The sequence below is a fragment of the Hibiscus syriacus genome, unplaced genomic scaffold (assembly GCF_006381635.1).
Source record: "Hibiscus syriacus cultivar Baekdansim isolate YM2019G1 unplaced genomic scaffold, ASM638163v2 tig00111237_pilon, whole genome shotgun sequence".
In the NCBI taxonomy this organism is placed as follows: domain Eukaryota; kingdom Viridiplantae; phylum Streptophyta; class Magnoliopsida; order Malvales; family Malvaceae; genus Hibiscus; species Hibiscus syriacus.
Window position 1 is genome coordinate 304,152 of NW_024063029.1, and position 70,630 is coordinate 374,781.

At 35.2% G+C, this 70,630-nt stretch overlaps 7 protein-coding genes and 1 pseudogene across 12 annotated transcripts in view; 4 read left to right on the plus strand and 4 right to left on the minus strand.

Moving 5' to 3' along the window:
• The window catches only part of LOC120156772, a 4,994-nt gene extending 1,336 nt beyond the window's left edge, over positions 1–3,658 (plus strand). The window contains exons 2-8 of one of the 4 annotated variants that reach the window (XM_039168029.1): positions 1–100; positions 297–561; positions 634–1,722; positions 1,828–2,488; positions 2,594–2,675; positions 2,832–2,879; positions 3,111–3,658. The exon at positions 1–100 is cut by the window's left edge and continues 640 nt beyond it. In XM_039168029.1, the coding sequence (XP_039023960.1) occupies positions 1–100; positions 297–561; positions 634–1,722; positions 1,828–2,488; positions 2,594–2,675; positions 2,832–2,879; positions 3,111–3,317 (2,452 nt within the window). In that variant the 3' untranslated portion in view covers positions 3,318–3,658. Of the gene's footprint in view, positions 101–296; positions 1,723–1,827; positions 2,489–2,593; positions 2,676–2,831; positions 2,880–3,110 lie in introns of all 4 variants that reach the window. The other 3 variants (XM_039168031.1, XM_039168028.1, XM_039168030.1) reach the window with 3 other exon arrangements.
• Positions 3,659–4,282: 624 nt separating this feature from the next.
• On the minus strand, positions 4,283–7,847 carry LOC120156807 (interferon-related developmental regulator 1-like). Its single transcript, XM_039168068.1, has 13 exons — positions 7,645–7,847; positions 7,206–7,377; positions 7,007–7,087; positions 6,576–6,658; positions 6,362–6,477; positions 6,148–6,258; positions 5,915–6,024; positions 5,392–5,704; positions 5,225–5,302; positions 5,090–5,140; positions 4,904–4,990; positions 4,636–4,713; positions 4,283–4,550 (listed from the first exon to the last, which is right to left on the minus strand). The coding sequence occupies exons 1-13, from the start codon at positions 7,652–7,654 to the stop codon at positions 4,500–4,502; spliced, it is 1,341 nt and encodes a 446-aa protein (XP_039023999.1). The 5' UTR covers positions 7,655–7,847; the 3' UTR covers positions 4,283–4,499.
• Positions 7,848–9,372: 1,525 nt separating this feature from the next.
• LOC120156782 (cyclin-D1-1-like) lies at positions 9,373–15,175 on the plus strand. The gene is made up of 5 exons (XM_039168038.1): positions 9,373–9,772; positions 13,950–14,155; positions 14,262–14,348; positions 14,426–14,932; positions 15,017–15,175. The coding sequence occupies exons 1-5, from the start codon at positions 9,373–9,375 to the stop codon at positions 15,173–15,175; spliced, it is 1,359 nt and encodes a 452-aa protein (XP_039023969.1).
• Positions 15,176–17,516: 2,341 nt separating this feature from the next.
• On the minus strand, positions 17,517–19,844 carry LOC120156783 (F-box protein At3g12350-like). The gene is made up of 3 exons (XM_039168040.1): positions 19,745–19,844; positions 18,507–19,495; positions 17,517–18,030 (listed from the first exon to the last, which is right to left on the minus strand). The coding sequence occupies exons 1-3, from the start codon at positions 19,842–19,844 to the stop codon at positions 17,572–17,574; spliced, it is 1,548 nt and encodes a 515-aa protein (XP_039023971.1). The 3' UTR covers positions 17,517–17,571.
• An 85-nt stretch (positions 19,845–19,929) lies between these two features.
• Positions 19,930–22,381, minus strand: LOC120156784 (annotated as a pseudogene).
• Positions 22,382–28,764: 6,383 nt separating this feature from the next.
• LOC120156753 lies at positions 28,765–30,216 on the minus strand. Its single transcript, XM_039168013.1, has one exon. It carries the CDS (start codon positions 29,980–29,982, stop codon positions 28,936–28,938), a length of 1,047 nt encoding a protein of 348 aa, XP_039023944.1. The 5' UTR covers positions 29,983–30,216; the 3' UTR covers positions 28,765–28,935.
• Positions 30,217–51,466: 21,250 nt separating this feature from the next.
• Positions 51,467–52,529, plus strand: LOC120156754 (protein SOB FIVE-LIKE 6-like). Of its 2 annotated transcripts, XM_039168015.1 has the most exons (4): positions 51,468–51,958; positions 52,065–52,136; positions 52,241–52,307; positions 52,436–52,529. In XM_039168015.1, the coding sequence occupies exons 1-4, from the start codon at positions 51,608–51,610 to the stop codon at positions 52,447–52,449; spliced, it is 504 nt and encodes a 167-aa protein (XP_039023946.1). In that variant the 5' UTR covers positions 51,468–51,607; the 3' UTR covers positions 52,450–52,529. The 2 variants fall into 2 exon arrangements, with proteins under 2 accessions (XP_039023945.1, XP_039023946.1); XM_039168014.1 differs by lacking the exon at positions 52,436–52,529 and having other exon boundaries at positions 51,467–51,958; positions 52,241–52,416.
• Positions 52,530–56,333: 3,804 nt separating this feature from the next.
• LOC120156751 (calcium-transporting ATPase 3, endoplasmic reticulum-type) overlaps positions 56,334–70,630 on the plus strand; it is a 23,512-nt gene continuing 9,215 nt past the window's right edge. Inside the window, exons 1-14 of one of the 2 annotated variants that reach the window (XM_039168010.1) lie at positions 56,334–56,487; positions 56,582–56,632; positions 56,767–56,800; positions 57,124–57,141; positions 58,079–58,215; positions 58,736–58,810; positions 59,147–59,192; positions 59,483–59,542; positions 59,644–59,724; positions 68,049–68,161; positions 68,369–68,446; positions 68,889–68,942; positions 69,037–69,138; positions 69,249–69,307. In XM_039168010.1, the coding sequence (XP_039023941.1) occupies positions 56,455–56,487; positions 56,582–56,632; positions 56,767–56,800; positions 57,124–57,141; positions 58,079–58,215; positions 58,736–58,810; positions 59,147–59,192; positions 59,483–59,542; positions 59,644–59,724; positions 68,049–68,161; positions 68,369–68,446; positions 68,889–68,942; positions 69,037–69,138; positions 69,249–69,307 (941 nt within the window). In that variant the 5' untranslated portion in view covers positions 56,334–56,454. Of the gene's footprint in view, positions 56,488–56,581; positions 56,633–56,766; positions 56,801–57,123; positions 57,142–58,078; positions 58,216–58,735; positions 58,811–59,146; positions 59,193–59,482; positions 59,543–59,643; positions 59,725–68,048; positions 68,162–68,346; positions 68,447–68,888; positions 68,943–69,036; positions 69,139–69,248; positions 69,308–70,630 lie in introns of those variants that run through there. The other variant, XM_039168009.1, reaches the window with a different exon arrangement.

A 70,630-nucleotide genomic window follows, 5' to 3' on the forward strand; every position in this document is an offset into this window, starting at 1 on the left:
CACCAAAGGCAGTGTGCTTACCGGTGAGACACCTGGATCAGATAGTGGCAATGACGTGGAAGATGCATCTCCTGTTCTAAGGAGCTCTTTGTTGGGTCTGGTAATGCTATATAATTACTCCACCTATCAACTAAATTTAATGGAGTTTATTGGTTCACTTGTTTCCAAATTCTTTTTTGATAAAGCGTGCTTATTAACCTTTGGTGTATGAATTATTTTATCTTCATATTTTAATTTTTTCCCCCTATGTTTGTCTATTGCTCATTTCTTGTGGCATGTAATATCATTTTATGTAGGTTTTTGGTAGAAGTCCATCATTGAGAAATTGGATGCTTTTAAAGTACAAGAAATTGTGCGAGTTATCTGTATCCAAATCTGTACCAGAGATTATATATAGCTTAGAAGGGATCTTTGAGTCTTTTAGGAAAGGTATTAACATAGAAGATAGTCTAGTAGACAGTGATGAGGATGATTCTGATTCCTCGAAATTTTCTGGTCAGACAAACTTGATCACTAGAAGCTCTAATCAACATGAAATCTTGAGTGACCAATCTGGAAGAGGTAAATCTAGCAATAAGAGTTGTGTTGAAAATTTATCAGGTCAATATCTGAATCCTCACACTGTTCCCCCAGAAACTAATCTCCACTTAAATGCTAGTTCTAGTCATGATAGTGGAGGTTTGAGGTCCATGGACTATGAAAGGCATGACCATGGGGATTTGTCCACTAGCAGGTCTTCTGTTCTGAGGGACCCATCAAGCCATCAGTTACTTTCACCTGCTACCGGAACACCACGGGACTTCAGGAGTACTTCCTTTGAAGGTAGAAATCACTTGAAGAATGCTGACATGAGTCAAGTTTCAAATTCTGGTGATGCTTCAGCCTTGAGATCTGCGAGCGGAGGCGTAAGCAATGCTTTGGCATCACCCAGTAATCGTTATGCAGCATCTTGTCAAAGTGTTTGGTATTTTGATAGTGATCCTGCTAGCATGGGTATTTTCTCAGCTTCTCCGCAGCTATGGTTGGGATCTTTAGGGGCTGATGCATCTGAGGGTTACATAAGGTTTGAGCTAGAGCGGTTTGGTCCCATTGAGCAATTTTACTTCTTTCCAGTTAAAGGTTTTGCTTTGGTCGAGTATAGAAACATCATTGATGCTGTACGAGCTAGGGAGTACCTCCGTCGCTGTTTTCCTTGGCGAGTTATGTTCGTGGATGTAGGGTTGGGAACCAGGGGTTCTGTGAATGGCGTTGCCGTTGGTTCTAGTTCGCATATTTATGTTGGAAACATTTCGAGTCAATGGGAAAAGGATGAAACTCTGCATGAATCAAGGAAAGTGGTCTACAAGGGTCCTTACATGGTTATTGATCTTACTTGTGAAAGTGCATTGCTGCTGGAGTATGAAACTCCCAAAGAAGCTGCTGCTGTTATGGCACATCTTAGAGAGCATCGAAAAGAAGGAAGCAGCCATATGCTGCCATTTAATGCTGCACCACCTACTGTCTCTGTCCATGTTGACAGTGGAAGGTCTGATGCTGCTCCACCTATCCATGCTGACATAAAAAACAATACCTCAGCAAGCATGTCAAGCAGCTCAATGGAACTTGTATCTCCGAAGTTAAGGGTGGAGAATCATGGAACTCCCATATCAGGTGCACATCCATTTCAATCGAACTGGCCTCCTCCTGGTTGTACAGATATGCAAGAAGGTCCTGCTCAAGGAGGTAATGTCATATGTGCTGAGTTACTAACTATTCATAATCTGTACTGTGGGGTTCTTATCCTTGTTATTTCTTAACAATTTTGTATGTTTACTAACTGTATTTTAGGTGGTGTTCCTGTCTCTGGTACCTCCGCCCAATTATGGAACTATCAGAAACCTGAAAGTGATCTGCATTCTGCACCTGGGAGAATGCCATACATGCCTATAGCAACACAAAGTCTTGTTCCTCCTCCTCAACCACCACCACAGCTTCAGGCACCTCCATTTATGCGACCTATTTACCATCCTCCAAACAGTTCCTGGGATCCCCGAGGTTTTAATCACCAGTTCCCTCAGAATCCAATTTCACCTGGTGTAGTGCCTAATACTTTTCATGGCAATGCTGTTCCACCTCCCTTTGTCTCTGCTTCTGTGACTCCACTTTCTCAGATGCAAGGACCGCCTATGCAGCATTTTGAGCAGGGATTTTCGCATCCTGTTATCCCGCCACCTTTATCATCGATGCCACCTCCACCACCAGTTCCGCCTCTATATCTGCCACCATTACCTCAGTCATTACCACCTCTGGTTCCCCCTCCGCCTAATTCACCTCCTCCGCCTCCTCCACCTATATCAGAATCAACTGACATGGATTGTTCTGAACAGTGTATAAAGTATCAGTGGCAGGGCTCATTATGTAAGAGTGGGGCTCAATATTGCACAATTTATGCTCAGAGACTAGATTCAGATCTTTGCAAGTATTCAAATGCCAGTTCTGAACCTGCCGAGTATGAACTTTGTTCTCCTTTCCCTTTAATTTCTGACCTCATCGTGATTTTTGTCAGGAGTAGAGAATAATTTCTATTGAAACTAAGCTCTGTTGCATGTTACAGATGGCCTGCCAAACTAGACATGACCAAACGCACGGATTTCCGGCATGTGAAAACAACATTCACCAACACCCCACCACATAAAGTGCGTCAATAATGTTCCTCTTTTCAAGATTATTAATTATTGTGGAAAGAGCTGGGTTGAATATTCTCCCAATATCTTCCTTTTTTATTATTATTGTTTATGACAGATTCTTCTGGTTTTAAAATGTAATTACGGGTGATGTTTTCTGTGGTGCAGAGAGAAGTTTGTTGTCTGATCCCTTCTTCTGCAAGTGACTATAAAGGCGTAAGTCATCTTATGTTTTTAAACTTGACCCTAACTAAAACATGTCAATTTGTGTTCTTTGCACATTAGATTTCATGTTCTTGATGGTTTCTATTCTCTACTGCTACCTTTAGGCTTCAGCTTGAAGCAATCTTATGTTTCACCAAGTGCTCCCTTCTGAACAATTTATCCATGCCTAAATGTTAGAAAATAATGATCTGGCTTATTCTTGAAACTTCTCTCTCTCTCCAGTTTCAGGATTTTATTTCGTACTTGAAGCAGAGGGATTGTTCAGGAGTGATTAAGATTCCAGCAATGAAATCCATGTGGTCCAGGCTTCTTTTTATTCTTCCATACTCGCAAGAAGCATGTTCTATGCTCTCAGTTGTACCACCTAATGCATCTGATTGCCTCATTGCCCTGGTTTTGCCCAAAGAAACAAACTTTGAGTGGGCTTGAGCTTCATGGCTTACTTCTGGAGAAAACCTTGTTCCAGTCTATGGATCTTTGGGGTGGCATGATACTTGTGCATCACCTGCAGATTGGTTAGAACCCAGAAAGAAGAAGAAAATCACCACCAATAATGAAGCTGCTTATCTACATGTACAAACATCTTTTTGTCGCCTGATAGGTTATTAGTTTTGTCAGGTACATAACAGAACGAACGTTTTAGTTTTAAATTTAAGTCAATAAAAAAAAGGTCATCCGTAGTTTTGTTAGTCTCATCGGTATGTTTGTTTTGAATCCTTTATAGAGGGAATGTTTCTTGTGTTTATGTGGAAAAGGCTGAAATTATTTTACTGCTATGCAAAATTGATTTTTTTCCTTGTATTAACATGCTTTGAGTTCGGTTGGTTAATGGCAATTATAAATGAATGATCTCTTTAGTTTTCTCTGATTATTGCAAAGGGATCATAGTTGCATGCCCTGAAGTTTATTAGGTTATCCAGATGATTATTGAAGGAACTCTTCATGAAGATCTGCTGGGCTTGCACACTACTTCCCTGGAGACCAAGATCTGCCGCGCCAAGTCTGCTAGTGTGAGAGAGATGGAATGGTATTGGTCAAGGTTAAGGGAAAAGGAAACTGCTTCGGAAAGTAATTAGACAATTAAATTCGAATATAATTGGTTGTAATTTTACGGACTTGTCATGCTAGTTATTGTAATTTATAGTTATTGCAGAATTAAGTGTAATTAGAGCCTCTAATTACACTTTAATTTATATGGATGAGAGAATTGATATGATTATGTAGATAATTATATTTTTCATAGTTCGCACTAATGTATGAAATCAAAATAAGTAAATATTTTGAATATATAAACTGTTGAATGCTAATATTAATTGTAAACATAAACTGACCACCAATAAGGTCACCTCACTTTCATGAAAGACAAATAACACCGTGAACAAAAAAGCAGCGAGTAATTCAAGACATGAATATGCCTTTAAAACAATCACATAAAGAGTACAAGAATGACATTTTATTTGTTGATTATGAAGTCATCGCCAATATAAAAAATCAAGATGGTTCCTAGTTTATCAGTTACAGAGATTTGGATTTCAATACATTGGCGTACAATGAATATAAAAAAGGCGATCAGGTGAAGTAATGTTGTTCCTGCCCTGGCTTGGCAGCAGCTTAAGAATCTTCATCACCTCCATTGACAGCATAGTGTCCAATGTTCCTACCCTGAATACACAGAAGGCATACAAGCATTCACAATGCACTTCACTAATACAGCATTTAGAAAATCAACTTCATTTGAGATACTTACCGCAGATAGCATCCGCTTCTTGTTCAATAGCTGGGTTCTTGCTTTGTTGAGAGCAGAATTTGGTGACTTGTACATTCTCTGTGTCACAGAATAGGAACAAATCAAGCATTAGTTTCATATAGGTATGGCAAAATGGATTTAGAAACACCCCACTCCGAATTCTATTTTTCGAAAAGTGGATGTGAAGAGGAACTGGGTGAAATTTCTTTCCAGACTGGGTACAGAACGGTCAGGATAAAAATGTTCATGAAGTAGGAAGTACACCAACCTTTTCACCATTGGAAATGTGTTCACCGCCTATAAGATTCCTTTTCTTTGGTGTGAACCCAAAAACATCTTGAAGGAATTGATTTTCCTGTACAAATGAAACAAAAAATTCTATCTTAATCCACTAAAAAATAAAAGACGAGCAATTTGCATCAACAGTTGTCTACTCCATTGAAAGAACACTAACCTGCATGTGTTTAGTGAAACCTCCAGCAAGGAAGCGCCTCAAAAAGTTCAACTGTTGAATTGAAAAACTGTTATAAAAAAATGATGGGTATGTAACAACCATCAGAAAATGGAGAACAAGAAGCGAAAGTGAAACCTGAATCAACTGAGACCACGATGATGTCTGCAGTGCATCCCCACCAATCTTCGTTGATGTCTCAGGACTATAACCGTCCTAACATCATCGAGATAAATACCAGTTAATTAACATGAGAAGTTCCAAGGACCGTAAGTTCACAAAGAGAAGGGCAACAATAATGGTACCTCAAGGAACTCCAATACGTCTTTAAACAAGTTCCTCTGGTTGTTAAGATCTTTCTTGGCAGAACCTTTACCAGCAGCTTCCGCAGAGAGGTCTCTGACTTGATTCAGAATTTTTCCCTTCAGTCCTTGTATATATGAGAATCCTTCTTTAGATTTATTTCCTTCAGGAACTGAACCATCACTAGAACCTTTAACTTCGGCAGCAAATTTCTCTAAGCTTCCCATCTCAAAAATTACTGCCAGTCCTTCACCAGCAGCAATGCGGACAGATCGGTCATCCTTATCTAGCAAACTAGACAAATATGCAATGGACCTGCATAAATGGCAAAGACTGATCAGTCTCTTAGCCCAATCAATTTGCCCAGCTTTGTGATTTTACTTTATAGTTCAATAGTAATATAAATCTCACAAGGTTCCTTGAACTATTTTTTAATATATATTATCCCAATAATTGGTTTAACTGAGATACATAAACTATGAGAAAGAAAAGGACAATAAAGTATGATCTATATAGTTCACTCACTCTTGCCAAAGTTTGGGACTAAGCTTCCATCCATCCGTAGTTGTCAAAAGAAATGACCAAGCAGAGACAACTGCTGTTATTACAGCGGCAGAAGGCTTCACAGAAACAACCTACAAGTCAAAAAGAACCGATCAATTCACAAATAAAAAAAAGAACCAATAAATTATCGTATATGGACCCTGATAAATTATCATATCCATTTCAATCAGTGAAAATCAGGCATATATACTTACATTAGAACCTAATTTAGGATGAACCAATTGCCACATAATTTGCATTGATTTTTCTGTTTGCTCTGGATCAGTGCCCCCAACAAACGTGATGATAGCCAAACACTCCAGTAACTAAAATAAGAAACCAGATCGAGTGAATCCACAATTGGTAGAGCATCATAATACAAACAAAATATTAGAGGTAGAATAAGATCCTATTCAATTTCTTACTCACCGAGGCTGTCTTAGAAGATTCAGAACCAGATTTAAGAGCCTGTGAAAGAGGAATTATTGATTCTTCTAATATTTCCCGAGCATTATCTCCTGGACCAACAGTTAAGGCCAGCAACCCTACCCAAGAAAAGATAACAGCTTGAATACATACTGAAGCCATGTGTTTTATTATCTGCATGAGTGCATGATCAATTGAGAAACTATTCAAGACTAACCAATGGTATGGGATGCAAAAGATATCTCTTTGCTTGACCCCTTTTTGATAGAATTCAAACATTGATGCAATAATGTAGCAAATCTGGAAAACAGCCAAAAGTAATAAAACACCATTAGAAGCACATGGATTCAAGTATCCGAATTATATATAGTGTATCATGAGAAACATTTTCACCTACACTTACCAATGCGCTTAATAGTAGAAAATCACAATCTAACAATATGGAATTTGAACAATTAAGTGCTCGGTCTCACTATAAAATGTTAATCCTAGTTCATTGCAAGCCCATTTTTAGGAACCAACTAGGATATCCAAATCAGGTCATCACAGATCAATAAAAATTCATAGAACCGTGCCCTTAATCCTCAGTGCAATTCTTCCAATAGTAAAATTCAAGCAAGATAAAATATTTAGAAAAGGGGAACTTACTTCTTCTCCACGAACTGGTGCTGCAAATTGCAATTGAAAGCCTCGATAATCTCGGCCAAGGCCTTCTCTCGTGTAGAACCCCTTCACCAACAAGAGATAAAAACGCCAATTCAGCTACAATCAACTCAGTAGCCTAATTATAAATGCATCAAATTACATGCAACAAAAGTTACCGGAAAAGTAAACTACTAATTCTAACCTCTTTTCATACAGAGCATCAACAGCTTCATCAAGTAAACTATCCTTATTAAGCTCTACTTCTTCGGTACCAGCTACCGACATTCGATCAGAAACCATGGTTGACGATGAACTTACGCTACAATTTTCATCGTCACTATCTAACATCGCCGCATTCTTACGCTGAGTTTTACCTGCCAAATTGGAAAAAAAAATCCTTCTACTTAGCAAAAAATGAAGAATGAATCTTTAACAGTTTAAACTAAAAATGAACGCCAAACACGATCCAAAACGAGTAATATAAAACTCATTATGTGAGCTTTGACAAAGCCATCAACAATCAACAGTTCTTCATATCATTTAGGGGAGACAATCAAATAACTGGGGGAAAAAGAGTAAATCAAATCATTCTAGGGGAAAAATTGCCCAAATTAAAGAGAAGAAAAAAAAAGAAATCTTACGTTTACCCATGCTGGAACGACTTATGTGCTGTTACTTTTTTATATGTCATAAACAGGTAAAAGGTTGACTAAGAATCTGATGATAAGAGGGCTTTGAAATTAAAAGTCGATCGATAAAACAAAAGTGAAGCGAAGAAGAAATCAACAAAAGATAATCGAATGAGGATGCAGCCATCAAAATTGATCTTACTCTTAAAATTTATAAAGCAAAGGGGAAAATTCTATTAATTAGAGAACCCTTCCTTTTACAAGGAAAAAGAAGACGATTACGTTTGGGAAGAGAGTCGTATTACTAAACTATTACCCTACTGGAAAAGAATTATTCAATTTGGGTGGTATGGAATATTCGGACAACCTGTAGCCAGTAGTTCGTAATCGATGACGTGGTATGGTGGCTGTCGATGACTGGATTAGAAATCCAATGGTGGGATCACGAGGCGGGAATGGCGATAGGGGAGAGAGAACGTGGAATCAGGATTAACACGTGATTCATAATGGATAGGATTCTGTATATGTAGATTTAGGTGCAACAAGTAAGCGGCTATCGTAACGCAAAGGAAGTTTGAGATTTGAGAAATTAAGCAACTAAAGAAGGGAAATTACTAAACAAGCCCAACTCGGCCTTTTGTACACTTTTATGGTAATGGACAGAAATATGGTCTTCTATACACGATGGATGTTGGAGTTCGTTGTATCCCACTGTACAATGCCATCTCTCATATGTTTTCTTCTTCTTTTGTTAATAAAATTTTAATAACCTTTAATACCTAAATTATTAGTTTAATTTCATTTTGATACCTAAACTTTCATTTATTTCAAAATTATATCTAACATTTATTTATTTTTTATTTTATTTTAATACCTCGTCGTTAAAATTTAACGGAATTGTTACAACAAGACACTTTTTATTGGTAAATTACATCATTCATCACTACTATTTTCACACTCCTATTTTGGTCACTAGAGTTTAATTTTTTTAATTTAATTACTTAACTTTTAAATTACTCATAATTTAATCACTCTAACTTACAAAGTTCATTTCTTTTAATTTAATTATACGTTAATAAAATATAATAATAAATGCCATGTCATAAAATTTATTAATAAAATAAATTAGAGTGGTTAAAGCATGAGCAAATTGAAAGTTGAGTAGTAAATTGAATTTTTTTTAAACTTTATTGACCAAAATATGAGTGAGAAGATAGTTAAGTGATGAATGGTGTAATTTACCCATAAAAATGTCACGTTCATCAATTCCATTAAGTTTTTAATGGCGGTTCCTAAAATGAAATAAAAAGTAAATATTAGGTATGATTTTAAAATAAATGGAAGTTTAGGTACTAAAACGAAACAAAATTGATAGTTTAGGCATTAAATGTGTAGCTTACCCAATTTTAAATATAGAATAAATTTTTAAAATAAAAATTAGTTATATTTTTTATATAATTAATGATATTTGATTTACTAGTTGATTGATTTAGATCAGTTATTATAAAAGTTCATTATATGAGATATTATTATAATTCAGTTTATTTTATTTACAATATTAAAATTTTAACTCTAAAATTATTTAAAAGATATAATATTTCATTCAACTAAATCAACTAACGATAAAAATATGTTTATTTTAAACAATATTCTTATCATCATTGATTAGTGTCTTAACCACTTTGATCTAACTAATATCTAATTAATTTTCTTAGTAATTGATTTTATTTTTACAAAATAATGGAAGAGACAAATCATACTCGTCTCGTCTCTACTGGTTTAGAGATTAATCATTTGTATCTGTTGCATGTATGTATGCACCAAATATCTGATAAGGACTGTGTGGTCCTCACTGAAAGCATTAAAGCTCGACTGCATCATTGGTCTACTAAATCTCTTAGTTATGCAGGTAGATTGGAATTAATCAGAGCAGTCATATTTAGCATCAACAATTACTGGTGCAGACAGTTATTTCTGCCTTACTCTGTCCTTAAGAGGGTTGAACAATTATGCTCTCGCTTTTTCTGGAAAGGAGCCGACAAAACGACTTCTGGAGCTCGAGTAGTATGGCAAAATATTTGCTCTCTGAAATCTGAGGGAGGACTTGGTATTAAAGATCTAAAGACTTGTTACAAAGCTTGTATGCTAATTCTTATCAAAAAAATTCTTGCTGGTGAAGGCTCTCTTTGGATGGCCTGGATTAATAGCTACATTCTTAAAGATAAAGATTTATGGAATGCATAAATTAGTCCTTCAACCAGTTGGAGCTTAAAGAGAATCTTCAAATTCAGGCCTGAGGCTATCTCTATTTTGTCTGCTGGTACATTAACAGTAAAGAGTATTTGGGATGCTATTCGGATAAAGAAACCCCTTGTACTTTGGCAGAAAATTATCTGGTTTCCTCTCCATATTCCAAAACATAGTTTGATTTCATGGATGGCTTTACTTGATCGACTTCCTACTAAGGATAGATTTATTCGTATGGGGCTTATCAATGAAAGCCAATGCATGTTTTGTGATGATCCTTTGGAAACTAGGGATCACTTATTCCTTCATTGTCCTATGGCTGATTACTTGTGAAATTCAATCTTCTCCCTTTTCGGTCTTCATTTTATAACTCGTTGTTGGGAATCTTTTTTTGTGTGGGCTTGCTTTACTTGGAAAGGTAAATCTTTGCTTACTACCATTCTGAAGATTGCTCTTAATGCTCTGATTTACATTCTTTGAGAAGAAAGAAACAAGAAACTATTTCAAGGTCGATCCAGAAATGCTTAAGAACTGTTTCGAATCATCAAAGACATTGTTAGCTCTCAACTTAGGGGTAGAAACTTAAATAGCATTGATATTGTTAATACTAATCTTTGTAAGCATTGGGACATTGGTTGATTTTGATTCATATTGTATGTAATTTGTCTTCTTGTAAAACAGATCTATGATTTAACAGGTTGTGCTATTGGGTAATAAAAATATATTTATCCAAAAAAAATTGAGGAGTCAAACACTGCAAACTATCTTTATTGCACAAAACCTAGCTGGTGGTTACAAAGCCGGTTGTTTCCCTATTGAATCCAAATGCCCAAATATTGGAGCTGGACCAGTAAAGCCCACTGTTAGATAGAGTTTGTATTAGACTCTCTCCCTTTGGATACAGTCGGGATTGCGTTTCACCATTTACTAGGAGAATATTCCTTGTTATTTCTTTTCACTGGCACAAAAAATGACGTTTGGGTAACAGCAATTAGAGTGTCTCACCTCAACGCACCTTCATTTTTCCACTGGTTAGATAAACGTCCTCAAGTGAAAGAGCTTTTCCTTTTACACCGCCATAGCCCAGCCGCTCTTTCACTTTAAACTCATTCAATGTTCTTTTGTTCGTGGGGCCATTTCAACAAGCCGAACAAAGATTATAAAATTATTTTACTTTTATTAATTTCACTTTTCTTAATTATATTAACGTCTTCGGTTAGTTAATTCACTTTATTTAAAAGATTCAAAGTTGATTATTAAATTTAAATAAAAATATGTAATTAATGTCACCATGATCAAACTCATATCCCATCTTAGGATGCCTTGGTGCATGGGGTAATAGAGGCAGAGATATAATATTGGAGGCAAAGCAAATAGGTATGTGAGCACGCTGCCCAGAGGGTGTTTTGGGAGTGGGATAAGGTGCGACCAGTCAAAACTTTGGCAATCCCGAACTCCTCACTGACTTGACTGTCTTTGAAATACAAGGTAGGCTTCACAGGTACTTTTGTTGAAAGAGATGACATCAAAGTTTGTGTGTTTTTTGTGGGGTACAAGACTTGTTTGTCAGAAGGCACCAACCCCAATCATGCAGGCCAGGGCTCCCCCTCCTTTCCGTTTTTAGCTTTTCTTGCATTATTTTGTTTGTTAAATTTCGTCCCCAACATTCAATGCCTGGTACTCAGATCACTAGGGTTGCCAAACCTTTAACTGCTCACTTGAATTGATCTCTCCAGTTAATTCGTGCTGGATTAAGGAGATATGCTCGTTTTTACCAGTTGGATTTGCTATTATAGTTCGCAGGGGTTCATTTGGGCCCTGAGATTCAGCAGTGTGCGCTGGATGCGTCTATGTCAACTATTCATCACACAAGCAACTGCATTGGCTTAAATTTACATTAATATGATGCCTGGCTACAAACAAAAGGGTTTAATTAATTTGGCAAATTAAGGTCCCCCCCAAACATAGGGGTTGCATGGGAAAGTAAACACCATTCACCAAAAACAATGGCATACGGCACAAATGCAACTTCCCAGCAAACACTGTCTCAGCTTCAATTTGTAACCTTCCCTTCAGTCAACTTTTAAGGGAATACTGATCTGTACTACTGCTTTCCTTTTCCCAAGCAGTGTGTCAGCCCATTTTTAGCTTACTCTATGTATGAAGCAGACGGAAGTGGAGCAGGGGACTCATCTTTACGCCACGTATCATCATAGTTGGAAATCATTGAAAGATTTTTGGATATAAGATCCCAGAATCATATGACCTAGTTGTTCCATCCTTCAATATTAATGTGTTTGACCACAGCAATATTATGCCAATGCCATGAAGAATCAGACGTTTCGGTGTATGAATCATTATTATTGGATCTAAGGGCCACCTTGGACGGACGAATTTAACCATTAAAATTGACACGAGAATGGCAGATGGGAAACCCTGGTGGTAAACAGAATTAATTACAAGCACCAAGTTGCACGAAATCCAAGAGAAAATATTGGATGTTAATGGGTGTCTAAAAGTGAAGAGGTTTTATGTCATGTGTGCATGTGCCATGACTTCCATCCCTCCATTTTATTAGGCTAAGATAATGTATAATGAACTGCAGAGTTTTAATTTGTTTTAGATTACATGGTGTGGAGAGTTTTAACTAGTTTGCTCTGTAGAATGATACAAATGACTTCAGTTGAAAGGATCAGTTATACATTGTCAATATTCACTCTGCATATCATAGATTGAAATTTAAAAGAGTTAGAATTGATAGTCTGACATTGGGTTTGTCATAATTGTTTAAATTTTAAATCTCATACGATTTATTTTTTATTAAATTCTTTTTAAAGAAAAATGACATCATGAGAAAAATGTTAAATCACCGTCATTTTAAGAAATTTGAGTATCGGAGAATTACATTCGCATCATATTTATATTTTTAGAAAAACAGTTTATTTATTAAAAATAAATAAAATGATGAAGAATAAATGAAGCGAAGTGAAAAAAAAATTAAATGAAAAAAATAGTACGATGAAGGGTTTGACAACTACTCTTATACCATTGGCAGTAAAGACATTATTTTTAAATAAAAATAAATAATTATAAGATGTATATTATTTTCAGATAAGTATAGATTTTATATTTTAAGTAAACATTTGCAAATTACTATCTAATTAGATGATATCATATAATTATTATTTTTTATAAATTCTAAATCTAATCATAATTATAGGAAGATGGTAGAGAAAGAAGGAGAGGAAGAATGTTATTAGTTAATCTAAAATTCATGACCTAAGGTAATATGAAAGAACAAATATGAGTAGTTTGACCAATAGATCGAATTACTTGCTCATGTTTTTGTTATCAAGTTTGCTTGGGGGAATGAGAATAAATTTTTTACTTTTAATAGATATTTAACATACAATTTAATAGAGATAAAATATATCAAACGAATTTTTTTAACTATTTATCCTAAAAATTATTGATAATTTTTATTGTTAATTTAAAAACATTTAATTTTAACAAAATTATATAGTATAGTTTGCTAACTGTATTATATATTAATCATAACCTATTATTTAATATGAATTATAAATTAATTTTTCTCCCGTCACAAAGTCTTCAAAAAAACGAAGTGCGTGATATATGATATTGACAAATGCGGATGGGTCCTAAAGTTACTAACTGCACCTGACATCATTATTCCGTCGTCTCATTGGGCGGTGAATTAAACGCTATTTTAACCAGCGTAGCCAAACAACAGTTCGTCCTTTTCAGTCCGGTACTCCCGGTCAAATCTCAGTCCTCAAGAATAACAAAAGCAACCCAACATTTTATTCAAGGCGGGGAAAAAGGTTGGATTTAAAGACAACATACGATGAATATTACCCAACATTCCAAACTTCTTTTCTTTCAGTTTCTGATCGCTAAAAGAGTAAACATTTCTGCTAAATTATAGGGCTTCAATCAATTATCATTATCTTTTTTTTTGTTGATCACAATTCGAGATTGATCAAGGTGAACTGTATTTTTCGTTTATCATGCAAGTATTAGCTGCTTTTAAATTTGATATCGTTTCCTAGATTCTTTTCTGGAAAGAAAAGCAGAATCTAAAGAAATGCATTCTAAAACGGAAGGTGACGAGAATTACATTACTGGCTACGATGAAGAGTGTCTGCAGATGTTATTTTATAGAGAAATGAGCTTTGGATTTAAAAAAAGTGAATCTTTGGTGCTTTGTAACTACCTCAAATCTGCTCGTTTGGAAGCTATAACGTGGATCCTGAGAGTCGGTTATTTTACACTCTTCCTCTTACTTCATCGATTTTTTAGAATGTTTAATCAGTATTGATATTCTGGATTTGATTTTTTTATTATTACAAAAATTAATCCAGGCAAGAGCAGCATTTGGATTTCGTTTCCAAACAGCGTATTTATCTATGACTTATTTTGATCGATTCCTTTCCAGAAAATCCATTGATGTAAGTTCACATGCTTTTACATTCTCCAAGTTTTTTGGTTTCTTGTTGCTATTGTTTTTTATGGTATTGTTTTGCAGAGTGAAAAATCATGGGCAATGCAGTTATTGTCTATAGCATGCCTTTCATTGGCTGCAAAGATGGAGGAGATGGAAGTTCCTGCACTTTCAGAGTTTCAAATTGAAGGATGCAACTTCGATACTAAAACTATTCAGAGAATGGAGCTTTTAGTATTGAATACTTTGGAATGGAAAATGAGTTTAGTCACCCCATTTGCCTTTCTTCATTTTTTCATTTGGGAAATGTGCAAATCATCACCACCAGACATGAAAGTCATTACACATCTCATTTTGTTTACAATCAAAGGTAGTTGTCATTCACGCCATCAATATTTTGAATCCGTTCAGATCCTCTCTGAGTTGATTTTCCTTTCGTGTGTGTGTTTGAATATAGAGGTCAATGTAATGGAACATCGACCTTCTGTTGTTGCTGTTGCCGCTATATTGAGAGCATTGAATCAAAGATTAACAAGGAAAGCTTTGGAGTATACGATGAATTCTGTTTCTTTTTGTGGATTTCTTGAAATTGTGAGGGTTTTTTTTTAATTTGTTTTTATTTCTTTTGTCAGTTTCGGGATACTTGATTCATAGTTTTGGATTGTTCTGTCACAGGAAGGTGTGTTTACATGCTACAATTTGATGCAGAAACTAGAGATGAGAGAATTTGATATGCAAACTAGTGTAAATTTGCCAGACTTATCACCAACCAGGGCAACCGATGCCATGGTCTATTCTTCGACTTCTGCCAAAAGAAGAAGGCTTACAAAATGAGCACCTATCATCATATACCTAATGAGAAGCGGCTATCTGCTGGAAAAAATACCATAGATATTAAGATACTCAAGTATTTACTGGCGGACGGCTACTGATAAGTTGTGGTCTTTACTCTTTAATGAGTGTGTTGTTTGTATCGATTGCTTCATCGACATGGTTTCAAGTTGATCGAATGCTCAAAGAAATGGGAAACAGAGATGATAAGGAAAATAATAATAAAGACTTGGTCAGAAAAAATGTGGCCTTGAAAGCTGCTGGACAACAGTCGTTTGAAGCTTACTGATATTTTTTTCTTTTAAATAATTATTTTAATCTTTATGTCCATCTTTTTTGGCTTTTTTCAGTATGGGATTTAATATAATTTCTCTGGCTACCCTAACTTTTGATGGGATGCTTTTGTTTGTGTAGCTGGAAAGGCTGATAACAATGTGGGAGTCCTGAGAGGGACAGAATTCTGTTTATTTGATTTGATGCATCTCTGTTGCATCTTGACCTATCAAGAAAGAAAGAAAAAAAGAGTACTTTGTAAAGTTATGTGGTTGAATTTTTGCATGCAATGAAGAATTTTTTTTTGCCAAGTCTTGTACCAGTTCCATCTTTTATATAAAATGTCTTACCCTTTGATGTTACTTTATGACCAAAGATTCAAGCCAATAATTTGAATTGTTGATATATATATATATATATACTGTACATTTGAGAACTAAAAGGACGATTGTCCCCTTGATTTGACAAGCCCTTTTAGCATTCACTGTTATTCCCTAAAATTTCTGTTTCCAACAACAAAACTTGGAATGGTACCGTTTGAACTTTGAAACCAAAACGGGGTACATAACAGCGAAATTGTTCCTTCGTAGAAACCATAAATAAGATTATTTGACTGAACTTAAAGGATCCGAGGAGTTTAGGTTGGCTTTTCAGCAGGTAGTGGTGAATTATTTATTTAGTAAAAACTGACGAAGAAGTACTTGGTACTTTCTCTGGCTCTTAGTACACTGTTCCATGCGCTATCCGCCTCCTCATCAAACATCAAATCTGGAACAGTTGAAAAATCTTGGTCATTTTGGACTTACATACAGAGCTTCAACATCAAAACAGTCTGGTTGAACTGATGGTTCGTATGTATATGATCTTTATATGCCAAAATTAAACAAAAAAGCATGTATTATTGAGCTTTGGGTCTGCTGCAAAACCGATGATCAACCGTATTATACTTGGCAATGATACTGTACATTTTGTATTATTAAGTTTAAAGCTTAGCTATCTTTGCTCCCTCTATCTTTTGATGAAGACTCAAGATGTACGCTTTACCTCATTCACCAGAATAGGCCACAAGGACAAGTTTGTTTTACATTCAAGTTTGTTGCAATTTAAACAACCAATACTTCTGATTTGGTCGCTGGCGCCCAATGTTCAAATGCATGTCAATTATATATAAATCTAATTACATGATAGGTGTCCAAACATATCATTTTAGGTTTTTTTAATATTTAATATGTTAGTAATTTTAACTACCTAATCTAAATATTGTTGACTATTACACTAATTTTTAGTTATTCCCTTGATAATTAAAAAATGTAATTGGAAACCTTTAATTATACTCAAATCAATAAAATTATAAAATTCGTAAATTACTATGATTGTTCAAATACATACTCAAAAAATGTGATTGGATCGATCTTGATATTTTAAGGGCCCTAGGTAAAATAAAAGATAAGGGCCCCTAAAAAAACAACTTGGGCCCCTAGTGTATAGTGGAGCATGGGTGAGATCTTAATATGCTCAATTATAGTGCTTGGGAAAGACATGGGCAAAAGATGGGTTTTGAATAAAAAAATATGTGTAAGAAGCATGGGGTGGGGTTTGAAATAAAAAAATGGTGTTTATAGTTAAATTATGTAAAAATATTTTTTAATTATTAAACTTATAAATATTTTGAAGAACATGCCTCCTTCAAACCTGGGCCCTAAGCGGTCGCCCCCCTCGCCTACCCTCAAACTTGGGCCCTAAGCGGTCGCCCCCCTCGCCTACCCTCAGGGCCGGGCCTGAATCTAATTACATGATAGGTTTCCAAACATATCCTTTTAGCTTCTTTTTAACATCTAATTTGCCAGTCTTAAAGGAAAACTTAAGTGATTAGATAATTATATAATGATTATCATTTAATAATTTAGTGATGTTATCTTTTTCACAAGTAATTTTAATCTATCTATCTATATTTTTAATAATATTTAAATAAATGATTAAAAATATATAACAATAAAATAAAGTTATATACAAAAATTTCAATGAATATATTAAATAATTATACAAACTTACTGAAGTGATTGGTTTTAGTCTTTTATAGCATATACGACATCAAGTTAGAAATCAAAATGTATATGAAAAAAAAATCAATGCAACAAATTCACTGAATCAAGGAGAAGGCCATCTTCGATGACATGTTTCAGGTCTGTAATAAAATGATCATGAAGAAACCCAAACCCGAATGTCCCATTTATGTATTGCCAAATCCTTCCTTCTCTATGCTGAAGGCCAGCAGACCCTACCAAGGATGGAAGTATTAAGTTGCAACTTGACTTGATATGCAGAATGTGGGAAGCCATCTCGATGTCTGTCATGGTAGGCAGACTATGAACTTGATCTTCAGATGCAAATGGCTGAAGATGTATGCGATCCACATAGATATTTTCTTCTGCTGCAGAAAATGGTGACTCCATCAACGTAAGTTCTGATGTCCAGAGCACTAGAGTGTAGGAGGATGAGAAGTCCCCAATCCTTTGGCATATTATGCCCCCAATTTCATCATATTTAACCAGATAAAAATTCAAGTTCCTGCCACCAGAAATTCCCTGCAATTATAAACTGGAAGAGTCAAATCTGAGCTGAAATAAAGAACCTATCCATTCATCATTGACATGATGGGAAACATTTATCAAACACTTCAGTCAAATGCATTTGTAAATCATATTAACCAAGTGCAATTGTAAACCGAATCAGATGATATCCCACAAAAATGATGCTTATCAAACACAGAAAGAGAGTCGGAAAAAACAAGGATCAATCAGTACTAACATGACAGCATGAACTTAAAACTAGAATTAAATGAAATGCTATCAAAAGTCTAAGGCCTCCTGCACGCTCTATCACAAAAAAAAAAACCCTTAGAAGGCAGGCATTACAAGCATTCCCATTTTGCTACTAATCTTACCTAGTCAATAACTCCAAAGAAAGCTACTTTATTAGTGGACAACAATATATTTACAAACAGAAGTTGTTAACCTCAGACATAAAACACAATTTGGAAAACGAGGAGTTTTCACAACACCTTCCAAAGACCCTGCAACGACTTATCTGGAGTAGGCGAGCAATCAACAACTTTAAGGAAATGCTCAGGCTCCCATTTCCTCATCCCTTGCCTTTCCTTCTCCTTCTTCCTCTGCCTCCTGCACGCTCTATCCCCAACGGGGCTCGTTCTATTTGAAAAATACGTATACATTTCCGATACCAAACGGTCAGGTAAGCTCCCGGCACTTCCACTCTCAATAACTTCATCACTATCTTCTATCAAATTCTTTGAACTCGAACTCCTTGTCAACACATCTTTACTTTTACAACTATTCCAAAAGTTCGAATTTTCTTCAACTATAAAGTGATCCTTACCCATGAAATTAACATTGGCTGGAACCAAATTTTGGTCCAAGCAGACAAATTCCAACCACCTATCGAAATCCCCGGACGGTTTTTCAGCTTGGCCTTCTAGATCGAGAAAGTAAACGATTTGCCCATCTGAGGATATCCCCATCCACAAGAACGGTGCTTTGGTAACATGGTAGGTGCCGTTTTTGTAAGGACAAACCCTAGAACCGGAAACAAACGATGGTCCCCACTCGAAAACGATCAACCGAGGACATTGACCTGAGAGGCCGGCTCGACCGCAATGGCGCCAGAACCCGATGAGATTCTCCCACTGGGTTAGGGTCTTGTAAAGGAGCTTGTAGGTGATTTTACCGCCACCCCATCTATTGATCTGGGTCAAGGAGCCCCACCAGCGTTGGCAAAGGGTGAACCAAATCTTGGTGTCGTTTCGACATAGAGAAAGGAAGCGTTTTGAGGTGCAAGCGAAATTCGCGATCTCGGACAGGGAAAGGAAGGAGAGGATGCAAAGCTGGACGTCTTCAGGGAAGTCAGAGAAGGAAAATGAAGACTCGTTTGGGCCTTTGGGATCAGCCAATAATAGTTCAGGGACAAACAAACCTTGTATTGTCTGGAAATAATGCGAAAGTTTGGCAACGATGAGTTTGATTTGAGTAGATTCTTAGAGATAAGGGGATGATTCCAATAAAAGCTACCCACTAAACTGTTGTTTTGTCTGCAATTAAGGCAAGGAAATAAAACATTGCCACAAACAAATGCTGAAATGCGTAGTTCGGTTGGAACTTGGAAATATTTCCGTGCAGTGCAATATTATTACCTTTTGGGTTGGGCTTCGAGAATTTTGGGCCTCTCAGGCAGCACTTATTAGGAAAGTCCGAAGTTGTCTTCTTTTTCTTTTCTTTTTTGAACCAGTGAAGTTTTCTTTTTTCAATTTCATGTTTTGTTTAATAATCATTTCAAGATATTCCAGTAAATGAATCGCATTGCACTGCATTACTGAATTACACATCTGTGCTATGAAAAAAAGAAGCAATATTAATTTTCATGTAACAGTTTGATGGAAAAAAATAAAACCATACATCGATGGACTTGCATCAAGATCGTCTAAAATTCTTAAGCTCTCCCTCCATGGAAGCCGAGTTTCTCCCAGGCACACTGTCCTTGGGATCTCATCGCTTCAGCCTCCCGTTGCCGCTCCGATCAGTTCCATTGAAAACATGATCCACCAATCCTTGCAACGATTCAGGACTAACATAAAATTTTCCTGGCAACAACGTTGAGTGTGTATTCAAGAATTCACTATAAACAGGAACCACCAATTTCACTGTCGCTCCTCTTAATTGTGCCCTTAAATCAGCGTCAGGAATGCTATAACCCCCTGCATGCCTTTGTGAGATCTCATCAAAGCATTTGAAAAATGCTTCCAGTTTACCTCTCACAAAAGCTGCTGTAGCTTTGCTGTCTCGCTCCTCCGATTCTTCCTTCTCCAACAACCTTACTAATGTTCCCCATGATTGCCATTGATACATATACGCTGACTCCTCTGCTGCGCTCTTGTATTTCTGTTTAATGTATTGCTCTCCTAAAAGCTTCCCGAATTCTGTATTCCGGCTTCTCATGTAAATGTACCAATACGTGTTCATCACGAATATGTGGGGCAAGATTGTGTCTTTGTAACTCGAACTCTTTAACTTGACGTGTCGCTGAAGAGCTTCCATGATGTTAGAGATGGCATGTTTGAGTAAATTCCCATCTGTTTCGGGCTTCAATAAGATACCAGCTTTCCAGATTTGCTCTGTTTGTAGAACTTTAGCCATGGGTGCACTATATGTCTCTGTGGCAAGGTACTTAAGGTAATTGACAGCATCTCACAAGTTTCGGTATTGAACCATCTTGTGGTGGTGCAAAACCATCGGAAGTGCCTTCGATTTGGAGGCCAAACTACCAAAATACTTTGCTTGAAGCATGCACGAGTAGCTTTTCGAGTTCCCTAAAACGTAGGCAAATATCAGCTCCTGATTCACCTTAAAAAATCTCCGAAAATTCGAGTTTCATCTTTTCTAAGGAGTTGAACATTTCCAAGAGCTTGAACAGTTTCTGGGGCTCCCTGTTACTCCTTGCAACACCTTCTCCAAAGCGGAAAAATACTGCCACGATTTTATCTGCAATCTTGACGAAACACTAGCCAAATAAGCACTTCGGGATGTCCTCCCAAAACTTGTTTGGACAGTTTCTTCTCTGATACAAAGACTGTTTTGACTGCTAGCTCGAAATGCTGGATCCAAAGAGAAGTTGCTGTCTCCAGGCTCTCCCACTCCATTTCATCAATTTCTTCTGGAGTGTATGTTCTTAAGTAATCAGGGCTTAATCGCATCAGCGCTTTGGCTGCTCTTCTGTATCTCACCTGTTAATCAACCAAAAGTATGACAAATTGAAGGATCTAAAATGAATAAACAAATCTACTTGTTTGAACTATCTGTCTAGACTCTAGATCATACTAGTCTAAATTCATATTAGGAAACAAGTCTTCAGTTCCTCGAAGTTGAATTATACAATGACCTCATCACGTTTCTTGCTTCTAGCAATCTGTTAAACCTCGTAAAATATCAGCTTCTACTTCTCTCTTTGAATCACTTAATATTGTTTGTACCTTTTATAGTTTTGGCATTTCGTTTACAAACTATTATTAGTTTGTAGTTCTAGTCTGGGAAAATAACCAAAAAAAGAACTTAAATCTAAAAAGCAAGATATTTTGCTTACCTTAACGAAGATATCAATACATATATCCAAACAATCATTGGCAGCGAGAGTTTCTGCAATTCGCTCAAGGAACTGGACCTGCATTTCTGTGCCAAGGTCAGAAACCACTGGAACTGGTCGATCAGCTTCTTCATCTGCTTGTTGCTCCCCTATGTTTTGATGTTTCATTTTCTGTAACATAATCTCGAATTCATCCTGCAGATTTAGTAAAGCCTAATCAAGCAACCCATCAAACTTCATAGCATCAACCTCAGATTCGTATAGAGCTCTAAGTGTGATTAAAGTCTCCTTCAATCTTTCTGTTCGATATCGGTCAGCGGCTTTTGTTCTGCTCAAGAATACCACCACCTCTTGAAGCTTTTGAATCACCGTCTCTCCGTCTCGACTGATTAAGTTAATAGCTTCATTAAGCTGATCAACACATTGGACGTATTTAAGCAGCTTTTTAAGCCTCTTCCTTGGGTTTTTCTCAATAGGTAGTTTGTCGGAGAGTTCAATGAGCTTGTGCTGAAAAGATTCAGAGAGCTTGAAACTATGGAGGAGATCAAGAGCCGGAGTGACCGCTCTATTAATTCTGGTCTCAAGAGCCTTAGCAGCCATATCCAGGGAGTGCAAAGGCGGTACTCTTTTTGCAGCTGTTGAGAGACTTTCATCTACATAGTCAAACTTCTTCTCCATCTCTTCCAGGTCTTTTCCCATTTGAGCTGATGATTGTAGGAGTGTTCTTAGATCGGAGCGCGCCGATTCTAGCTTGAGAAGCGTTGAATCCACTTCGTTGGCTGTCATTGATAATGATGCAGAGACAAAGAAGAGCAGAGAGCAAATTGCGAGGTTGAAAATACTTGCAAGCTTTCTTAAACTCCAACAAACCAATGACGAGAACAAAGTACTGGTGTTGGCAAAACAGGACGATAAAAGGGTAAATCACGAAGACTCCATCTCGATACATACCAATAACAAATGGCATGAGCTGATACAAAAGAGACAAATTTGCAAGAGAAAAAACTAAGAATGTTCGGCCGGTATGCTTGGAATCAGTCTACACTCCAATTTATAAAATAAAATAAAAAACACCTGTTTTTATATCTTTTTTCTTGATATCAAACCAACAATGCTCTTTTTGGGGTTTTATTATTCGATAAAGCGCATAATGGGATTAAGCCCAAAATACCAACGAACTCCATTCAACAAAAATAGTAGCCCAATAATCCGAACCCATAGCAGAAAGCGCGAAACTTCTGGTTAATTAATCATTTCAACGACTTTATGAACCCTCTGATAGTCTATATCCAAACAAAGGAAGAGTCGAGGGGGTTTTCTTTTTTTGATTTTTTTTTTATAAGCAAACCGTGTGGAATGCATGCGTCTTTATAGCGTAATTTAGGATTCCCTGCCTCATTTATTAACGTGTGATATTCCGCTTTAAGCATATCAGGTTATAATTTACTCGCCTGCTCGAACTGCAACGCAGCAGGGCTCAGGGAAACTTGGGAAATGGAAGATCAATTTTCTATCAACACATAAGTAAATCTTGTTTCCCTTTCTAATATATCTATTGAAAATCAAAGTCTTGCAAATATTAACAAATGGCTTTAACATTCACCTCCTTCTGTAATTTTGTTTCCTCGTTATTATGGGTACTTAATTTCTGCCACTTCTAAATTATTACTATTATGAAAGTTCTTCTTTCATTTCATGAATGATAATATGATATTACGGGGAATAGAAACATTGGCATTACTTCATATTTACTTCCGTTGACATTTTGTTTAAGTGGGAAAATCCGTTAATGGGATGGACATCAACAGGAGATCCGTATGCCAACGTCGGTGAGGCCGGACTTGAATTTGATAGTGAAGAAGATGCAAAAGCATTTGCTGAGAAATATGGGTGTGCATGTTTTTTCTCGTTGTTCTGCATACATTACATAGATAGCAGTTGGTTACAGTCGACAATCCAGAAATTGCTCATGAGAGTGGATTCCAAACTTGTTCTGCATACATAACATAGATAGCAGTTGATTATAGTCGGCAATCCAGAAATTGCTCATGAGAGTGGATTCTAAACTTATGATTTCGTACTTGCATGTGACGACCTATTCTCAATTTCTGTGTTCCAATCCTAAAGTATCGATTTCTATCTATATTCCCCTAAAACACTTGATTTCACACTGGTTTGACACTTGTATTTCTGCATGTCAAGAAGCGACATACCCCTCTTCTAAAGGTTTGTTTCTCTATTTTCTTTGATTTACTCATTTATCTTTGTTACTAACAAATTAAACTTTGTTGTGGTGTCGGTGTTGATTTTAAAGACTTCTGTTTTGAATTGCAACGCCTTAGCTTTCCACAGTATAGAAAAGAAAACCAGAATATTTACACATGTTTACAAACAACAACAATAATAAAACCCTATTCCCATATGCAATGGGGTAAGGAGGAGATAGGGTAGTAGGCTGCCCCCAACGCCAGGTTAAGAGCAGCTTCTGTGTAAGACTTCCGACAGTCAGAAAATTAAAAATAAAGATAAAATACAATGCATGTATAAATAAATAAATACATAGTTGAATAGTCTTCATATGCAGAGAAGGATACACAGAAGTCATCGGTATCAATCTACGAGAAGGAATAAAGTCAAATGGGTTAAAACCTAGACTAAGGCAACACTAATCCACTACCCTAGTTCTAGGCCTTCATAAACTTCAATGACATAAACGTATAAAAAGTAGAGGTCAATGGAAATTACTACAAAGGCAATTAAAAAGAGGACAGAGAAGCTACACCCTATGGCTGTGACCCACACTACTCGGCTACCCTGGTCTTAAGTCTCCATACTCTCCTATCAGAGGTCATGTCCTCAGTAAGGGCTAATTCCTTCAAATCAGATCTCAAGCAGTCTTCTCACTTCCTCCTTGGTCGTCCTCTCTTTCTGGAACCGTCGACTGTAATCGACTCTACCCTCCTGACCGCATCCGACGGTTATCGCCTAAGGACATGCCCAAACCACCGTAGTCTTCCCTCCTTCCCTCAATTTTTCGGATACAAGCACCACCCCCAAGACATCCTGATTACAGAGTTTGGTGTCATGTCCCACAGATTCCTACCATATGTCCATCGAAGCATTCTCATTTCTGCGACCTCCATCCTCCTTACGTGATCATTCTTGATTGCCTAACATTCTGATCCATACAACAGCGCTGCTCTTATTTTCATTCTATAAAATTTTCCCTTAAGTTTTAGAGGCACATTCTTGTCACACAAGACTCCAGTAGCAGCCATCCACTTTAGTCATCCCGCCTTTATACGGTGTGAAACATCATAATCCACACCTCCATCTTTATGTATCATAGACCCTAGGTACTTGAAACAATCATTTGAAGGGAGAACGTGTCATTCTATGCATACTTCTACATCTTCATCGTTTTGGTTCCCATTGTAGTTTGAACATAAATACTCTGTCTTTTCAATATTGATCCTTAGACCTTTTTCTTCCTAAGTAGTCTTTCAGGTATCCAGTCTACTATTCAGCTCATTTTTTGTTTCAGCAACTAGGACAATGTCGTCAGCGAAAAGCATACACCATGGAACACCGTCTGGTGTCGCCCAATAGATGTCGTCCATAATCAATGCGAAGATGTAAGGGCTAAGAGCCGACCCCTGGTGGAGTCCGATTTCCACCGGGAATGCCTCGGTGTCGCCAACTATAGTCCTGACGTATGTAGTTGATCTACAGTACATATCGCGAATCGCTCGGATATAAGCAGTTGGGACCCGTCTCGTTTCCAAGGTCTTCCAGATCATATCGCGGGGTACGCTATCATACGCCTTCTCAAGGTCAATGAACGCCATGTGAAGATCTCTATTTTCCCCCTATATTTCTCCATAAGCCGTCGAAGTAGATGAATCACCTCCGTAGTAGACCTGTCTGGCATAAAGCCAAATTGGTTTTCCGAAACCCTAGTAATTTGTCTCAACCTACTCTCTATCACTCTTTCCCATAGCTTCATGGTATGACTGAGTAGTTTAATACCTCTGTAGTTACCACAACGTTGGGGATCTCCTTTATTCTTATAGATTGGAATCACCGTAGACTTTCTCCACTCCTCTGGCATCTTAGCAGTCTCTAAAATAATATTAAAGTTATTGGTCAACCACTTAACTCCCTCTTCTCCTAGGGTCAACCAAACAGTGATTGAAATTTGATATGGACCGAAAACTTTGTCCCTCCCCATCTTTCTGAGGGCCATTTTGACTTCCTCAATTCCGATCCTACTAGTATGGTAGTCATTGGCCGTAGTATGATGGGTGGCTGACCCGTCAACATTACTATCTCTACATGGAGAGGCACCGTTATTAAATAAGCCAAAGAAATAACTACCCAAACCCTCTTAATATCATGATATTTCACTAAAAGAACACCATTGTTGTCCTTAATAAACCTAATGCTACCTAGATCCTTTTTCCTATTCTCCCTGGATTTTGCAAGCCTGGAGATGTCGTTTTGTCTTTCCTTGGTGTCTAATCTCTTGTACATTTCCTCGTATGCCTTATCCTTTCCTTTAGCCACTGTTTTCTTGGCTTCCCGCTTTGCCTCATTGTATCTTTGTTTAACTCTCGATCTTTCTTCATCGTCATTGCATTGTAGCAACTCCTTAAAGCAAGTTTGCTTTGTCTTTACCGTAGTTTGGACTTCATCGTTCCACCACCATGATTCTTTATGTTCCTTGACCTTCCCTGTCGACAACCCAAGGGTGTTTTTGCCCACCTCTCTGATGGAATTTGTCATATTTTACAATAACATATTTGCATTATTTGAGTTTGTAGTACCAAAACCTGTATGAGACAAAACCTTACTCCTAAAGTCATCAGCTGTCGCTCCATGTAAGTTATTCCAAAGGATCCTAGGTTTATCTAGTTTAGCCCTCCTATGAGTGCTCCCCCCGTGGCGTACGCGGAACACCAAAACCAACAATCTGTGTTGTGATGCACATGCCTCTTCAGGGAACACCTTATGACCAATGCAAGCCCATCGATCCCGATTTCGAACCAGGATGTAGTCGATTTGGGTACAATGTCCCCTGCTATAAAATGTAATCAAATTCACATCTCTCTTGTTAAAGAATGAGTTAGTGACCATCAAATTGTGTGCAGTAGCAAATTCAAGCAATGTACACCCCTCCTCATTTCTACTACCAAAACTGAAACCCCCATAAACACCGTCATACCCGTTGATTTCACTACCTATATAACCATTGAAGTGTCCCCCTATGAAAACTCTTTGGTCCTCCGGAATGCTCCTAAGTACATCATCTAACGAACCCCATAAGCAACGTTTCCCCCTAGGCCAACGTGTGGGGCGTAGACTGAAAGGACATTCACCACTTCCGCTTCTATAATAACCTTAATCAGCATGATCCTATCACGGTATCTGCAAACTTCAACTATATTTTCCTTGAGCCTAGAGGATACCAAGATACCCACCCCATTTCTAGCGTTATCTATGCATGAATACCACAACTTGTACCCGTTACACTCTCTGGCACGAGCCCCTTTCCACCTAGTCTCTTGAATACATGCAAAAACTATTTTCCTATTACTTAGTACGTCGGTCAGCTCCAACAGCCTAGCATTTAATGTGCCTACATTCAACGTACAAACTCTAAGTCTAGTCTCCTTGACACCACTCTGTCGAGCCCGTCCCCTATACGCCCTATGGGATCTAAAAGAATGACATAACCTCAAGTAATCATCTACAACCGCAGCTATGAGGAACTATGAAAAAGGAATCCAAAGAAGACAGAAGATGCACCAATAAAACGCTAGAGAATTGAGGGGTACTAAGCAGCCTAGTTGGTTGCTAAATAAGATTTTAATTTATAAAATACTATTGTTATTATTATTGCTAAAAGCCTAGTGTCAAAGGGAAGAAAATATAATAATATTGATTTTTATTATTATGCGGGAGTAAATATTAATGATTAAAATTAATTGCTAAAAGCCTAGTGTTAAAAGGGAAGAAAATAGAATAATATTGATTGTTAATTTATAAAATGCGTCCTAATGTTTACTGTCAATTTCAATTTTTTTTTGAAAAATTTGAATTGAATACTAGGAGTCTATGACAATGAAAAAATACAGATCCAGTAAATCCTACTCAAAGCAAAGTAGAAAAATAAAGATCCAGTAAATCCTACTCAAAGCAAAACTCAACATCTAGATCTAACAAACACAAGCTGAATTATAAAATTAAAACACCGAAAACTCAACTTTAGTTTTGATTTCGTCAATTATAACAACATCCAATAATAAGAAAAATAAGTAGAATCAAAGAAAACCACAGATCTAGATCCAAACCTTCAAAAACACGGGTTTGTGAGGTCAATTGTAGCAAAATCCACAGATATATACGAATAGAAAGAAAGTTCAAAGAACAAACGAAACTCTAGGGATTAATTACGAGAAAATGAATTAAGAATGATATATCCAGTTGGTAGATTCAACTATTAACTGCTAAAAACTTAACAGATCAATTATGGAAACAATTTGAACAACAAAAACAGATTCGCTTTTCTAATGGAACAAAAATAGAAAGAGAGAGAGATAAATACTCAATAACAGTCTATAAGTAAAAATAAAGAGAGAGTGAACAGACGAGCAATTTTTAAAACTTTGATTTCTCTGGAGTAACCTATGAGGATTGTAATTTCCAGACTTCTTGTTACTACGTTATTATTCTACTTTCGCTTCTGATATATTATGCATATGCATGTAAAAATGATATGAAATGACTATCCAGTTCAGTTGGTAGAGCACAAGGTTTTTAATCTTGAGATCATGTGATCGAGTCCCACGGAGAGCATTTCATAATTCAAAGGTTTCTTATGGAAGCTGTTCTATTTTATGCATAAAAAGATGATAAATAAATGAAATAGCAAATTAGAGAGCTCCATATGGCAGAAGCTTATCATTACATGTATTTACAACAACAACAAAAAAAAAACATATTTGTGATTTATGGTTGGATAAAGTGTATACGAACTTTTATTTATTATTTTTTAATGATGGTTGGAAAATAATATATTAGTGGTCGAGCTTTGTTTTATGCCAAGATAATCTGCTCTGTGCCATTATTTTCATATTTTTTTCGGTGGTTGCTGGAATAATTTTCAGATCCACAAACGAAGTCGAAGCGATGGAGTACAAACTTGGCATATGTACAGAGACACAAAAGATACCGACAGAAAAGTACTCCACTTTATACTTGATATGTATGTCTCAACTGTACATACGGTACTAGCTTAGCTTGTATTTTTAGTAAAACAGCTGTATACACTTCAAATTTCAAGGGCAAGTTCGCCTAAAATGAGATGCGCTTCCTTGTGGATATGGATGGAACCTCCATGTGAAGAGAGAGTCCTTTAACTGACATGTTGATCTGGTAACATTACAGAAAGCTTTGACTGAGCTCTTCTTGCCTTCACTTCCCCACTCAATCTTCACCCAGCATGAAAATCCGTTTGATTTAACTGGCAAACTCGAATCAGATAGATGTAGCAGTACTTCCCCACAGATTCTCTTGCATGAGTTATCTAGGACTCTTCCTTCACATGTTACTATGGAGTCGAGCCATGGACATTCTGGTTGACCCACCATCTGTTTGTAAGCAGAATTTACCAGTCTAACTTTGTTGTTTGAGTCTGAAATTATTGCTGGCAAGGCCTCGAACTCAACCTCTTCTGCCATCTTTGGTGCTTGCATTACGCTTGTATTCTCTTTGATGCACCCAACACTGATAATGGAGCCGACTGGTTGAAGTCGAACTGGCTTAGGTGCTATAACGCTGCTTTTGGGAGGACTTTGGAGCTGCTTCAATAGATCCATCTCTTCTGGAATTTTAGCCACTTTGTTCAAATCTATTACCGTCGCTTTGTTACCAACAAGGGGAACCGAGGGAGGACATGGAAGGAGGGGAAGCGTTACCAAACTTGCTGGCGGTGTAGTAGAACCGTCCATGCTACCACCAACGGTTCCACAGTTAGGAACAGAAATCTGATGAATTCCAGACGGAAAACTTTGCAAAGAGAGGTTCTGAACAGGGGATGTTACAAAACTCGGTGAATAAAACTCTAGGACATCGGTTCTTGCTTTCTTGAGTGGTGCAGCTGATGATAAAGCGGCTCTGCCTTTCTTTCTAGTCCTAGTAGGCCTATCTTGCAGCTGAGGCCACAAATTCCTCAAATAAGCAGATTGCCTGATCTTTTGAGACATACCTGAGCTCTCATTCATGTTGTTGGCAGACACATCAGATTTCGGAGCTATAGGCCTATACCTTGACATGATTTCAGCTGTTTTGGCTGTGGAGGAGCAAGGATTCAGCGTCTTAATCATAGTGCCTTCTTCCTAATTTCAGCCTTCACACCCAAAATTCAACCAAAAGTTGAAATGGAAGATTTTGGACAGATTATATCTCAGCAGTAAGACAGAAGAAGATAAAGAAAAAGGGAATTGTAAATTGTGAACCGAAGATTGATTGGCTCTCGAGATGGGGTGGTTTTAAAGAGCAGAAACCAGCCAATGAGTGCAAGGCAACATAGAAACAAAGATGAAGAAGAGATTGACACTTGGACATTGGATGATGGGTACGTGTTTTAGACTTTTAGTTACTTAGAAGAAGATACAGACATGTGGGATTTGTAGTACCAAATGGGTCCTTGCATGCTAACACATAATCATACTTCAGCCGAACACTCTACGCCTACTACATACGAACAACGCAACAGCAAAGCAAAATTTAATTTATATTTAACAATCAAGCCATTGAAATTCGATCCTACACTCAAAACTCGAACCCCACTTTTACACCAATAAAAAACGCCCTCTGTTAGTCTTCCTGGTTACAACGCGTGTCTTTGGCCGCCATGCGTGGCTACACCTATCAGGATTTTTTGGTGGTTTTGTTTTTGTCCTTGGCATTTTCGTATCACAAACAGTGCCACTTTTGGCTTTTGGGGTTTCATTAGTCGGTTAAGTTTGACGATTGTCCACGTGTTAGCTGTTCGTCTCCTATTGCATGCAACGGGTGAGTTGGAATCTGATTGGAGGGGCTTAGGCTTTGGGAAAGGGAGTCCATGTGGAGTTTTGATAGAACGTTGTCGTTCCGCTTGGACAGCGTGCTCTTGTGTAAAAAGGAAAACGATAACGTAAATACGGAAGCACCGGATCAAAAGGACGAGGAGGTGAGCCAGCCAACCCAGAGGATAAATGCTCACAGGGATAGATTGGATTGTCTCTTTAAACAGAAGAGAGACAACTGTATAATTTATTTGATGTACATGTTAAGTAATATTTGACACTCTCGAACCATTAATACATCAGATAATTATTCATATTATTAATTAGAATCATGGTTTGATTATTATTTTTGGGGTTCGGGACGAAATTAAAATTGAGCCCCTAATTCAAAAAAAATAAAAAATAAAAAATTTTAATTAGGTTTATTTTGGGAAATAAAACTATTTATTAACATTAATATAAAATTCAATAATTACAATTGACACCTTAATAATTTTATGGCCTTCATTATCTTAATTTACATTTTTTTAATATTATTTTATTTTACAATTCTTTTTTAAATTTTCTTATAAAAAATAAAAAAATATTTATAATAATAATATTTTTTAATTTGTATACCCTGGACAGGCCCCCTTTTCATCTACTTCACCCTGAGCTAGTACGCGGAGCTATCATGTTGTAAGCGACCTTCTCCTAGGTTCATGTGGAACCTAGGTGTGCGGGTATTGGGACCAAGCAGATGGTACGATGTCTCTCTAAGATGATACTTAGGGACGGTTTGAGGTCAATGGACCCCATATTACTCTCTTGATTGAGGGTGGTGTTGCAACCTAACATCCGTTATGTCTCGCGGGATCTCTCTTTCAAAAGTATTTGTGGCCTTGAGATTATATTATGGCTTGAGAATTAATATGTGACTTGTCTATCTGGACAGGTTACTATGAGATCTACTAATGAATTTAAGGATGATTCTTAACTAGTGGACTTGTCTTCATGACGAGTTAATTTGAGGCTTGGATCTATATTAAGAAAGGCTAATTTGTCTGGGAGTTATCTCATTCAAATGCCGCACGATATAATAATACGGCCCAAATTAGAATTTAACCTACTTGTTTTTCTTTTTAGAAAAAATAGAAAGAAAGAAAGAAACCTTTAGAATTACCGCTCTCTCATTAAAAGTAATACTTCCAGTAAAAAATATAATAATTCAAAACTGTGCATCTATATTTATTGAGAATAAATTTTTTTACTACTTATATACGGCGTTTAAATAAAATATTAAAATTTAAAAACAAGATTAATAATTTTATTTTATCATTATATTAATAAATATTTAATAATAAATTCAAAAAATATATATATATTATTCACTTATATTATAGGGTAATATTGTGGTGTAAATGAATCGAGTTTGAAACGAATTAGATTGTGTTTGTGTTCGTGTGTTTATTTTTGAAGGTGTTTATATTTGGTTTGTTTTCGTTTAAAATTTTAATATAATATTCATGTTCATTTATTTATTTTTGAAGATGTTTATATTAGTTCGTTTAGCATTTGCGAATATATTTGTTTAATGTTCATGAACATGTTCGTTTAACGTTTATGAATATGTTTGTTTAACGTTCAAAAACATATTTATTTAATATTTGCAAACTTATCATGTTCATCTATACATTTAAAAATGTTAACTAAACAAACAAGCAAACAAAAATTAAATTAAACATAACTAACTAAATAAAATTAGTTCTTAAATTTCTTAGGCATCATAGTATTAACTCCAAAATTTTTCTTGTATTCAATTTAATCTCTATATTCACCAAAATTTAAATGTAAAAAGATAAAAGAAAAAAGATAATCAGATAAATTAACATATAAATAGGATTATAAACGAACCGATAAACGAGCTTGTTTAAACGAACAAATTGATAAACCAACTTGTTTTTTAACATAAACGAACCGAAAACACATTTGTTTGTGTTCGTACATTTATTAAATTAATATAAAATTTATTGTTTATATTCATTTATTTAGCTTAACAAATGAACGTTATACAAACAATTCACGAACATATTATCGAACACTTTATTCATTTATGATATAGGGTTATTTTTCAACAACACACGAGGTAATCTAGTATTCATAACCGAATAAAATTTGAATGGTTTATTTTTCTTGAAAAAGAAAAGAAAAATGGATCTACTTGTCCCAAGCTCACTGAAACGTGTACTACTAACAATCTTTTTTCAAGAATTGGGCTGGACTTGAGCAGACAATTTCTGAAACAGAAGACATATTGCAGGAACAGAATAAGACTAAAAGCCAAGACAATCGGGAAAAGGAAACGAGGGTAGAAGAGTGTATGTGTAAGCACAATCAAGGATCGCCAGCAGATCACAACCTACTGTGGTGAAACTGGGTTATGGTGTGGTACTGTGGTTTAGGCAATTAGTCGTACCGGGCCTACATATAGTTACTTGTTTGTGAGCCTTGAAATAGTATCATCGACTGAAAGCAACAAGATCTTCGATCCCCAAAACATGGCGAGTTGTACCTTCTTCATTTTCACCACAACTTGCACTTCTGAATTTAGTTTTATGCAGATATTTATTGGGCTGAAAGATCTGCCCGCATTATGTTATATGTCAATAATATTACTTGCAGATCGTAAAACTTCTCAATTTTTTTTACCCGTTATTATATTGTAACGTTACTATAATTTTAATCATATATGTTATTCGTAACTAAGTTAAATTTTAATATGATTTCAATAGTTAAAGATTATTGGATAATTAAATTTAATTATACAAAAATACTTAGGTGACAATAATTTTTTATAATTAAGTTTGTTTTCTATATGGAGTATATATTAATTTTTAGAATTATGGAAAAATTATTTCAGAAATGTAATGCTTTTGAAACTCTTAGGGTCTTGTTGCAAAGATATTTTAGATGAATGTTGAAAGAACTTTATTTATATATATATGTGTGTGTTTGGATACATAAATTTGTATTCTATATATTTATATTAATTTTTTTTATTTGTAGAGATAAACAATGTGGAATCACGCTAAATTCAATCTCTTGCCTATGGAGATAAATAAAGTCGAACTAAATTAAATCTCATCTCTTATATCTAATCTATTTCACTTTGATCTAGTATTATTGTTATTACCTTTTTCGCTTCTAAAATTCTAACAAGTGTTATTGGAGCTATAGTTTGATTTGTTAAAAGAAATTTGTTTTTGGAGATTGTATTAGTAAGAATGAAGGCATGCAAGAGAAAATTACTACTATGAATTTTAAGTTGCAGTGAGAATAATTTTTAATCAGTCAGGTAGTACTTTGACAGATATTTGGTTTATATGAGAATATTTGGAGATATTTGTAATTTATAATCTTTATATCTATGGTAGATTATTGTTTTTCACTCACTATAACAGACAAAATAAACTATATTAAATATCTCTTATATATAATCTATATCATAATGATTTCATCTATTTTTCTTCAGTTTAAAAATTTTAACAACGTGATTTGATAATTAATAGGACAAATGAGCTAATTATGTCGGTTTAAACTTTTTCTATGATGATTTTTACAATTTTTTAATCCATGCAACTACATTTAACATAATAGTGTTGTTTTTACATTTATATGGGTATAAGAGGAGGAAGGATGATCTATTTTATTAATTATGTGATAAAATCAGAATTGAATGTCGCGAGAAATGTGTATCTAAATTCAATTATAGGATCTAAAACATGAAAGATCAATATGATAATTAATAAGCGTCATATTGATCAGTCGAGCCGATATCAAATTTAACCTTGAGAAAATTAAATAAAATAACGACCAAATCATTCAATAAAGAATATTGAAATCGTGTCAAAAAGAAGAGGAAAATGTGTCAAAAAAGCATAATAATTTAAAAAAAATAAAAAACTAAGAAAAAAGGTAAATATGTGATATAAGAAAATAAAAGAAAAATAATGAATATCGACGGTCTTTGTAATACCCCAAATTTTGATCAGTGGCTAAAATATAAGTTTTGAAAGTATAATAGCTAAAGTATAAACTTTGAAAAGTTTAGGACCCAAAATTTGTAATTTTTAAAAGTTATATATATTTTATGTCTGTAAATAAAAAGTTTGGATTAAAACAGAGATTTTAGTGGGATCATATTTTTGGTACGGGAATTGTGATAAAAGTTATAAAGCAGTAAATTTTGGTATTGAAATCAGATAATCGGAACGAACCAGAATTTTACGAAAATTTGAAGGATGTTATAAAATGGTTGGAAATATTATTTTCATATTTTCGATAAGAGAAATTTGGCTCAGAACAGTGCAATTTTTCAGATTTGACCAAACAAATGGAATTTTAGTGACTAAAATGCAATTTTTAAAAATTGCATGGTCAATTTCGAAAGTCAAAGTCAAGTTGTATCATCTTTGACCAAGGAATATTTTAATAGAAGATAATACAATGGCATTTGGTAATTTTCAAGATTTATTAAGGGCAAATTTGGTATTTGGTCCAAAAAGGAATAAAAAATTCATTTAATTAGTTTTAAAGCTTAATAATTAGAGATATTTTTGGAGAACCATCGTGAAACTCTTCTCTCTTCTCCAGCTAGCTGCTGAAACCCATAGACAATGTGAGTCAATTTGTTTTCTTCTATTTTTGATCAAATTTGGTGAGTTTTGGGATTAAATTGTGAAATAGGAAATTGTTCTATCCTATTTTCTCTACAAGATGGTATAATTATTTCTTGGTTTCATGCTTAAATGTGAAAATGGGTATTTATGGTGGATGAAGGGGAAGTGTGATTTTTATGATTAAAGATCAATTCTTGATATTAGAAGTGTTGTAAGAATTGAAGAAGAACCAAGGATGCAAATTAATGAAAACAGTTTAGATTTTGGAATCTGGCAGTAAGTTTGAAAATTCACCAGAAATTCTATAAAAATTATTTGGAGATGAATTTTATATATTATGTTCTTATATCAATCTAGTTTTGTTTAAAATAAACGGGGATCAATTTCAATGTGTATACAGAAAGATATGAATTTTTAACTAAGGAAATGTCAGAAAAACGGACAGTATATTCTGCACAAAACAGATTCTGTTGATCAACTTTGAAAATTCACTATAAATTGTACATAATGAACTAGAAGGAGTTATTTATATGGATAGATTCATATTCGAGTCTAGTTTTCAATGGAAGAAACGGAATTAAATTCCAGTGTGTATATCAACACAGAATACTGATTCTTTAAAGGTAGTGCAAGTTGTCTGAATATGGAAATTTTAGAATTTAAGTTGAAATGGATTAGAAGATGAAGAGTATTTTTTAAATGTAAAAGTACCATTTGGGTGAGTTAGAATAATTCTGGAAATTTTGGAAAGTGTGCTGATTTTGGAGTTTAAGTATTAAGTTGGGATTGAATTTCAAGTTTATCAAGTTGTAAGGTTGAAATTGAAAAGCCTAAGAAAGTTTAGGATGAAATTGTAAGCATTTGAGTGTTGAATTATTGATTTGAACTTTTATTTTAGTTGCTGGAAATTTTATATATTTGATGGAAAATAATCATAATAGTGAAGAGCTATTATGAAATTAAAGGAAAAGTTAAGTTGAATTCTAGAAAGAATTTAAAATATGTGGTTAGATTTTATAATTCGTAAAAGTTGAAGAATCATGCTGAGAATAATTATTTATGGAATTGAATAAGTGTTTCGATAAGTTTGAAGTTATAATGGAGTTATGAGTTTGGTTGTTATCGATTTAGTTATCGATTTTACTATATAGATTTTCAAATGTTAAAACGAGCTTATATTAGTACGATACTAATATGTAGTTCGAACAATTTTTGTTTTATAATTTGGTATTGTCAGACTACGTTAAATCTAGCAATCCGAACGATTCGAAAGGAAAGGACAAAGCTCGTGACTAGGATTATTATATACAAGTTCTGTAGTAAGGCAAAGGTGAGTGCAATTATTTATTTAATTATTTTGATCGAGGACGACTTGCGATAAGTCAACCTCATTCCAATTTACAGTATGATTTATAAAGATTATTTTCATAATATTTTATATCAGTTTTATGAATGATTTAGGGTATGAACTGCCCAAGCATGATATTTTGATTATGGATTTAATTATGACACATGAGCCCATTGTATGTATAATGAGAATTATGGGTACACTTGGCATGCCATTAGTTGAGTATTATCAGCTTTGGTACATTCGTGTATCAATGTTATCATATCAGTTTTGGTACATTCGTGTATCGATGTTATCCTATCAGCTTTGGTATATTCGTGTATCAATGTCCAGCACCGTTGGTGCTTATTCAGATTATGATGGCACTGAAGTGCATCATATCTCAATATCAGTTACGATTTGCACCGTGTTGTGCATAGTGCGCACCTTACTCACGTATCTTATGTTCTTATAAATATGCATTGGGCTATGAAAATGAATATGCAAGTTGTGAATGATTTTCAGTTAACAGAAAGCATGATGTGCTTATTTTATTAGATATGATTTATCAGAATTTTCATGAGTTCATGATTTAAAAAGAAATTTCAGGTCTCAGTGAAGAAATCGACTTGGATAAGTTGGTTTGCCAGTTTAATGTTTTAAGTTGAATTATTTTATTTACGTTTATGATAAATTTCAGATTTTACTCACCCTAGATTATTATTGCCTCACTAAGTTATACTTAGCGCGTGATGATTTTCATGCGTAGGTTCTAATAAGGACAAGTACGATCAGTAAGGAGCTATCGGAGCATCTTTCTGGAAAGACATACATATCAGCAGTATCAGTAAGATTCTTTTGACTTATAGTGGCATGTATAATTATGTCAGTAGTTTCTAATTATCGTATTTATTTTAAATAATTTGTAATAATAAACTAGAATTATTTTAGTTTATTTTACTTAATTTAGTTTTATCGGTATCTATGTATGATAAGAATTTACTACATTATTATGTTTTAAAAGATTTTATGAAAAGATATGGTCTAGTAAAATTACTGAATAAATAATGAATTTATTTTCCTGTAATAAAGAAATAAATTATAAGCTGAAATATACTTTAAAATATATTTTTAAAGTTAGAACCAGAGTGTTTTCTAAAGAAACAAATTTTTTTTATGGAAATTTTAGTTCAGTAAATGTTTTCAAGTTGATGTGACATCTTTGACTAGTATATTGAGACATATACGGGTTAAGGGTGTTACATTTATTGGTATCAGAGCTACAGATTTAGCCGATTCTCGGCATAAACCGAGCCTATAATATGTAAAAAATATACACATGCCACTAGGATGTCGAAATTACTGATATGATATGGTATGATGATTTTATTTATGATGCTGCTCCTTACTAACGTAAATTTGTGCTTTTGTTTATATGTCGGGTTCGGAAGGCATAAGATAGGCCACCGAACAAGATGTTCCCGAGGGAACTGATAGTGTGAGTAGTAACGAGATAGAGCACGTACCCCAACGTCAAGGAGAGCATGTACATCAAGGAGTACCCGCTCCAGATCAGGGAACTTTCTTACAAGCTCTAGAGGCTATATTGGCTCGATATCAGCCGGCAGCAGCACCTCCTCTTCCTCCGCCTCCACCTCCTCCTCCAGTTCCAAGAATATCGGTTCCGAAAGAATTAAAAAGTTTAGGAGCTACAGAATTTAAAGGTGAAGCAAATGAAGGCCCAATAGTGGCAGACATGTGGCTGAATGATATAAAAATAATGTTGGACAGTCTTCATTGTACGGAGGATGAGAGATTGGGGGGAGTAGTTTCATTGTTACGAGGTCAGGCTCGTATATGGTGGACGAACGTGACGATACGTGTTCCTCCAGATTAGATCACATGGCAGTTTTTCTTAGAAGCATTTCAGAAGAAATATATCGGAGAGCAATTTATTACTCAGATGAAGCATGATTTCTTTAATCTGATCCAGGGTGGTAAATCTGTTTACGAGTATGAATGTGAGTTTAATAAACTTGCTCGATATGCCTCAGAGATGGTTTCCACCGAGAGAGATATATGTCAGAAATTTATTCGAGGTCTCCGTCCTAGACTCAGAGAACTTTTGTTGGCTGCGAACTTAACCACTTTTCAAGAAGTGGTGAACAAAGCAAAAGATTTAGAAATGGCGTAAAATGAGAATTTTCTGATAGAGCGAAGACGACAATCTAAAAGATCAGGAGCATCATTCTCATCTCAATCTAAAAGAGGTTGAGATTCAGGTTATCAACACCAGAGTAAATCCGAAGTTGGTGCACCTAGTCGAAGAGGATTTGAGGCTAAGGAAAAAGGGTGTCAGGTACAAACAATGACTACAGGAGTTGGCAGATCAGCTCATTCTCAAGGACAACACCCATTATGTTCACGGTGTGGAAAGTATTATTCTGGTGAATGTAGAGCGGGATCAGGAGTTTGTTTTCGTTGTGGAGACCCAGGTCATTATATCAGAGACTGTCCAATGGCAGGAGAGAGGTCTGTTCAAACAGAGCGATCAGTGGCAATGCCTCTGAGAGGTAGTCGAGGTAGAGGTAGAGATAGAGGGAGGGGATATTCAGAGATAGACTCCTAGTCTGATGTTTGTGCTCCAGCGAGAATTTACAATATCAAGACTAATGAGGATCGTGACGATCCAGAGATCATAGCAGGTATTTTCTATCTTTATGATGAGCCTGCATTTGTTTTGATTGATCCGGGTTTAACGCGTTCCTATGTTAGTTCGAAATTAGTTAAAAATAAGAATATTCCGTTAGAACCCATAAATAGTGATATGATAGCTATAAATCCACTGGGTCATTGTGCTAGAGTCACAAGGATTAGCAGAAATTGTCCGTTAAAGATTCAAGGAGTTATATTCCCTGCGAATATTTTGGAGTTACCGTTTGATGAGTTTGAGATTATATTGGGCATGGATTGGTTATCTCGGCATTATGGTTGGGTAGATTGTCGCATGAAGAGATTATTTATAAAGGATGCAGAGGGTACCGAGATAATAGTAATTGGAGAAAAAGCGGGGTCTTTTCCTAATGTAATATCAGCCTTTACGGAAATGAAAATGATGGAAAAAGGTTGCACAGCTTTCGTAGCAAATGTGCTCGATACCCGGACATCTGAAATGTGATTAGAGAATATTCCGACAGTTCGAGAATTTTCAGATGTATTTCCTGATAATTTACCCGGATTACCTCCTGATCGAGAAATGGAGTTTAAAATTGAAGTTTTCCCGGGTACATCTCCTATTTCAATGTCTCCATATAGGATGGCTCCAACGGAACTCAGAGAACTAAAGGCGCAATTACAAGAGCTATTAGATCGAGGTTTTATTAGACCGAGTGTATCTCCTTGGGGTGCACCAGTACTTTTTTGTTAAAAAGAAATATGGCTCAATGCGATTATGTATAGATTATCGTAAACTGAATAAGGTGACGGTGAAGAATAAATACCCTCTTCCGAGGATCGATGATCTGTTTGATCAGCTCAAGGGTGCTTCAGTATTTTCGAAAATTGATCTTCGATCAGGGTATCATCAGCTAAAGATAAAAGAGGAAGATATTCCAAAGACGGCTTTCATAACTCAATATGGTCATTATGAGTTTGTTGTGATGCCGTTTGGACTAACCAATGCTCCAGCAGCATTTATGGATTTGATGAATCGAGTCTTTCAGTTGTATTTGGATCAATTTGTGGTTGTGTTTATTGATGATATTTTGGTGTATTCTAAAACTATTGAAGAGCACGACACATCTCCGTATCGTACTACAGACATTACGAGATAAAAAGTTATATGTTAAATTGTCAAAATGTGAATTTTGGCTGTCAGAGGTTGCCTTTCTGGGTCATGTGATTTCAGCAGAAGGAATTAGAGTAGATCCTAAGAAGGTACAAGCTATAGTGGAGTGGAAACCTCCGAAAAATGTTTCGGAAGTCTGAAGTTTCTTGGGGTTTGTTGGATATTATCGGAGATTTGTGAAGAATTTTTCAATAATTGCATATCCACTTACCAAACTACTTCGAAATGATGTACCATTCGTCTGGAATGAAAAGTGTCAAGAAAGTTTTGAGAAGCTTAAAGAGATTCTGACTAAGGCACCGGTACTAGTACAGCTAGAGTCAGGAAAAAATTATATAATATACAGTGATGCGTCCCATAATGGTTTGGGATGTGTTTTAATGCAAGAAGGTAAAGTGGTAGCCTATGCTTCAAGGCAGTTAAAGACGCACGAACGAAATTATCCGACACATGATGTGGAACTAGCAGCTGTAGTGTTTGCTCTGAAGATATGGCGCCACTATTTATATGGTGAGCGATGCTATATTTATACAGATCATAAGAGTTTAAAATATTTACTCACTCAGAAAGAGTTAAATCTAAGACAAATGAGATGGGTTGAGCTTCTCAAAGACTATGATGTGATTATTGATTATCATCCTGGGAAGGCTAATGTGGTAGCTGACGCACTTAGCCGAAAAACCTTTGCTGCTATGAGAGCGTTAGATGCACGACTATCAATGGAAGATGATGGTGCATTAATTGCAGAATTGAGATTGAGACCTGCCCTATTGGATTATATCAAGGATCTTTAGAATAAAGATAAGAAGTGTTTAGATAGAATGGAGCAAGCAAAGAAATGAGAAATGGTAGATTTTGAAATTAAGCCTGGTGGATGTTTGTATTATCAGAATCGAATTTGCATACCCGATGACGAAGAATTGAAGAAAGATCTTCTTTCTGAAGCTCATTATAGTCCTTTGACTATGCATCCAGGAGGAAACAAAATGTATCAAGATTTAAAGAGTCGGTATTGGTGGGCAGGTATGTAAAGAGCTATCACTGAGTTTGTTTCTAAATGTCTAACCTGTCAGCAGGTAAAAGCAGAACACCAGGTACCTTCGGGGTTGTTGCAACCTATCTTAATTCCTCAATGGAAATGGGAACGAGTTACCATGGATTTTGTGACAGGTTTACCTTTGACACCTAGTAAGAAATATTCGATCTGGGTGATAGTGGATAGATTGACGAAGACATCACACTTTATCCCAGTTCGAGAAGATTATTATATGAACAAGTATGCTGAGTTATATATCAGAGAAATAGTACGACTTCATGGAATACCCATTTCGATAGTTTCCGATAGAGATCCGAGATTCACTTCGAGATTTTGGAAGTCTTTACATGAGGCATTGGGAACCAGACTAAATTTCAGCACATCTTATCATCCTCAGACAGATGGTCAATCTGAAAGAACTATTCAGATACTTGAAGACTGCAAAGGGCGTGTGTTATTGATTTCAAGGGATCATGGGAAAAGTATTTGATTTTAACAGAGTTTATTTATAATAACAGTTATCAATCAAGTATCAAAATGGCTCCTTTTGAAGCATTGTATGGAAGAAAATGTCGAACGCCATTGAATTGGTATGAATTAAAGGATCGAGATGTAATTGGTCCAGATCTAATTAAGGAAGTGGAAGACAAAGTGAAAGTAATCAAAGATAATCTCAAAATAGCAGCAGATAGACATAAATCTTATGCTGATTTAAAAAGAAAAGAGATTGAATATCAAGTGGGTGATAAGGTATTTCTTAAGGTGTCACCTTGGAAAAAGATTCTAAGATTTGGACGAAAAGGGAAATTAAGTCCAAGATTTATCGGGCCATACGGGATTGTAAAGAGAGTTGGACCAGTAGCTTATCAGTTGGCGTTACCTCCAGAGATGGACAAGATTCATAATGTATTTCATGTATCGATGCTTCAAAGATATCGATCAGATCCTTCACATGTAGTTACACGGGAGGAAATTGAGATTCAGCCAGATTTATCATATGAAGAGGAACCAGTAAAGATTTTAGCACATGAAGTCAAAGAACTAAGAAATAAGACGATTCCATTAGTAAAAGTTCTTTGGCGGAACCATAAAGTTGAGGAAGCAACTTGGGAACGAGAAGAAGACATGAAGAAAAAGTTTCCTCATCTATTTAATTCAGGTATGTAAATACATATGGAAAATTCGAGGATGAATTTTATTTAAGGGGGAGGAATTGTAATACCCCAAATTTTGACCAGTGACTAAAATGTAAGTTTTGAAAGTATAATAGCTAAAGTATAAAGTTTGAAAAGTTTTGGACCCAAAATTTGTAATTTTTAAAAGTTATATATATTTTATGTCTGTAAATAAAAAGTTTGGATTAAAACAGAGATTTTAGTGGGGATCATATTTTTGGTACGAGAATTGTGATAAAAGTTATAAAGTAGTAAATTTTGGTATTGAAATCAGATAATCGGAACGAACCAGAATTTTACGAAAATTTGAAGGATGTTATAAAATGGTTGGAAATATTATTTTCATATTTTCAATAAGAGAAATTTGGCTCAGAACAGTGCAAATTTTCAGATTTGACCAAACAAATGGAATTTTAGTGACTAAAATGCAATTTTTAAAAATTGCATGGTCAATTTCGAAAGTCAAAGTCAAGTTGTATCATCTTTGACCAAGGAATATTTTAATAGAAGATAATACAATGGCATTTGGTAATTTTCAAGATTTATTAAGGGCAAATTTGGTATTTGGTCCAAAAAGGAATAAAAAATTCATTTAATTAGTTTTAAAGCTTAATAATTAGAGATATTTTTGGAGAACCATCGTGAAACTCTTCTCTCTTCTCCAGCTAGCTGCTGAAACCCATAGACAAGGTGAGTCAATTTGTTTTCTTCTATTTTTGATCAAATTTGGTGAGTTTTGGGATTAAATTGTGAAATAGGAAATTGTTCTATCCTATTTTCTCTACAAGATGGTATAATTATTTCTTGGTTTCATGCTTAAATGTGAAAATGGGTATTTATGGTGGATGAAGGGAAAGTGTGATTTTTATGATTAAAGATCAATTCTTGATATTAGAAGTGTTGTAAGAATTGAAGAAGAACCAATGATGCAAATTAATGAAAACAGTTTAGATTTTGGAATCTGGCAGTAAGTTTGAAAATTCACCAGAAATTCTATAAAAATTATTTGGAGATTAATTTTATATATTATGTTCTTATATCAATCTAGTTTTGTTTAAAACAAACGGGGATCAATTTCAATGTGTATACAGAAAGATATGAATTTTTAACTAAGGAAATGTCAGAAAAACGGACAGTATATTCTGCACAAAACAGATTCTGTTGATCAACTTTGAAAATTCACTATAAATTGTACAGAATGAACTAGAAGGAGTTATTTATATGGATAGATTCGTATTCGAGTCTAGTTTTCAATGGAAGAAACGGAATTAAATTCCAGTGTGTATATCAACACAGAATACTGATTCTTTAAAGGTAGTGCAAGTTGTCTGAATATGGAAATTTTAGAATTTAAGTTGAAATGGATTAGAAGATGAAGAGTAATTTTTAAATGTAAAAGTACCATTTGGGTGAGTTAGAATAATTCTGGAAATTCTGGAAAGTGTGCTGATTTTGGAGTTTAAGTATTAAGTTGGGATTGAATTTCAAGTTTATCAAGTTGTAAGGTTGAAATTGAAAAGCCTAAGAAAGTTTAGGATGAAATTGTAAGCATTTGAGTGTTGAATTATTGATTTGAACTTTTATTTTAGTTGCTGGAAATTTTATATATTTGATGGGAAATAATCATAATAGTGAAGAGCTATTATGAAATTAAAGGAAAAGTTAAGTTGAATTCTAGAAAGAATTTAAAATATGTGGTTAGATTTTATAATTCGTAAAAGTTGAAGAATCATGCTGAAAATAATTATTTATGGAATTGAATAAGTGTTTCGATAAGTTTGAAGTTATAATGGAGTTATGAGTTTGGTTGTTATCGATTTAGTTATCGATTTTACTATATAGATTTTCAAATGTTAAAAAGAGCTTATATTAGTACGATACTAATATGTAGTTCGAACAATTTTTGTTTTATAATTTGGTATTGCCAGACTACGTTAAATCTAGCAATCCGAACGATTCGAAAGGAAAGGACAAAGCTCGTGACTATGATTATTATATACAAGTTTTGTAGTGAGGCAAAGGTGAGTGCAGTTATTTATTTAATTATTTTGATTGAGGTCGACTTGCGATAAGTCAACCTCATTCCAATTTACAGTATGATTTATAAAGATTATTTTCATAATATTTTATATCAGTTTTATGAATGATTTAGGGTATGAACTGCCCAAGCATGATATTTTGATTATGGATTTAATTATGACACATGAGCCCATTGTATGTATAATGAGAATTATGGGTACACTTGGCATGCCATTAGTTGAGTATTATCAGTTTTGGTACATTCGTGTATCAATGTTATCATATCAGCTTTGGTACATTCGTGTATCAATGTTATCCTATCAGCTTTGGTACATTCGTGTATCAATGTCCAGCACCGTTAGTGCTTATTCAGGTTATGATGGCACTGAAGTGCATCATATCTCAATATCAGTTACGATTTGCACCGTGTTGTGCATAGTGCGCACCTTACTCACGTATCTTATGTTCTTATAAATATGCATTGGGCTATGAAAATGAATATGCAAGTTGTAAATGATTTTCAGTTAACAGAAAGCATGATGTGCTTATTTTATTAGATATGATTTATCAGAATTTTCATGAGTTCATGATTTAAAAAGAAATTTAAGGTCTATGAAGAAATCGACTTGGATAAGTTGGTTTGCCAGTTTAATGTTTTAAGTTGAATTATTTTATTTACGTTTATGATAAATTTCAGATTTTACTCACCCTAGATTATTATCGCCTCACTAAGTTATACTTAGCGCGTGATGATTTTCATGCGTAGTTTCTAATAAGGACAAGTACGATCAGTAAGGAGCTATCGGAGCTTCTTTCTGGAAAGACATACATATCATCAGTATCAGTAAGATGTCTATGACGTTTCTTTTGACTTATAGTGGCATGTATAATTATGTCAGTAGTTTCTAATTATAGTATTTATTTTAAATAATTTGTAATAATAAACTAGAATTATTTTAGTTTATTTTACTTAATTTAGTTTTTTCGGTATCTATGTATGACAAGAATTTACTACATTATTATGTTTTTAAAAGATTTTATGAAAATATATGGTCTAGTAAAATTACTGAATAAATAATAAATTTATTTTCCTGTAATAAAGAAATAAATTATAAGCTGAAATATACTTTAAAATATATTTTTAAAGTTAGAACCAGAGTGTTTTCAAAAGAAACAAATTTTTTTTTACGGAAATTTTAGTTCAGTAAATGTTTTCAAGTTGATGTGACATCTTTGACTAATATATTGAGACATATACGGGTTAAGGGTGTTACAGTCTTAGCGACCAACACTAAGGTTGGTGCTGCCCCAACAAAAATTAGAACTTAATTGATCTAACATATAACTTTTAAGATTAAACTATTATTATACAAAGACATGTCATAAATTTAATATTTCTTTAATTGTATGTGGTCAAGATAGAAACAACATATAATATTAAATTTAAATTTATATAAAAATAATTAAATAAAAGGAAAATGTAAAAAATAAAATAAAGTACCAAATAAATAAATGATTTACGTTAGGTTCACTCCAAAGCTTTTCTTTTTATTATCATTAATTTTCTAATACATATAGCTTGCATTATTGATCATTATTGGGATGGCGAAGACTTTGAAGCTATCTTGATGAGAATGAGATTCCTTGTTTCATCGACAGACATCACGAATACAAACATCTTGCTTTTAATTTTATATATCTATCTGTCTATCTAACTAAATATATTATTATTACTTGAAATATGACCAGTTATCGATATATCTACCTTCCAAAAAGATCTCAAGATGTCTTTGTAATATGACGTCCCATTATGTCAGCAAACATAATCTTTGGGGGATTAGCCAGCTAAATCTTTGTACTCTTGCCTTTCTGGACCAAAGACATTGATGATCTTGTTACAGTATTCGCTTTCAACTATCGAACTGTAGAGCATTGTAGGCGTGCACATCGAGATTTCAGCATGTCATTACAGAAATTAGTTTTTGGATGATATTATATAATATACATGGCACTGCTAAACTAGTAGTTTTGGTGTAATATAGTTTTAATATACGGTTAAGAAAACGACTTATAAAAAATATTTATATTTTTTAATATTTTCGGTAAAACGCTATTTATAATATTATTTTTTTACCGGAAATGTTAATTTTGTTACCTAATTTATGATAAAAAAATATTTTAAGTAACACTCAATATTAACATTTTCGATAAAATATTTTTTCTTAATCATATATTAAAACTACGTACTTAGACATCATATCAGAAAGGCAATGATCAATTTGTTACAAGATTATCCATTTCACAATCATTCGTGCAACCCAAATTAAATATAAAACAGACGTGCTTTCATTGGGATTCATGTGACCGTCTGTCTTTTATGTGTAATATTTCTCTTTGGAAGACAGATCGTAATGGGGGAGATTTGACTTTGGTTTCGTTTGATGGGGACTCCCACGTTGTTTGCTTACTAGTGCTATTAAAACATATTTTAAGATCATTTCATCAAATAAGTTACAATTTTTAATCATACATTTGATTATAAAATATACGTAAATGGTAATTTAAAAGATAAAATGGAATTATTGTGGGGAAAGGTTGGAAATTTTGAAGGAAAAGAGAGGGGAGGGTGTGGAATTGCTGTAATCATTAAGCAACAACTGGCAATTTTGCTTCGACTCTTTCACTGTAGGGGACCCTGTTGGAAAATTCCAAGCTGTCTGCAAAGCCCATACTGTTATTCCCTTCAACAACCGGGTTGTAGCAATTGGCCAAGGTCTTACTGATTCTAGTTCTAGGCAGACTGTAATCAAGGTTGTTGATGGGGAAAAATAATAGGTATTGCAGTTATAGACTGTTCATTTCTTTTTATTTGGGCAGAGAGTAGCAGTCGGTGAGAAAACAGCCGTGAATAGGTGTAAAGAATTTATGTTTTGTAAAGAAAGGTAAAAGGATGATAATTCAAAGTTCACAATGTTTACAGGTTTGTAGTTGATTGAATATTGTTCAAACTAATTTGTATATAAATCTGGTGAGTTATCACATTAGATGAAACTCATGCAATAACAGCAGAAAACCGAATGAGAGACTGATGATTTGTTTTACGCTTAGAGGTTACGAGTCATGGACTGACAAAGGGCCACAAACTACCAAAGGCCATGTGCACATGAGTTTAATGTCCGGGACCATTTTGATCCAGAAGAAGGTCCTACAGCGGCCTCATGATCTTCTCTCCATTGCAATTTATATAATCATTGTTTTCTTAAAATCAAGCATCGCCTTTTTGCCTAATTAAACGTCCAATGATTTCTGTCATTTGTTTTTATAATCCTAGATTCTGAGGAGCTCAATTTCCATTTCCCCCTTGAAGAAGATGAATCTAGTTTCAGTTTAAGGCAGGCTAGCTATTTGGTCTACGTTATATATGGTTTATTCAACCACTGGACGAGCCCAGATAATGCTACAGAGAGTGTTTAATTCTCAAACTAACATGCTTCCAACATTATTTATCCATCTAATGTATTTTCTACAGTAATCACCTAAAGACTCCAAGATATCTCGGCGTCTTTGGGCTAAAATTTTCATACATGGATTACTCGGAGTCTTTAGTTAATTTTTTTCTGCTTACTATGCATTTTTGGTGATTTTACCAAAAAATCATATTTTCCTTAAATATTTACGTTTTAGACACCCTTTGAGATAATATTTTCAATCTAACACCCTTTGCAGAAAGGCGCAGCCCATGCACCGCTTTTAAACTTTTTTCTCGACTATAAATACACTTTCAACTCGTAAACATTCACAACAATCCTCTCAACTAGAAGAATGTCGTCGCTTCAGTACAAATATCCAACATCATTGTTTCCGTTAACTTATATAGATTTTCAGCCAAACGAAGTAGACCGCTTTCCATTTTATAACTGCAAAAAAAAATATTTAAAAAAATAAAAAATAATAATAAATAATAATAAATAATACTAACAAAATATACCTTATAAATAAAATTTGAACGAGGTTTGGTTTTTGAGAGGAATTGAGAGAATTTGGTGTGGTGAAAATAGTTTAGAGTGAGGTATTTATAGGATGGGATGGATAGTGTGAACAGTCAGTTGGGTCAGTGGGATGGAAGGTGCATGGGTCGCGCCTTTCTGCAAAGGGTGTTAGATCGAGAATATTATCTCAAAGGGTGTCTGAAACGTAAATATTTAAGGATATTTTACGGATCTAGCAAATTTTTAAATATTTTCTATAAAATTATTCTTGCATTAAATTACACAATACAATTATGTCTACCAATTACCACTTGACACTTTCTGATGCGTTTTTTACCATTTCAAAATCCTATACGTATACTATATTCTAGGATTTTGAAAAATAATCTTGCAGAAAAGCGCGACACATTCACCGCATAGGATTTTGAAAAATAAATATTAGTTATAAAACTTTTATAAATATTTTTCAAAATCTTATACAGTGCATGTACCACACATTTCTGCAAAATTATTTTCAAAATGATAATGATGATGATGATCCGTAATATTTTATAAAATTATTTATATTTTAAATTACGTACCCTCAAAGTTTTCTTATAATATATTATACGTATAGGATTTTGAAAAGGTCAAAAACACATCAAAAAGTGTCAAGTGGTAATTGTTAGACATAATTGTATTGTGTAATTTAATGCAGGAATAATTTTATAGAAAGTATTTAATAATTTGCTAGATCCGTAAAATATTCTTAAACAATGCCTAACTAGTAATTAATTTATGTTAAGGTGATATTTGTATAAAAACGTCAATTTTTTTTTCTTGGATTTCAATCGATGACGCCTAGAGATCCCAAGAAATAATCAACACTACTAAAGACGCCGATAGATCACAAAACCCTGTAGATAGATTGGGAATTAAACATTCCCACGTCCTTATTTGGGCACTTTTGCCATTCATAGAGAAGGAAATCAAGGCTGCTTTTAAAATGTAATGAGATCTGCAGGAAATTACTGTTTCTAACATAAAATGTAACGAATTCGTACGTGGTTTAGCAGTGTGATATCAGTGTATGATTTTGCTATTGCATCCGTGGTCACCATGAGGATTCAACATTATTAGTAGGGTCCAAGAACAGCTATTTTGAATGTACTAGGGTGGATTTTCTACCTTAAAGCTGGAAAAGATATTGTTCTTAACCAACATCTGAATAATCTTCAGTCCATCATCACTAACATGCTCAGGTCAGATCATATAATTATATCATTATAGATTTCTCCCAGTCCTACCAAAACTGGTTCATTTATCGTGCCAGTGATTAAGCAAATATTGAACAATGTGATGGCCAAAGTCTTCTCGATCTTAAAGACCGAGTCCCGCAAGTGAGTGGTGTTTCAGAGCTTCAGAACGAATGGTCAATGACTTTAAAAAATGAGTAATTACATCACCCCATGTGAACTAGAACATGGTGAACAAGGAAAAGCCGAATTTCGAGAGTGCACTCATCAAATATCAAAGCATCAATAGTTCTTAGACTTTTACTTTTCATCTCTCAATCATCTTTGTAGTGCAAGTCTCTCTCAACTGGAAGTGTAATGTTGCTAAAAAGTACAGCTAGACATTAGCATAACTCATAGTCTCTACAGTCCTACCAAAGGAGGGTTTGCTGTATTTGCATATATGCTTCTAAAAGAAAATTACCTTTCGGAATACATGTTCTTCAGACGCCAGATACTTCACAATGATCTAACATTCATGGGGTCGCTCGATACCCACCATTTTAATGCATTCCAACAATCCAACCCCTAACTTTAGATTTCAATGGTGGCACAGGGAAAATAAAAAGGGAAAAAATCGGTTTACCGTAATTCTTGGTTTCTGCAGAAATGAGTCTGCAACAACTCAGCAAAGGGAAATACATGTCTACCCGTATCACATTTGGTCCACCTGGTTTAAACAAATTAAATAAGGGTATTCTTTTTAAGTTTTGAATAAAAGGACATCTTTACATTGAACAAAAAAGCCCTGAAATCCTAGCAAAAATCTCATCCCGAACTCTGAATGATGGTTCATTTAAGATTCTAGCTAGTGAAATGAAGCAATTTGCAGTTTTTGACAAGAAAGGGGGAAAAGAGGGTCCCATTTAGAGAATCATTACAGTAAAAGAGTATTAAAGACATGAGACAGTGCTGTCATGACAATCCCTTGTTTAAATAAGCCACTAATCTCTTTTAAATTGAATTGTTTCCATTATTGTCTATTTAGGTGTCCATTTTGATGCATTTGTTTGAAGTGATATTATTACCCTGTTTGAAGCCAATCTATCACTTCCAAACTAATCAGAGACTATGTATAAACTAAGACATGCAGGAAAACAAATGGTGTTATAGGTCTATTAAATGAGAAGTAAAATACATCCACCGATTTCCATTTCTTGGTTCTTATTGAAAGGGCAGCTCCATCGTTGTACAGGCTGCTGTATTACTACATTTATACATGAATTGCTAACCGCTTCTATTATCACCATTGTTACCAATTGCTTTCATTTCCTCTCTCTCTCTCTCTCTCTTTCACGAAGCCAAATGGAAAATGTGATTGATTTACCCAAGAAAAAAAACAAGAGGGAGAAGGATCGAAGAAAGGACAAAAAGTAGTCTAGGATTTGAGGGTGATTTCTTTGGTCTTATCCCGCTATACCCTCTCTTTTTTCTGTTTATAAACAACAGCTTCAAGAGTTTGCTTGTATGTGGAAATCCAAGAGAGTGAAAAGAGAGGGTTTATTTTCATTGTTCCAATAGCAAATTCATTTCTTATTTTTATTATTATTTTTTTCTCTATCTTTTTTAAGATACAAAGAGGGGTTGTTGATTGGTTTGAGGAAAGAGTGAAAAAAATGAATGTATCAGCTTCACAATGTGGTAGTGGTTGTGAATCTGGTTGGACTCTCTACTTAGATCAATCCTCTTATTCTCAGACAAGGTTTCAAAGAAGTGGGAACTTTGTGGTTGAAGATGAGGAGCAGGACCTATCCATGGTGTCTGATGCGTCTTCTGGTCCTAGACATTACTACCAAGATTATGGGGAATGCCTTGATAGAAATGGGAGCTTTTGTTCCGTTCCAGCAACCCCTGAACCAGCCAAGAAAAGAAGAAAAAATAAACAGAAAACCAAAGAACATGGTAGCAATCAACAGCATTCTTATCTTGATGACACTGCCAGTTCCCCCGTGATAAGCTTTTCCAAGGCAAGTTCCACTTCTTGAATACATTGTTCTTACTCTATTGATATGCATCAGTCCTTTTTGTAAAAGTATAAGAGTAATAATGGTTGTTCTCGGTGTCTATGAACAGAATAATTGCAAGAAAGAAGCTTCAATAGATTTGTTGGACTTTTCACAAGGGTTCTCTGGTACACATCTGAAGGTACTAATTAATCCATTACACCAGTTGATCTTCCATTGTTATATGAATGTTCTGCTGAAATGAAGCTTAGTTATGCCACTTATAAGCCTTGTTGTTTTGTTCAGGGCAAATCAACATTCCACAAAGAAAATGGTTTCTTGAAATCTGAGAAAGCAGGTTCCAAAGATTCAGGTGAAACTTTACTTTTCACTTTCTCGTGAAATTTTGGCATTTAGAATGTGAGGCAATATGTGGAGTAAAAATGGAAATTTGATGGTTATATACGACTAATTTGTATTGCATTAATCTCTTGGAAACAGGTAGTTTCCAGTAAGGAAAGTGGGAATGACAAAAAAGGGTAAACTGTAACAGCTTGTCTCTACACTGCATGCAGCTGCCCTGGAGAGAAAAAAATGAGGAATTTGTAAAAAAAAAAAAAGGCATTAGATCTCAAAGGGATCTTGTACCTTCATTTTATTCTTGCTCTTTCCCCCCTTTATTCTAGTTTTTTTTATTTGTTCCTGTCTTTGCAGTGGGAAGCAACCTGAGAACATTAAAATAAATTTATTTCCTCAGTCATTGGTGTATATATTTATTTTACTTTTCGGTTATAATCTACATGCAAGACCATGTAAATTCTTGAGGTTTGTGCACTAGATTTTAGTCTATAAAACCAGTAATATACTAAGAGAATATTCTGCGGATCATAGGCTTCCACTTGATTGCATGGACTTGAGAACAAATTTTCAATGCTGAGCTGATAGTTTGCTGTGCAATTTTCAATACTGTCGGAAACGACTGGTCTCTTCTCTTTTAACCGTTTTGGCTGAATAATATAAAGGTTCTATCTCATCCCGGTTAAAAGTAATAAGCTGTTCCATTTTCATCTACATATCATAGAGCGGTAAAAAGATTATTACAATAGTCTTGTATTCGAATTTCGCCATTTATGACCAATTAGTTTTTAAGTTTTAGTACATTGTCACAGGTGAGAGAAAAAGAAGAATGACCCACCATTTCCCACTTCTGTAGTTGCCAGCTTAGCTTAAAATGTACAGTTGGCAAATATTTTCAGATGGAAATGGGACCACCAAAAAGGGACCCCAAAAGCACCATCCCCACCACCTCCATCTCTGATAACTACCAACCAAGAATGTGATCCAGGATTCAAGAAATTTATTGAGACTTTTGTTTCTTTGGTGGATTCCCCTTCCAAAATCTTTTAAGTGAAGGTGTTTCCAGGGCCATCCTCAGAATTTGTAGCCATGTCCTGGAGAGGGACTTGGATCTTTGGAAAACGACAAGTACTTCCCTTCTTTGTCTTGTCAATCCTTCTCTCTTTGTCCTTTTTTCACTTCCATAAACTAACGTCACAGTTAGTATATTCATTTTTAATTTAATGTTCCTGTTAAACGGCAAACCGGATGAAACCATGGCGTTTGTCTTCAAACACAGATATGTTCGCTATTCTTCACATTAATATCCCTCTCGGCATTGATTTATGTTTCCTGTACATATACAGTTTTTTTTGATCTTATTCGTTATGTTCGAAGGTTTAACAGTAACGTAGAATATCTTGTCAGTAGCTTTCAGAAATTAAAAGACAGGAACTGCTAGGGGAGGAATGGGGAAGAGGGTTCTGCTGTTCCAAAACTTTGGTTGAAATTCAGAAAATCCTTTCAAAGTAGCCCGCCAACATATTCTGCAAATTGGCAGAGATAACTACAGCTGGCTTTCGAGAAATAAAAATCGATTTTTCATACTATGACAGTAACTTCTAGTATTTTCCTGTTTTTGTCTTGTTTTTTAAATTAGATTTCAACAAAGTCGAACAAACTGCGCACAGTTTTATTTTTTAGGGTAAATTCTCTCTTCGGTTCCCATTTATTATTTATTTCTATTTTGGATATTTAATTATTTTTAATTAAATTATATCTAATACTATATTTTATTTTAATCGTATGTTATTATATAAAATACTTATTTTCAACTTTCAGTTAAGCCTAAAACCTTCATCGTTATCTAAAATAGTTATTAAAATCTATAAATCATAACAATCACAATTTTCATGTCTCCCAATATATCGTATTTAACTATCAATTAATTTTCACAACAAACCCTAAATTCATCTTCATAACCCATTATCCCCACTTCCCATAAACCATAATATCATCATGATCACCATCTTCCGTTCGTTATTCCTTCATTGTTGTTGTTACTAGGACAATATCATTGGTTAACCGGCACAAGCTTATATAGTTTGTTCTTCAAGTGTCAAAATACGGGATGATCGCTTAGTTTGCTGTCTTGGGACAAATGACTATGAATAATAGGTTGATTCGTATGGATATAATGGTGAATGATATGTGCATACTATGTGGAAATGACGTGGAAACTAGAAAGCATATGTTTTTTGATTGTTCATTTTCGAGGGGATTTGGAGGGCTGTTCTGAATGCTTGTGGTCTGCATAAGTCGATCCTTGCTTGGGAGCAGGGGCTAGCTTGGGCTGCTACATTACTTAACGGTAAATATTTCCTTACTCTTATCCATAGGCTTGTTTAAAGTGCTTGTATTTACTTTATTTGACGATAAAGGAATAGTAAATTGTTTCAAGGGGTGCACAAGGAAGATGACGATATTCTGGGTATTATTTAAAAAACTGTTAAGATTCAACTTTTTAGAAATTGTATAGACAGGACTGATTTTGTAAATGTCCAACTATGTATGGCTTGAGATATTTTATACTGAATAACTGGTTAAGATTTTGTTGGATTGTAGCATATAGTTGCTTCTCTTCTGGGTTTAACATATGCAACTTATAAAATAAATAAATAAATAAGGGAGCGGCGGCGACCGTTCCTATTCGTTCTTACTCGGTCAATCCTTGGTAACCATCATTCAAAAATTTAAATTAGTAACCAAAAGAAACCAATAACTAAAAAGAGAAAATAAAAAAAGATTACTTATTGAGTTCTTGGGTTTTGGTAGATCAAAGGTTTTAATCATTTATCTTAATAATGATAAGATTTTGTTTGATGAGAGAAATAATATAATTTATTTTGATAGTGATTTTATTTCGAACAATAAAAATCAGATATATATATATATATATATATATATATATATATATATATATTAATTTTTAGGAGCTGATTCGCTATTTTTTTAATTAAAAAATTAGACCAGGAAAATACAAGAGAAAAGTAACAACTTTGATTTAGCAGCTTCCGTCATTGAAGACAATGGCAATGATATGCTGAGCAATAATAGTGCGATAACCAAGTGTTTTTAGGTGAAATAAAATAATTTTTTCTTCTAAAGATGATAATGAAATAAAATAAGTTTTAAATAAATTCATATTTTAGCAAATAAGAAATTAATTTTTTATTCAATTTTCACGTTATTATTGCAATGAAAATTAACGTTTTTATAATTATTTAAATATTAATCGATAATATAAATGATTAAAATATAATTTTTGAATATTAAATAATAATAATATTAATAAAGAAATAAAATTGACAGTTAATAAAGTTTACCTAGTATTAAATTGATTTTATCATCACATATTTCTTGTCTCAATATTGAAAGCAAATGCAATGATGGATGGATATTGAGGTTTCGACCGCAACAAAAACATTTTTATTTAAACATGAATTTTATTAATTTTGTTTTTTAAATTAATTAATACTTTACTTTTAGTAAAGAAAATTATTTTAAACCCCAATATTGTAATCTTTAAACTTTACTAATGATATTAGAAAATTGATAACAAAATATGATTATGAATTAATGATAATCTTTATTGTGTTTTAAGAATAAGAATATTTAAAAAAAATACTAATATTTTATTTATTAAACATGATTGTTAATAATAATATGATTCATTAATATTAAACATATTATTATATAACTAAATGTGCATTTAAAATACACATAAAAGTCTGAATAATTTAATTTTCACCTTTTCCTTTCAAAGGATTCAACAATTAACAGGACAACAAAAATATGTAGCAAATCTTATTCAATTTAAGTCCAAATCAACATCAACCACTTGCAAATCCAACGGATCAGGCCCAACTTGACGTAACTAATGCCCAAATTAAGTCTGTGACCCGAATCGAAACCGATCCAGCGAAATCGATAATAAATCCCAATGGTAATTGGGAGGTTTATTTGTATTCTACTCCAACTGAGTTGAAAAGCGTCAATCTCGAGCATCCGAACCGAACCGAAGCGAAACATTTTATTTTATTTTATTTTTATAGAGTGGATAAACGAAAACGGACGAGCCCAATCGCGAAAAACTCCGGCGACGCTTTCTTCTCCGATCCTAAATGGAGGACGCCTACGCTAGATCTGTTTCCGAGGTACTTTACATTTCTATTTCTGTAAAATTTTCATTCAAAGAATTCAACAATTCTTAACATCACATTTTGAATTGACTTGTTTCTTTGCGTTTAGGTTTTGGATTTCTTTGGAGTAGACTCGACGAAAGGTCTGACTGATTTTCAGGTAAGTTTATACTTTTTTCCCCTGATCGGACTTGGAGTTAAATTTTAGTTCACTTATATTACCGTTGTCATATTTAAAAGCTAACTGACTTGCCAAATTCTTTCTAAAGATGGATTTTGTGTTTGCAATTTCAGATTTCACAACATGCAAGGCTTTATGGTAAAAATGGTAAGATATTTTATGAATAATTTTTTAGTTGTTTTTCATGTCGAATTGGCACTATGTAATTGTAGGCATTATTAGGGCCCTTTTCATTTTTCATTTTTTATTTTTTTTCATGTCAAATTGACAATATGTAAATGTAGGCATCATTAGGGGCCTTTTCATGACGGGCGTTTCCTTCTTCCTTAAGCGTGCTGTAGTTTAATCCAAAAAATTAATCATGATCTTGCTTCTTTAAGAATGCAAAATTTGGTATTCATTCTCTTTTTATCCCTCTTGTAATTGTTGTTTTCCCCCCTTTGTTGGCATGCTTGGTTTCTCGTCTCCAGTGCTTCCCGAAGAGGCAAGTAAGTACATTCAGAATACCATCTCTTTTTATGTTCTCTTTTCAAATTGCTTTCTCCTTTACTTTTTTTGCACCATGATGTTTTTGTATCTGGTTGTTGTTATAAGATATATTTGAAACATAACATGTTAGTTCTCTTAATCAGCTCCTCTGTATTGCTGTGACCCTTTTGGTTGGTTATAGTTGTTGCTATGCATTAACTATTTAACTTAAACTTTAACTTTATAGTTACTCCAATTAGCTCCTTATTTTTTTATAGGAATTGAAGGCCTCGTTAAAACCCCCCTTCTTGATTAAAGGAGTTTTAAACAAACTCCTTAATCATCGGACCAATTAGCTCCTTATATTTCATTCAATTTTTTCTTCATCTAGCATTGGTTTTATGGTCTGTCTAGTTTTATTTGTATTTTATTGAATTCTACTTAAACTTCAGAATATTATGCTCATTTTGAAAGCAGAAAGCCTTTTGACATATATGCGGCTTATACCTTTTTATAATTAGCTTAAAAATATGCCTGTCTTGTGAAATCGTGACAATCTTCTCATCTATTGGTGTTTGGAAAAAATGAGGCTTGCTGTGGGCCTGTGGATAAGAAACCTGTTTGCTGGAGGTTGAGCCTACTAATAGGAATATCTTTTTTGTGTTTTTGCTTCAATAATATATTTCTAGCAATTTTGCTCCTCAGTGAAGAATAAGAGTGGTTAGTTTTAGTAAAATTAGAGTTGGCAAGAGGCTGCCAGGGCTTGGGATTTTCTCATCCCATGATTATGTCTATTGCTTCCAGTTGGTGACGAAGAACATGCAAAGTATTCAAAATTCAATTTCTTCTTGATTTGTGGATATTTAGTGGTGCTATCTCTACTCTCTTTTAGTTTGTGTTAAAGTCTGCTGTTTTATTTACTTATTTGTTTTTGGTATTTCACACTACTGAATACAGGGACTCCATTTTGGAAATTGGTTTTCAAGCAATTTGATGATTTGCTTGTTAAGATATTGATTGCTGCAGCACTTGTTTCATTCGTTTTGGCTCTGATTAACGGAGAGACTGGCTTAACTGCATTTTTGGAGCCTTCTGTAAGATTATCATGTTTGGATTTGCTAAGCTTATTCCTTGTAATAATTTTCCAAAACATGCGTAAGCATGTTTGATAATTTTTTAAGTTTTTGAACAGAAAAATGGTTCTTTGTCAAGACATTGTCAAGTAGTTTATTGTAGGACATTGACCTCATCAGAGCATTCTGTCTAATGGTCAACTATGACTACAACATATTTTTCTAAGGTGGCTATACGCTTATTATTGATCATGGCATGATTTCATTTGGACCAAAATACAAATTGACTATACAGATTGGCAACTCTTATTATAGTGTTCTAGTTTGATTTTTGAATTCTTTCACTAGTCCAAGGAAATATGGACTTAAGTTTTCCACATTTATGGCCTAATTTATTGGTGCTTCTATTAATTTCCAGCATATTTACTCCTTTGTTTCCTGCTATTAACTGGATCAGTCTTGTAATGATGAGCTGGAGCCATTTTCATGCTTGGTTTACATCTATTGCTTAAAATAATATATTTGTTTATTTAATTCACAGGTTATCCTTCTGATATTAGCTGCCAATGCTGCAGTAGGAGTAATTACGGAAACAAATGCTGAAAAGGCACTTGAGGTATGCTTGGAATCTCAAATCGAGTCCAGTCATGCATATTTGTTTTATAATAAAAATGATGCCTTAAGTATGCGAAAGCTGGGGCAATAAACCTATGGTCAATTCAGGAGAGACGCAAAAAGAGAGTGAAAGTATAACTGCAGCAAGGCGATAAAAGTCTCTCTCTGACCTGGGATATGTCCTCCATCTTTCCAATAAATCGACCATTTTGGCATAACCATCACACCAAGTAGCATGTACCTAATATCATCCACCATTGGATGATAAAGGAGATAATTCTCCTGTCCCTTACTCTTTTGATATTTTGTATTTTTCTTTTACATTTTTTTATTGTAGGAGTTACGTGCCTACCAAGCTGACATCGCAACTGTGCTGCGCAATGGTAAATCAAATAATGATATAATCACATGATTTACGTGTTGGTTTTAATGTGGTGGTATGATGGGGCAGTGTTTTATTTTATTTTTGTTTAATGGTATTTTTATATTACAAGAGTTAATGCAGGTAAATAGTTTGCTTTTATTTGTGGGTTTGCTTTTATGCTTTTCTTTGGCCTAAGTTTTTCTTGTATATTTGGAAAATGATTTAATAGCTGATTATGTTTCTTTATCCAAATAAACATAACTGAAATGTTAGTTGGATTCATTTTGACACTCAAAGTGGCTATTGTAGGTTGTTTCTCTATACTTCCTGCAACAGAGCTTGTTCCAGGAGACATAGTAGAAGTTAGTGGTAAGTTTGTCAGGTATCTTGATTTTAAAATCAGTTGTCACCGAATGTTTTTGAAATATACTGACAGAGCTGTTTTGTTTTGCCTTCTATAAATTGAATAGTCGGAAGCAAAATTCCTGCTGATATGAGAATGATTGAGATGCTAGCTGGTCAGTTACGTGTGGATCAAGCAATTCTTACAGGTACAAACCATTATTCTGTATTTTTGTATCGTGCCTTCTATTTTACAGAGTGAGGTTGCCCTACTGGACTATCTAATGAATTGAGTGAGCATTGGAATCTGGTGCTGGTACTTTTAGAGTGTGCAGGATTTAGAGAGGTGGTTGCATTAAGTTTTATCTGTGTGGTAATTTTTATGATCCCTTTTGGAGTCCGACCTCCGATTTTTTACTCTTATTTTGAAGTTAGAATGTTAGATAACCAGGTTGCTAGACTGCCACTTTTCGAATATTGTGTTGAACTGGATATCGCAACAAAAAAATGAGTGCGCGAGATAGATAGAGAGAGAGAGAGAGAGTCCTAAAGGTCGTCTATCCTCTGGTGAGGAATGGACTGTTTTTGTTGTTAATCTAAGTAAGAGGGTCTCTAGAAGAACTTTAAGGGAATTATTCAATCATTATGATCAAGTTATTAGGGTCTTTATTCCAAATTTTATGAACAAACCAAACTACAAAACTTCTACGTTTGCATTTGTCCAGTTTGCAGAGGAGGAAAGTAGAAGAAGGGCAATACAAAATATGAATGGAACGATGGTTGATGGGAAGAAAGTTTCAGTGGGGGTTGCAAATATAACAAAAATAGGAATAGAGTAGTCGATGATGGCAGTGTCCCGACGGAGTTTAGAAAGCCAGTATGGGGTGTCTCGAATGGATACAAGGAGGAGGCAGAGGTATCGAGAAGTCTGAGGGATGGGAGAACGTACATTGAAGTTTTGAATGCAGAAAATAGAACGAGAATTGAAGAAGAAAGTTGGGGATAAAAAGGGAGATATTAAGGAAGGTAGTAAAGGGCTAAGGAATGTATGGGAAATGCATATTCCATCAGAAGATTTTAACTGAACGAAAAGGTCATTAATAGGGGTTATCAAAGTCACTTTTGAGCCAGACTTGGTAAAAACAACTTTGGCAGAGGAAGGTTTTGAAGTCAATATAGTGAGATGGGGATATGTATGGAATTCGTGCATCATTATGTTTAAGTCCAATGAAGGTTTCTTAAATGCGTGGTCTACTTGTCGAGAGAAGCTTTCCATTTGGTTTGATTGGTTGGTTCCTCTGGCATTTTGCTTGGTTGAGTTACAGGATATTCCTATTCTTAGCTGGAATGAATTGTTTCTGGAAAAACTGGCTAGAAGGTGGGGGAAATTTGTATGTATTACTGAGGGTACAAGGAAAAGGGTTGATCTCTCTTCGGCAAGGTTATTAATCAGGGTGGAGAGTCCCTTTGATGTTCCTGACGTTATTTTTTTTTTGATAAGAATGACAAGCCTCCTTAAAAACCTCCTTCTTGATTAAAGGAGGAAAAGAGTGCCTTAGAAACTTTATTACTCCTCCGAAATTACATAAGATTTAACATAAACACCATACTTAAAAAACACAACAGACTAAGCTACTCAACAGACAACCAAAAACCTAAACTCAAACGATACAACGCACTGGAAACGACTAAACATCAACCAATTCCCGTCTTTGCTAAACTATCAGCCTCCCCATTACACACCCTTGGAATCAGTCTAATTGAGTGCACCCTGTCCGAGATAAAAGATGAAATCTCTTTAACTAACGGGAGGATAAAAACAGGGGCCAAAGCTGGGGTATGGACCCATTCCACAGTCGACTTACAGTCACTTTCCACAATCAACCTTCCAACCTTAACCCAACAAGAAGACATATAGATTTCAATGCCTCTCTTAATAGCCTTTAACTCAGCAACAGGCGGGGGACCCTGACCTACATTTTCTGAAAAAGTCAGAAGGGAGTTGCTATTCCAGTCTCTCAAAATTCCTGACGTTATTAATATAGGTTCTTATGGGAAAGTCAAAATTAAGTTGGGATCGGTGTTTAATAAATGCGATGCTATATTCAGGGAAGAGAAGGAAAGGGGTTTAGTTGACTGGTACAGTGATGTGAGGCGGAGGAAAATGAAGGAGGAAGATGTACACAGACAACAACTAAGCGTGGGATGTCTCCTGAGGAGGTTAGGTCAAAGGTGGACACGTGGCTGAAGTAAGGGGAAGAGAGCAGTTTGAAAAAAATTTCTGGGAGACAGTTTCTGAAACAGATGACTTACACGAAACCTTCTATTAATGGGGTTTCAGGTTCATTTGAAATTGGGAAAAATCCCAAAAGGGATTTTGCAGGCCTTGTGTTAAGGAGTGAGGCGGATCCGGAATTATCAGCCCAATCGGATGGCAATTGGGAACCTCTTTCACCAATTAAAAAAATCTCTCCTGCTAGGCCTGCTTTTAATTTTAAGTGGGCTGGTTCTGATAGCAAATGTAAGTTTCAGTTAATTCCTCAAAAAACTGCTGGAAGTGTTCCTAAAACAGAGGAATCGGGTGAGGGAATTGATAAACTACAATCAGAATTTTCGGAGTTGGAAGAAAAAAGAAAAGGGTTGAATGAGGAAGATTATGAAGGCAATTCGGATGGTTCTCAGAGAAGGAACCTGAGGAATCATTTGTCCAGCCGACTCTCAATTAGGAGTGCACCTGAAGGAAGAAGGGAGAAAAGAAGGTATGCTAGAGTATATAGCAGGTCCAGAGACGGACGTGTATGGTTTCGTTCGGGTAATGCAGCAGTTCAGAATCAAGCAGAGGTTTCTATGGTACAAGACAGGGAGGTAGGAGGTTTTACAATTATTCAAAGGTCCATTACAGCAGAACCCGGTGAAGGCCATGAATTGGTTAAAAATAGGTGTGCAATTCCGAATCATTCCAGTTTGATGGCAGAGAGTAAGTCAATAGATTGTTATGATGGTCCACGGTCTGGAAAAGACATCAGAAGAAGGACAAGAACTTTGCTTAGTGAATCTCTTGACTTGGTTAGTAATTACAATATCTTCATCCCATTTCTCTATTCTTTTGGATGAAGCCTTAATAACCTGGGAAGTATGTCAAATGCTGGGTATCTCTTTTAAGGAAGGGAAAAAGGCATTTATAGATAGAATTGTTAAACTGGAGGAAGGACTGGGGGTTGCTAGAATGGATGAAACGTTGTGAAAATAGCTTTTCTAGTTTCTGGTTTTTTTTGGAGTTTGGTACTAATTTTATCCAATGTCTAAACTCAAAATGATTTCGAAGAATAAAAGAGGTTTGGGGAAAAGAGAGAAGTCCAGAGCAGTGGCAAGGCTTGTCAAGAAGATCAAATCGGTCTTACTCTTTTTACAAGAAACAAAGTTAGACCACTGTAACTTGATGATTAGAAGGAAGTTAGGGGGAAATCTTCTGAAATGACGATCCAACTCAGTTGGTAGAGCACAAGGTTCTTAACCTTGAGGTCGTGGGATCGAGTCCCATGGAGGGAATTTCATAATTCGCAAGTCTCCTACGGAAGTTGCTCTCAGCCTAGTGTTGGGGGCAGCTTACTATCTTACCTCCCCCTTACATATGGGAACAAGGGATAACCATTTTAGGGGGAAATCTTCTAAAGGGAGTGATTTATTCTCCAGCACATGGGGCAACGGGTGGGCTTTTTTGTCTGTGGAATGAAGACTTGTTTCAAGTTACAGGTCAGCAAATTAGTAGCAGATTTATAGCAGTTCTTGGGAATTTCAAGGAGCTCAATATGGAATGTGCTTTTATAAATGTATATGGTCCTTCAATAGAAGCTGATAAAGGAGTTTTTCAGGGAATTGCTAGATTATGTAACTATTGTGAATATGCCAATTTGCATTGGGGGCGATTTTAATGCTTATCTGAATCCAGAAGAAAAGATTAGGAAAGCTCAAAATTGGCATGTCATTGATTTGTTTCGGCCTTTTGTACAAGAAGCAGAGCTCATTGATCTTCCTTTGTCAGGAGTAACTACACTTGGTGTAGTAATAGAGTTTCTTCACATGGGTTAGATTAGATCGGTTTCTAATTTATGGCAGTTTCTTGAAAACTTTTCCTAATATTGTGCAGAGTCTTCTTCTGAAATCACTTTCTGATCACAACCCGGTAGTGTTGGAAGATTGCAGTTTAAATTGGGTTCCTAAACCATTTCATTTTTTTAATTATCTTTTAGACGAAGAAGGCTTCGATGAGGTGGTGGAATCCTTTTTGGAAGATTCGAGGAAGAAGAATTTTTCTGGAGGAATTTTCACTACGTTGCAGGGTACTATTTGGAACTGGTCTGGCAGATTTCATGTTAGGTTGGCAGATTCAATTTCAAAGCTGGAAGGAAATATAAATGCTTAGAGTTTAAGTCACAAGGAGGAGTTCTTTCTATGGGGGAGTGGGATCAGTTGATTCAATTCAAAAAGGAGCTTTGGAGACTGATGAGGATTGATGAGAGCATTTGGTTTCAGAAGTCAAGAGCGAGATAGATCAAAGATGGAGACAAAAACACGAGGTTTTTCCACCTTAATGCTTTGAATAGGAATAAAGTTAATGCTATTCAGTCCTTGAAATTCGAAGGGAAAGTACTCTCTAATCCTGAGGAGATTAAATCCAGTGTGTCTAAATTTTTCAAGGATGCTTTTAGTACCAAATCAACGCTGGAGTTAGAGCTTATGAATTTTGATTTTACATAGTTGTCAGCTTCTAAAAGCGCCTCTATTGAAGAGGCTTTTTTAGAACAAGAAGTGTGGGAAGCAATTTCATCCTCTAATAGTGCAAAAGCCCCTGGCCCGGATGGTTTTACTATGGGTTTCTACAAGAAATACTGGTCAAGCCTAAAGGAGCAGATTATGAAGTTTTTTCTAGACTTCTACAAGGGTAGGAAGTGGAGTCATGGTGTTAACCATGTTTTCATTACACTGATTCTAAAGAGAAGTAATCCTGAGAGTTAGAAGACTACAGATCGATAAGTCTTGTGGGTAGTCTCTACAAAATTCTCTCAAAAGTTCTTTCTAAGAGACTTCAGTCTTGTGTTAAAGATGTTATTAGCTCTTCCCAATTTGCTTTCATCCCGGGAAGACAGTTGTTGGATTGTGCATGTATGGCTAATGAAGGCATTATTTTTGGAGGAAAAAAGGGCTTAAAGGGGTTGTTTTTAAAGTGGACTTCCGTAGAGCTTATGATACTGTCGAATGGCCTATCCTCCTTAGAATAATGAAGGACATGGGTTTTGGTGAGAGATGGTGTTCGTGGATTTCTTATTGTTTATATTCAGCTTCAATTTCGGTTTTAGTGAATGGATCCCCTACAAATGAGTTTCCTATGGCTAAAGGGTTAAGACAGGGTTGCAGTCTTTCTCCTATTTTGTTTAATGTGGTTGGTGAATTACTACGTTTGATGTTATCTAAAGCTATTGAATTGGGTCTTTTCAAGGGTTTTCTATTGGTAAATCAGAGAATCCTTTTTCGCTCTCTCTCCAGTTTGCTGACGATCTTATTATCTTTGCCAAGCTTCTTTACTCAGATTAAAAATGTAAGAAGAGTTTTGAGAATCTTTAGCTTAATGGCGGGGCTTCATTTAAATTTAAATAAGAGTAAACTCTTTGGCATAAATGTTGACAATGCCTCACTTCAAGAATGGGCTTCGGCCATTGGGTGTGCAATTGGTTCATTCCCTTCGGTTTATCTCGGCCTTCCTCTTGGGGCCAAAAAAAAAGTTTATGGGAATCGGTTATGGAGAATTTCAATAAAAAGTTGGCGGGTTGGAAAGCTTCTTCTCTTTCTATGGCTAGCAGAGTGGTGCTTTTGAAATCGGTTCTGTCTTCCTTACCCATGTTCTTTTTATCTATTTTTAAGATGCCTTGTAAAATAAGTCAGAAGATCAATTCTTTGATGGCTAATTTTCTTTGGGGTTCAGGAGCTAAGAAAAAGAGAATTCATTGGGTGAGTTGGAAGAATGTTTGTAAACCATTGTGTAATGGAGGTCTGGGAGTTCTTGATTTGAATCTCATCAATCGTGCTTTGTTGGGGAAATGGGTTTGGAAGTTTGCTAATGAAAAGGAGTCACAGTGGAAAAAATTGTTGTGTTCAAAATACAATGTCAGTTGTAATTCCATGGCAATTAACCAAGTTTCCTCTTCTCAGGACTCTTGGATTTGTAGAGGAATTGTAAATAACTTCATGAAGGATGACTATGTGGGGGCTTGTCTTAGATCTCACGCGAAGTATCAAGTTGGAAATGGCAAATCTATTATTTTTTGTTTGATGTTTGGGTAGGGGACTCTCCATTGAAACTCAATTTCCTAGGATTTATGCTCTTTCAACAAACCAAAGGGGTTACGTGGCTGATTTTGGTAGATTTGATTCAAATGGTTGGGATTGGAATGTTCAAATGAGGAGAAATTTATGTGATTGGGAAGTGGCTCAATGGTTGGATTTAATGGTTAAGCTGAGCAACATTAGATTATCCGATTCAGTTGACTTTTTAATGTGGAGTGGGAGGGGTGATGGGTTGTTCTCGGTCAAAGCTTGTAGGAAGTCTCTGTCCTTGCTTCATGAGGATTTTTTTATGTGGAAAAATCGGGTTTGGTTGGGTTTAGTTCCTCCAAGAGTTGAGACTTTCCTTTGGCAGATTTCTTATAAAAAATTAGCAGTCCGATGTGAGTTGAAGAAAAGGGGGTCCCCTTGGGAGATGATACCCTTTGCCCGTTTTGTAATCAGTGTGATGAAACTGTCCAACATCTTTTCATTTCTTGTTCTTTTTCGTGGGAACTTTGGAACAAAATTATCAGCTTCTGGGATCTTTCTATAGCTCTATCCAACATCTTTTCATTTCTTGTTCTTTTTCGTGGGAACTTTGGAACAAAATTATCAGCTTCTGGGATCTTTCTATAGCTCTACCTCGCGATCCTCCTTCCCTACTTAGTTCGTGGTCTGATTTGAGAAGTAGTTCGATTATTTGGAAGTTTATCCCGGGTGTTGTTCTTTGGTCAATTTGAAAGTGAGGAATGAAATTGTTTTTGATAGAGCAAAACTGGACAGAACTTCCCTTTTTTTCGTTGTCAGATTCAGATTAGCAAAGTGGTTTCTAGCCAAATTTCCCCATGTTTTTATTCAGGCTGATTTGTTGATTGCAGATCCTTCATTGGCAGACAAACTTTCTGTTTCTAAGGTTCAGTATTTGCCTGTGTTATGCTGGACTCCTCCGATTGATTTCTTTAAGATGAACGTTGATGGGGCTGTTAGTGGTTATGGGCTGATGGGAGGTATAGGGGGTGTCTTAAGAGACTGGAATTGTTCTATTCTGCTATCTTTTTCAGAGAATATTGGTCTTAGCCCTCCCCCTCTAGCAGAATTGAAAGCTATCTTTAAAGGATTAGAGATTTTTTTATCTTCAGATTGGTGTTCGAAGGGTAGGCTGATTGTTGAGTCCGATTGTAAGTCGGCAGTGGACTGGGTTAATTCTCCTTCTTCAGCTCCTGTCTTCTTTTCTAATTTCGTTAAAGACATAGTGTCTATTTTGTCAGATAAGGATTATATCCTTAGATTGATTCCTAGAAGCTGTAATTGTGAGGCAGATAAGTTAGCTAAGGAGGGGATTGGGTGATTGTTAGTTTTTTTTTTCTTTCTGTTTTATGTTTCTGTAACGAACAGCTGTTTAGCTGTCTGGTTAAGTCTTAATATGTTTTATTCAATAAATTTCTGAGGTACACTTTTCCTCCTTCCGCTAGTTGGTTCTTTCCTATGGGAATAGGACTACTATGAGGGAGGTTTTTAATGAGGCCTCCTACTCCTATCAACAACAAAAAAATAGTGTTGAACTCTTTGACTATTTGAAGATTTGGTTTCAAGTTTCAAGGAGAGTTTCCTTAGATTCTGGTGATGATTAGCAGAAGACTTGGATGATGTTTCTTTGTGCCAAATACCTAATTAGTGGTTGAGTTCAAATAACTTCATATTTTACTGATTTCATCAAGGTGGAAGCAGATTTGCAATAGCTTTAACAGGCCTTAAAATTGTTTGAAAAAAAAATTAGTAGTGTCTGCTTTGAAAGCCCTTATATAGTTTTAGCCTTTGTTGCATAGACAGAGTAATTAACATTTGATTATTTTCTGGTTCATTGGGGTTCAACATTTGCGTTCAAAGTCATTTAAGTTTGCTATGTGACAATGTTTTTGTTTGTTTGCTTCGTATCTTCTTTGTGCTTCAAGGAAACTGAACTTAAGCTTTCTTTACCTTAAATTCTAACTGGTTTTCACGCCATACAATGAGCAGTGGTTACTTCACTGAATATTCACGTACCAGACCATGCTTATAGTTTTTGCATGTAGCCTTAGGTGATGTCAGTTGGAGACATTTTTACCCTTTTGTACATGTATGACCTTTTTGTTTTTGTTGATATGTTGTTATTTCCTGTTAATGTTTTCTCTGTGCACATGGTCCAATTCTGCTGCGGATTCTGTGTTGGTAGGTGAGAGCAGCTCTGTGGAAAAAGACATTGAGTCTACCATAGCAACAAATGCAGTATATCAAGACAAGACAAATATTCTTTTCTCAGTAAGACTTCAAATTTTATTGCACTTCGTTGTTCCACATGACGAGTTACTTGTCCATTTAAGAAACTGAAAGTCATGGTTTCACTGCTGAAATTTGTTTTGATTGAAGAGTCCAAATGTTGTTTTCATTTGCAAGTTCCCAATTAGAATCTTGGTAAAAAATCCTTCCTTTGTATGTTATCGGCAACATATCTCACATGTTTGGATTGCCAGGGTATGTTGTGGTTGCTGGCAGGCAAGAGCTGTTGTCATCGGGGTTGGTGCAAACACTGCTATGGGCAGCATTCGTGATTCAATGTTGCGAACAGATGATGTATGTAAAATTTCAAAATTTCAACTAGTATGTTTTGCCTACATTTCTTTTCCCTAGAGGGTATGTATTCTTTCATTATTCTTTCTATTTGTTATATCTGGGCCGGTACTAACTTATATACAAAATGCTTCCAAGGTTTCAATTTTGTTCATTATTCATGATGAAGATTTAAGATTATGAATTTATGATCCAACATGTTGGTAAAATAACTATCCAGAATAGATAATATTTGTCAGACTTGTGATCTTTCTTTTCAGCTCAGTGCTGAGGAAATCTTTTGTGCTTAATTGTTTGGAGGTTCAAACGTCGAATTTTCTAATTTTTTGTCTGTGGAATGTTTGTATCTTGTTACAACTTTTATCCAAGACTGATTAAAATTATAGTTTTACATAAATGAGCAGTATGTATTTATTCTAATATTTATTGTCTACACTGGTTGCAGGAAGTTACCCCCTTGAAAAAGAAATTGGATGAATTTGGTACCTTCTTGGCTAAGGTGAGCGTGAATCATCTCTTTAAGATTCAATCGACGTCAGGTTGATAAGATAACCTACTGTGGTATATATTTTTAACTATCGGTGTACTTTTAGGTTATTGCTGGAATTTGTGTACTGGTGTGGATTGTAAATATTGGCCATTTCCGTGACCCTGCTCACGGTGGAATCTTGCGCGGGGCGATTCATTACTTCAAGGTAATAGCATGATAATCGTCTCTATTTTGTTTGACTTATGGTCGATTCCATAGCAGACATATTTCCTTACATTTTTTTTAACTTTGAATTGCTTTGTTGTGCCTCCATAGATTGCTGTTGCGCTTGCAGTTGCAGCAATTCCTGAAGGGCTTCCTGCTGTTGTAACCACGTGAGTGTTTCGAACTTCTTTTGTCATATAAATCAATAGATGTCTGTTAAATATAGCCATGCTGCTCAGGACATATGCAGTGAAACTGAATTGGAGATTAAAATGTCTATCAGAAGATTGGTGAGATTGTTGTTAGTTGAGTTGGCCAAGTCTGATATAAGAATTAAGAAAGTACCTTTTCATTTAATCTTTTGTGCCATCAAATAGCAGAAATCACTAAAGAACCAAAAAAATGTCTCTCAAACTCACTTTTCTGTGATAGTAGTAAGCTTATGTTGATTGGTTCTTTCAATTATCTGAATATATTCCCCAAACATAATGATTTTTTCATCACATGTTAAACTTGCATCAATGATGAATGGTACCAATGTTGTCAAGGGTGCAAGGCACACTCTAGGCGCGTAAACCTTTATATTGCCTCAGACACAAGGCGGAGAAAACACACTAGGCTGAGCGAAGTAAAGCTCAATATGTGTACGTGAATTTTGTAATTAATGCACACGCAAACACATATATAAAGCTTGAGGTGTATAGTAAACTCTAAAGGGGAGTCCAATTTTTCTACAAATGCAATTTTTTTATTGATTAATATGCATGATTTCCTCATGGTCGATGATATTGATTGCTCAAATAAACTCTAAAGGTTCAGGCTTGCCTTGACACACGCCTTGACTACACTGAATTGTTACTGAAATCCAATTTAAGGGGCTGTTTGTTTGTCTCTTAATGGAACCATTCAGCGCAGAATGTTGAACCGTTCAGCATTCAACGCGTTTGTTTCGCACCTCTGAATGATTCAATGCTGACTGATTCAACAAAACCTGTGTTTTAAAAATCGCGCCTGAGGCGCTTTGAGGCGCTAGGCGAGGCGAGGCGTTTAGAAAAAAGCCTCCGACCACCAAGGCGGCGGCGAGTACAAGAGGCGGCGATTCAGTCGTCGGAGGCGACGAGAGGCGACGAGGCGATGCTTTTAGCGATTCACGTACAATGACCCATTTTTAAATTTTGGGTCTGGGCTCGATTTTCTTCCAACAGTCAGACCTTTTAATCTTCTAACAGTCAGACCTTTTAAATTCCAATTACTTACATTAATGTATTCCTGGAACTTTGAACTGTCTCTTGACCTTCTAACGTCCAATTTTTTAATTACTGTATGTGTTTATAAATCATGATCCAAGCTCTCTAGTTTCTCCGATGCATACCCTGGAGCTTCTTTTCCCTCCTAAAATTTTCTCTCCCTCCTCCATTCATGCTTAATTCAGCGATTGTTCTACGTTGAAGTTGAAAGCAAGCAGACTCTTTTCTCAGTTTCTCCTATCTCCT

Bases quoted from the DNA above. Each gene is read 5' to 3' on its own strand.
- LOC120156753 (XM_039168013.1), bottom strand. From the start codon at position 29,982: ATGATTAAGACGCTGAATCCTTGCTCCTCCACAGCCAAAACAGCTGAA.
- LOC120156754 (XM_039168014.1), top strand. From the start codon at position 51,608: ATGAATGTATCAGCTTCACAATGTGGTAGTGGTTGTGAATCTGGTTGG. The intron at 51,959-52,064 runs GCAAGTTCCACT...GTCTATGAACAG, and splicing joins CCGTGATAAGCTTTTCCAAG to AATAATTGCAAGAAAGAAGC. The intron at 52,137-52,240 runs GTACTAATTAAT...TGTTTTGTTCAG, and splicing joins TCTCTGGTACACATCTGAAG to GGCAAATCAACATTCCACAA.
- LOC120156782 (XM_039168038.1), top strand. From the start codon at position 9,373: ATGGAAGAGACAAATCATACTCGTCTCGTCTCTACTGGTTTAGAGATT. The intron at 9,773-13,949 runs GTATGCTAATTC...ATCGTTTCCTAG, and splicing joins AAAGACTTGTTACAAAGCTT to ATTCTTTTCTGGAAAGAAAA. The intron at 14,156-14,261 runs GTCGGTTATTTT...AAATTAATCCAG, and splicing joins CTATAACGTGGATCCTGAGA to GCAAGAGCAGCATTTGGATT.
- LOC120156783 (XM_039168040.1), bottom strand. From the start codon at position 19,844: ATGTGTAATTCAGTAATGCAGTGCAATGCGATTCATTTACTGGAATAT. The intron at 19,496-19,744 runs GTTCAAAAAAGA...CTTATCTCTAAG, and splicing joins GAAAAAAGAAAACTTCACTG to AATCTACTCAAATCAAACTC. The intron at 18,031-18,506 runs GTGTTGTGAAAA...TTATAATTGCAG, and splicing joins CGTTGCAGGGTCTTTGGAAG to GGAATTTCTGGTGGCAGGAA.
- LOC120156807 (XM_039168068.1), bottom strand. The intron at 4,991-5,089 runs GTTAGTGTTCTT...TCATTTGTACAG, and splicing joins GTTTCACTAAACACATGCAG to GAAAATCAATTCCTTCAAGA. The intron at 4,551-4,635 runs GTAAGTATCTCA...CTGTGTATTCAG, and splicing joins AGAAGCGGATGCTATCTGCG to GGTAGGAACATTGGACACTA.